At 34.7% G+C, this 72,089-nt stretch overlaps 3 protein-coding genes across 5 annotated transcripts; 1 reads left to right on the forward strand and 2 right to left on the reverse strand.

The window, feature by feature from the left end:
* The first annotated feature begins 613 nt into the window (after nucleotides 1–613).
* On the forward strand, nucleotides 614–6,191 carry LOC127082938 (uncharacterized). The gene is made up of 5 exons (XM_051023170.1): nucleotides 614–790; nucleotides 2,275–3,619; nucleotides 4,886–5,143; nucleotides 5,487–5,642; nucleotides 5,739–6,191. The coding sequence occupies exons 2-5, from the start codon at nucleotides 2,282–2,284 to the stop codon at nucleotides 5,856–5,858; spliced, it is 1,872 nt and encodes a 623-aa protein (XP_050879127.1). The 5' UTR covers nucleotides 614–790; nucleotides 2,275–2,281; the 3' UTR covers nucleotides 5,859–6,191.
* A 510-nt stretch (nucleotides 6,192–6,701) lies between these two features.
* Nucleotides 6,702–12,638, reverse strand: LOC127082929 (lysine-specific demethylase JMJ28). Its single transcript, XM_051023159.1, has 12 exons — nucleotides 11,703–12,638; nucleotides 11,465–11,583; nucleotides 10,520–10,625; nucleotides 10,294–10,426; nucleotides 10,142–10,205; nucleotides 9,327–10,053; nucleotides 8,782–9,105; nucleotides 7,766–8,239; nucleotides 7,613–7,685; nucleotides 7,442–7,527; nucleotides 7,117–7,236; nucleotides 6,702–7,009 (listed from the first exon to the last, which is right to left on the reverse strand). The coding sequence occupies exons 1-12, from the start codon at nucleotides 12,243–12,245 to the stop codon at nucleotides 6,932–6,934; spliced, it is 2,847 nt and encodes a 948-aa protein (XP_050879116.1). The 5' UTR covers nucleotides 12,246–12,638; the 3' UTR covers nucleotides 6,702–6,931.
* A 10,313-nt stretch (nucleotides 12,639–22,951) lies between these two features.
* Nucleotides 22,952–38,821, reverse strand: LOC127082949 (uncharacterized). 3 transcript variants are annotated; one of them, XM_051023181.1, is made up of 12 exons: nucleotides 38,662–38,820; nucleotides 26,046–26,338; nucleotides 25,634–25,951; nucleotides 25,434–25,550; nucleotides 25,015–25,332; nucleotides 24,664–24,921; nucleotides 24,500–24,571; nucleotides 24,124–24,419; nucleotides 23,849–24,031; nucleotides 23,650–23,760; nucleotides 23,309–23,575; nucleotides 22,952–23,208 (listed from the first exon to the last, which is right to left on the reverse strand). In XM_051023181.1, exons 2-11 carry the CDS (start codon nucleotides 26,331–26,333, stop codon nucleotides 23,485–23,487), a joined length of 2,052 nt encoding a protein of 683 aa, XP_050879138.1. In that variant the 5' UTR covers nucleotides 26,334–26,338; nucleotides 38,662–38,820; the 3' UTR covers nucleotides 22,952–23,208; nucleotides 23,309–23,484. The 3 variants fall into 3 exon arrangements, with proteins under 3 accessions (XP_050879138.1, XP_050879155.1, XP_050879146.1); XM_051023189.1 differs by lacking the exon at nucleotides 22,952–23,208 and having other exon boundaries at nucleotides 23,323–23,575; nucleotides 24,500–24,547; XM_051023198.1 differs by lacking the exons at nucleotides 22,952–23,208; nucleotides 24,500–24,571 and having other exon boundaries at nucleotides 23,320–23,575; nucleotides 38,662–38,821.
* Nucleotides 38,822–72,089: the final 33,268 nt, after the last annotated feature.

Here is a 72,089-nt window from a genome sequence, read left to right on the forward strand (position 1 = left end):
TGGGCTTTGCTTGAGGAGAAATCAAACCCAAGATATATAAACAGAGAGTAACCCTTATTGATTGTAAGATAACATAACAGAAGTGCAGATAGATAGTTGAATAAATCCCAGCTTGAGAGCAGAGAGTTACTCTGCATAAATTCTTCTTCTTCCCCTAGTTTGATAAAACCCTAATTCCCTTTCTTCTGAATTGTCATCTTTTATTTCTTCATTCAATTATCAATTATGCAACGACATAATCCTGCAACCTAGTATGGTTGATTCACTCGATTGAAGAGTGAAGAATAAGAGGGAACTCAATCGATATGATTGAATCTTGTTCATCAAGATTGCAGTAGAATTCTCCATAAAATTTGATAAATTTCCAATAAGGACGCGTGTGTGCACCATGCCATTGATGATTCATGATACTCATAATTAGGAGACATGTCCCCGATCCTTACCTTAGGAGGATCATAGCTATAAGAAAAAACTCACTTCTTGGTATCAATGACTTAAGTCTATTCGATCTCCACAAATTTTTTGATTCTTGTAAACAATAATTTATTTGACCTTACTTTTTTTTAATAAATATTTTGATTGTCACACAAATATATTGAGATATTTAAAATAAGATGAATTTCTTGGACCTTAGGGTTTCTTACATAATTCATGACCGCCTCTAAAACAGAACGTCATTTCACATTCCCATTCATACATCCACAATCACAATCGCACAAAACTGAGGCTCAGCTACTTCATCGCTTCTTCCATTTCTTTCACCAAACTAGCATGTTGTCTCGCTTCCAAGGTTTTCTCTCTTCTCTATTCCGATTTCCTTTCCTTTTTGCATTTCGCGGTAATAACTATGATTATTTCATTCGATTTGTTTCGTTTTCTTGTTTTCATTGTGGTTTGTTCGTTTATTTAATCGAACTATGCAAATAAATAGTCTTTTCTTTCTGGGCTTGAGTTTTAGTTTGATGTATGAAAAAATGCATCATGAGTAAATTAAACACTACCGTGAATCGTTAAATTTCCTATTGTTTTTCAATTCTATGTAGCTAAAGATGCATAATTGGTGATTCTCCATGAATTCATTTCATGTATATCTGTTCAGAGTAATGAAATTGCTCTCTTTGGCTCTAACCTATTTTTTTTGCGTGATGTTTTAATTTGTTATCTTCTCTATATTGGAGAGGTATAGATCTGAATTATTCTACAAAAAAAGTGATATAGAAACCACATTCATTATCTTTGTAGTTGAAATATCTAACTTCCTTAAGTTTCCACAAATGGGTGGTGGAGATTCCAAGAAATGAGGAACTAGTAGTTTGGGCATTTTATACTCTATATTAACTTAGTTTTCACCCCTTGTTTTATAAAACTTAGTTTTCAACCTCTTGATGCCTTTTGGAAGATTGGAAGTTTACTCGTCTGATATTTAGTTAGGGTGTGGTCGAGAAAATAGATAAATTAAGGGATTATTGGATACATTATTATCCTATCGGTGCTCATATTAAAGTTATGTGTGGTCGAGAAAATAGATAAATTAAGGGATTATTGGATACGTTCTTTTCCTATCGGTGCTCATATTAAAGTTATGTGTGGTCGAGAAAATAGATAAATTAAGGGATTATTGGGTATGTTATTATCCTATCGGTGCTCATATTAAAGTTATTTCTACAATTGAAGAGGAAAGATGGTGGAAATAGATTTGGTTTGGTCATGTAGAGAGAAAACCCGTAGATTTTGTGGTAAGGAGAGTATATTAGATAGAGAGGAGTCAAACAATTAGATGTAGAGGAAGAACTAGAAAAATTATAAGAGAAGTTATTAAGAAAGATCTCGAGATTAATTATTTGGATAGAAGTATGGCTTAGGATAGAACATTATTGCAGAAGTGAGCCATGTAGCCGATCCCTCTTAGTGGGATAAGACTTGGTTGTTGTTGTATATCGAAGAGCTTATGGAAATAAACTGTGAAACAACTTATGTAGATGTTATAAGCTATTTTCATAAATTCTCTCAAACACATACATTTACTTGTGTTTATGGCATAAGACAAACATTAAAAACAAGTAAGCTTTAAATAAGCTCTACCAAATGCACCCTTGACACTCATCTACTTTCTATGCTTTTTGTGGTTTTGGCTTATGAGTGAAGAGAAGCTGCTGTAACTAGCATTTCCATAGTAATGGCCTGTTTACGATATTTATGGTTTTAATTATTGGAAATATAGCTGAATTATGTTTTCAAAACATTCTTGTCATTGACATGATTATTCATTTGCAGATTTTTGATGCTTAGAAAAATAAAGGGAGCGGCCCAATCTGTACATAGAATAAATAGAGGCAGATACGTGGAAGTGAGTAGAAATGGGCCAATTGCCTCGGTTGGACCAAATACCCACCACTGCCGGTTCTACATGCATTATAAGTTTCATAGTGCAGCACGTAGTTCATTTTGGTGGCTTGCAACAAGGGAAAGCTTTAACAAGTGCTGTACTTTTAGAAACTTTTCTGTAAGCTCAGCAAGTAATGAAGTCACACATCATTCTCAGATTGCTTGGAAAAGGCTGTACAGAAAGTACTGTTCCAGTGGTGATAGTACATTTTCTCCCACCATAAATATGATTGCTCAAGCAGTGAGCTTGTCTCTGACTCGCTCATATTTGCTGGTTCCTGGTATTTTTGCATTTGCATGTGGAGAGCTTGCATTGTCTCAACGAAGATGGGGAGATGCAGAACGTTACCCATCACATGATGCATTGTATATGCGTGCACGAGATGGGTATAATTACATGTTTACGTTTACATTCATGATAGTTGAAGGTGTTGTCTTATTAGTGAGGGCTTTATATCTAGCTGTATTATTCTCTCCAAGCATTGTGATGGGACCGTTTGCAGATTATTTTGGACCAAAATTTAGGAAACTGTGGCTCCATGTTGTTCTTCGAACACTAGAAAGAGCAGGTCCCGCTTTCATAAAATGGGGTCAGTGGGCAGCTACGCGTCCTGATCTTTTTCCTCGTGATCTATGCACCAAGCTTTCTGAACTTCACAGTAAAGCTCCTGAGCATAGTTTCAGCTACACAAAGAAAACCATAGAAAAAGCATTTAACCGAAAAATTTCCGAAATTTTTGAAAATTTTGAAGAGGTTCCAGTTGCATCTGGAAGCATTGCTCAAGTGCACCGTGCTACATTAAAATATCGGTATCCTGGTAAGCAAGCGAAACCTCTGGTGGTTGCTGTGAAGGTTAGACATCCTGGTGTGGGAGAGTCGATCAGAAGGGATTTTGCTATTATCAATACGGCGGCAAAAATTTCCATGTTCATTCCTGCTCTTAAGTGGTTAAGATTAGACGAGAGTGTACAACAGTTTGCAGTTTTCATGATGTCCCAAGTTGACCTTGCTAGGGAAGCTGCCCATTTAAACCGCTTCATTTATAATTTCCGCAGCTGGAAGGATGTTTCTTTCCCTAAGCCTGTCTATCCACTTGTCCACCCTGCTGTTTTGGTAGAAACATATGAAAAGGGAGAAAGTGTCTCACATTATGTTGATGATTTTCAAGGACATGAACATTTTAAATCTGCTCTTGCTCACATCGGGACTCATGCACTTCTGAAGATGCTTCTGGTAAAATATATTTTATTTGCAAATTTTGATGCCATTGTTATCTTGTGGTTTTGGATAGTCATTTTGGGCATTGTTTATTCGTTATGCGCCATAAAAGGCGAATGTTATAAAGAATGACCTTGCAATGTCATTTTACGTTCATAATATTTATCTCAAGTAATTAGACAGAATATTAGAGAAATTGTTAGCCCATTTAGAAAAATGACAAGTGTAATCCTAAATCAGTGTTTAAAACCCGGATCGGTCATCGACCCGGTGGAGATACTAGGTCAATGGATTACCGGTCGGACTAGTGGGTCATGGTTGGACCACATAAATTAAATTATATTAAAATTATACCTTTATGTGTCTTCTAACTTGTATCCTAAGGACACATGTTTAGGAATCCAAAAGAAGAAATTTTGCATTGAAAAACCAAAATTTGAACTTTTAGAAAATTGAATGCATGGGTTTTAGGATAAATAGTTCTATACTGAGTTCTTTAAGATGTGTCCTTATGGCACTTGTTAGCATTGGCCTAACTTTATTGTGTCATATATTTATTATGTTTTGCTATATTCCATTAAGCTAGATTTTTGTGAATCAAAATATCCAATTGCACTGTGTCTCTTTTTGCTGCTGCATATATTACGTAGCAGCTAGAAAGCGTGCATTTAAATTGCAGCAGCTAGAAAGTTGTTCACATCAATGTGAATGAAAATTTACTAGTCACCTGAAGCTCGGGAGTCAATATGTACTTAAAAAAACTCTCGCGTCAATGGGTTTGACCGGTTTGAGGCCGGTCCAATAGGAGGACCAGACCTATTATGTGTCCGGTTATCGGTTGAACCAGACTGGCCGTCTGGTCTGACGGTCCTAGTGTTTGATGTATTAGGATAACTTGTTTATATAATAAGCAAGTATGAAACGTAAGTTTGACAACACCGAAGTGTATTACTTCGAGTTTTCTAATTTCCCTTTCTTTTGTCGAGAAATATTGCAACAAAAATCCTTTTCTATACAGACTTTGGCTGTTAGAAAATGTCTTTACTGGGATTAGAAATGTCTTTGCGTGCAACTGAAATTTATGGTATAGGAAGATCTAGAAACATTGGGGATGGTCATTAACAAAGATCTAGAAAGTTTTTTTTGACTGCACATGTTCAATCTTATTTAATGTATACATCCTAATCTTTAATATTAAGTAAAAGCGGCATAGTTCCCATAGCAGTTTTAAATATGGAACATCATAAACTTCTAGCATAACCATGCAATCTCTTCTTCCAGGTGGACAACTTCATTCATGCAGATATGCATCCTGGAAATATCCTTGTTCGTGGAAAGTCTAGCAAACGACTTTTCAAATCAAAACCTCATGTAATTTTCCTAGATGTTGGCATGACTGCTGAACTCTCTGGTAGTGATAGGGTAAACTTACTGGAATTTTTCAAATCTGTTGCCCGCCGGGATGGCCGTACCGCTGCAGAATGCGCACTGAGTTTATCAAAGAAACAGAACTGCCCTAATCCAAAGGCTTTTATCGAGGTAATTGTTTTTCCAACTTGCTTTATCAATTTTTTTTCCAGATTACATTGTCAAATTTTTTTCCAGATTACATTGTCAAATTTTTTTCCTGTAGGCTCACATTCATTACAGAATGATGCATTCATTATGGTTTTATTTTGTGATATCTATCTATTGTCAAAACAAAACATATATACAAGTGATGAATAAATCATATATCGACTAATGTGTACAGCTGATTGAAATTGAATGTTGAATATCATTTTATTTTACGAATAATTTGCTTGCGGTCATGGACTCCTTGACTATGAATCTTGCACTATTTCACTCATTATTACCTTTGTTTACCTTTGTTTTCTAACAGGAAGTGGAGGAGTCGTTTACTTTTTGGGGCACCCCTGAAGGTGACATAGTTCATCCTGCAGAGTGCATGGAGCAATTACTTGAGAAAGTTAGGCGTCATAGAGTTAATATTGATGGTAATGTTTGTACTGTCATGGTGACAACCTTGGTTCTTGAGGTAACTATTTTTCTTCTGTTTGCCATGATATTAGACTAAAAAACTTGGAAGTTTCAAGCATTTCTATTTGATGACATGATTCTCCTCATCTTGTAGGGTTGGCAGCGAAAGCTTGATCCCGGGTATGATGTGATGCAGACGCTGCAGACTTTGCTGCTCAGAGCTGATTGGGCAAAGGACCTTTCTTACACAATTGATGGACTTATGGCCCCTTGAACAGAGGAGGCTTTTTCTTTGTTTGATGAGGCTCTTGAGAAACAATTTTGACAACATAACCCCCAAAACATCTCAATGTTCTAAGGGCTCCCTCAAGATTGCCTTTTATTTCTGTTTTTTTTTTAATTTTTAAATTCATTCTTTGAAAAATCTATCCCCTGTATTTTTTTCTTTTATTTTCAACTGTAATCTCTGTGAAGTTTACTAGAAAAATGGAAGTAGAAAGAATAAAGTGATGAACCACGAAAGGCATTGTGATTCTGTTATGTTACTTACAATGTATGATAACAAATTTAACAAGTATATAGACCATATTCCATACGATTCCTATCATTGTTCCTTCCAAACTTGTTAGAATTTAAAGTAATATCATACTGATTTGAATTGTAACGATGTTCAACTGACTAATCTCAGCTGGTACAGTCAATATAGCATTACAGAATGTTAATTAACATAAACAATATATACACCATTCCCATTGATTAAATTAAGCAAAAGAATGAAATTTTGCATACAAAATAAGATATTTGTTAGTTCAAAAAGTGTTTGACTTGTATTTTTAAGACAAAATTTAAAGCACTGTTAAACAAATGTCCCTAGGGCACCTATTAGCATAAGATACTTCTATTCAAGGGTTTATATAGCATGTGCACACAATGTTGTAAATTGTTATTGTTGGACTTTCCATTACACATTATTTCAGCTGCGACTCAGTTAATACAATATACAAGTAAAACCAAAATTGATAACTTTAAACCAACTTCAGGACATTGTAGTCGCATTCCCATATCAAAAAACAGAGCAACCGAACTGATTCACTTCAAAATTGAACAGTTGGAGAAATATTTATAAACCATGAAGTTATTTATTTCAAATTCTTTAAGGTATATGTCACAACAATCCTAAAAAAAAAAGAATAGAATCTGAAAGTAACCAACTGAAGCACCTAAAGTAAAAAAAACTAAACAATTTAAGTACCTTGCTAGATCTTAACGATACTCGATAATAAATCTATAAATAAAGAAAACTACATAGTCCGGAGTTATCTAAGAATATATTTCAACTAAGTTCAATCATGTTTTGGGATTGGAAGTGAGCTCATGTATTTCTTTTATCGCCGTCTCCACACTATTAAGAGCCATTTTCCTTGCCTGTTTTCATGAACACGAACGAGAAACAGATTTTTGTTAATTCATGCCTACAGCTGAAAGAAGAATGTAGAAAATGGAAAGTAATAATGCATCGATGTGTAGTTTACCTCCAGCATGTCTACTTTTGCTATATGGTCTTCAGGAAGCAAATGGATCTCATCAGTCAATTGGATACATTCCGCAACATTCTCAGGAGACATAAATTTCAATACCACATGCACACAACACTGCAGGTCAAGAATCAAATATTCGTCATATAATAATATCTTGCTGTCTAAATTGACTAGAAGTGTAAAACTTTGAAGTATATAAATCATGTTTAGAAAGAATGAATATATCCATTCAAGATAAACTGAGATATTTTTCTGTCTAAATTGCCTAGAAAGGACGGGTCAGATAAGAAAATGTTTAATAATCTAGTTTAGTAGAGACCTTAGAATTCTTAATCTGGTATGGACATCCGGCAGGAACGATAACAGCTTCTCCAACACGTTGCACAAAGGTCCACGGTTCGATATCTGGAAACGATGAAGGGTAAGTCAATGTATTTTTATTAGAGGCATATGATAGATGATACAGAAATATGATTTATGATATACTTACTGAATTCCTCCTTCAGTCTCATTTTGTGAGCAGTGTCCAAAAAGATACTCTGATCTAGAATTGGCTGAACCATCTGCATAATAAGAGAGAGAAAACCAATTATTATCAACTCAAATAGAATCATGTTAAGGAATTGTCTTGTTTGTAACTTGCCTTCTTGCCGTGATATTCACTGGCACAAGAAAATTCATCAGCATGTCTTTTGAGATATTCTAGAAGCTTCGGTTCATCCTGTCTTCGGAAGACATCCCACTGTGCAACAGAATACATTTCAGTGCTTCGAACTGCCTTGTGGAGAGGTAAAGAGCTTAGTGTTTTCTCGGAATCTGAATCTGAATCTGAACAAGAAACAGGTTCTTCATTGTTGGAAGCATTATCCTCTAAACTCCGACTAGGTATTGTTTTGACTTCATTAATGTAAGATGATCTATTGACTCTCCTGTAAAAGTCGGTTCCTTCCATGGCAATACTCTCTGTTTCCTTTTGTTCTTTGTCTTCTACATGCTCAGTAATAATCATTGGCGACCCCCTTTGACACAGAGTTTGATGCTTTTTCAATAACTTAGTTACTTTAGTAAGATGGTCTGGAGAGAGAGGAGCATCTGTGGTATATGCCATAATATCAACCTGGAATTATAAAATCAGACATAGTAAATGACATTTGTTATCTGCATAAAACTGTATTATGAAAAGTGCAATTGAGGCATGGAGCAATGTTATTAATTATGAACCACGCACAAGGTTATTAAAACGAAAAACAATTGTAAAATTTAAACAATGATAAGAGTATAAGATGCAGCATGACTTATTAGTTGTACTAGCTAAACTTCTCACGTTTTTATTTGCAGACCTCACCAAGAATATACTACAAGGAACATGGTTTTCTTGATATACAAGGGACATACGATCATCCGAAGTGAAAAGCATTCCAACCAAGAGGATGCTTTTTACTAAAAAAAGATGAGTAGCTGAGTTATCATGACAGGATACATGCATAGAATATGATCGTGGAAATTCTGTACGCAAAACAAAAATCAGAAGTAGCGTATTTTGTGATATTTCAAATAACTTTTCCATTTCAAACTTCAATGAAACAAAGTAAAAATTTAGGAAACTTTTATTCCAGATATATTCAAGAAACCAAATGCAAGCATAGAAAGGGAACATACCACATCATAAGGTTCATATGAGAGATTTAGCACGGAACAAGCTTCCTTGTCAGTACAGCCATAAGAAATATGGACATATGGTCCTTTGTCATGTTTTGCACTCCCATCTGGCATATATGCCGCTAAATTCAGAAGACCGGACCTGGGATTCATGTATTCTTGAAGTGGAAGAGCATCAATTACTTTAGCAAAATGATCTGGAAACTGTTTTTTGAATAGTTCGGAAGATAACCATCCATTTAATTTCAGCATCTCATGACAATCATTTTTCTGAGGTCGACATCTAAGAGATCCAGTAAAATGCTGTCTAATGTTAACTTCCACCTGCAAGAGTAAGAGTTCCAAAATAATATAATTTTATCAATGGTTTTTTGGTTCAAGGGAAGCTCCATTATCATTAAAAACATGAATAAAAGTATTGAACAAACATTATCTATATGCACCAATGCTATCCAGTCATCAACAGCAATAACTATAGATAACATATTAATTGGAACAAATATTAATTTATATCGATTTAGCATACTCAATTAGTTTATACTGACCTCACACCAATCCAAACAAGCTTCAAGTAAGTCCTTATTATTCTCATATGCTGAAATGCTCTTCTCAAGATAATCACAGAACATGACCAAAGGATCCCAACTGAGGTTTTTTGTACTTCGGAGCACGTCTCGGACTACTACAGGATGGCCTTTTCCCCAGTGTTTCTGAAAGTGTTCGAAATGATCTGAACTGATGGTGAAAGCTGTGGGATAAAATAAGCAATTATCATTAGAATCTTCTCTTCGAGCCGCTTCTTGTGATTGCTTATGTCTGTTGGTTTTATGATTTGTGTCAATACAAAGTGAACAACTTGAATTTTTATCCAAAATTTCAGGAACTTCATAGCTGCAAACTACTTCTTCTGCCTTCGTTTCCATTTCTTCGATCCAACTTAAAGGAAAAACACATCTCAAGTCAAGGTGGGTATTACCACAACCACCTAGCTCTGTAGGAGGACATGATACACTGTCGGTAGTACCATTACAACCAGTCCAATCAGATAACAGTGAAGTATCAGTTACATCATCGCTAGAAATAGTATTATCATCCGAAAGGTAACTTTCGTTATCAATGCAAGCGTCCATTTTGTCAGGTATCTCAGTTGTCAAATTTATATGCTCAAAAGGGCTTCCCTGACTCAATGCCTGGCAACATCTTAAGCATAGACTGTAGGAACAGCTCAGACAGCTTCTATGAAGATTCAGAATCGACGAGTTGCAGTAATTGCTGAGACAATTGTTCAATAAATACTTGTTAGAAAGAAGCATTAGAAAATAATTTGAAATTTCACTACAGTACGAGACAAAAAGATTACCAGTTATTTTTCTCATTGCGGCCAAATTCGACTTGCTTGATGAGAATATCAGAAATATTTTTCCCTGCCAAACATAAGTCGTCTAAGATAGCTGTATCTAATAAACAAAACTTGTTCATAAACTGTTAAATCAGAAGAGCAATAGTTACTACCTTTATTTTTCGCTTCTGTTTCTAGCTCTGTACGCTGCTCCTCACTTATTTGTTTTAGTACAGGAAGGAGCATACAGATCAAATAATGAAAATGCAATATCCTATCAACACTATTTCTCCCAGCCAAATGGTCCTGAAACAAAACGGGATAAAATTGAAGTGTCAACAACTGCGCTAAAGAAAAAACTATCCTAACAGAAAAAAATTCGTTTTTTTGATATCAGACCTTACTTTCATTGTCTTTACTAAGACCTGCCCGGCAATATTTACATGTACAAGATCCTCGACAAACTGGACACGCCATCTTAGCCTCATTAGGAGTCTCGGAATACCTAAATTGTTTCTTCGAAAAATTGTCAAGTGTTTCATATTTTGATCATCAATATACAAGTACAGGTGACAGAAATCATATCAGTCAATTATCAATCAGCATGGTTCTACTATTTCGAAAATACAAAAGATCTATCAAGTACGGAAACATGTAGTTTGCAGCTAACATGTACTCGTCGACACCAGCAACAATTTGAAAAAAATAGAATAAATTGAACGTAATCACAAATGTCAGTGTCGATGTCTGACACTGACACACCTTTTTTTTAGAGGAGTCTGTGCTATAGAGCAAAAGGTAACATCCAATGAATAATCTCAAATAAAGTAGATCAAGCCGCAGCTTTATAATTATTCATGCATCAGAATTTTCAAAAATATACTACAGTCAATAATATACAATGTTGATAATAACGCACCAAGTATACTCGGAGCAAAATCAAGCAAAAAATTAAACCATACATGCATAACCTATGAACCTATGAAGCAAAGGACACAAACACGGACACCGACATGTCGACACCAATAACGCCCGTAATAATTTGACACAATGAATAAACTAAACGTAATCACAAATGTCGGTGTAGTGTCGGGCACAGACACAACTTTTCCAAAGCTCATGAAGCATGGACACCGACACGACACCGACACCTCGACAATGGTAACACCGGTACTAATTTGACACAATGAATAAATTGAATGTAATCACAAGTGTAGGTGTCCGACACAATACACCTTTTTTTTTCCAGAGGTATCATGCTTACATAGCGCACATCAGATAATGATGTCACATACATCAAATCATGCTTATAATCAGAATAAATGAACATAAACAAGTTCCAACCTTCGTTTAATGCAATCAAGACAGAAGAACTCTTTCTGGCAGTTGGAACACTTTATAAGATTCCCAGAATCACTACTCTGGCAACAATGACACTTCTTCCTCCCACACTTCTTCAAAACCTGAAAAAACACAAACACACAACAACAACAACAACAACAAAACATTAGCACACAACAACAACAACAATGTGATGTGTGATTGATTAAAAAAAACACTAAAAATCGACAGGAAAAAAAACCTGCAAATTATCAAAAGGGACCCTCCTATCAACATTCTTGGACCTGAAGTAACGTGGCGCAATAAACGTTTTACCATTACTCTGAAACTCCACATCACATGGTGTTGAAACCGGAGCAATTTCCATAACCCCATTAGGCAATTCTTTCCTCAATTCAGCCTCACTGTAATGCAATTCCGTTTCCTCATTGTTGTTCCTCTTCACATTCTTCTTCTTCTTATCAACCTCTCTCTCCAACACCATCCTTATCAACTCCAATTGCACATCAACATGCTTCTTCTTCTTCTTCTTCTTTTTGTTCTTTGACCTAATTTCAACGACGTCGTTTTTCTTCTTTTTCTTCTTCACCTTCATGTCCCTTGAAAGTTTCAGTGACTCGGGTACCCTCTCTTTGTTCTGCCGATGCCGACCTTGCAGATAGTGAACCTCGCATAACTTCACGTTTTCCATCGCTTTCCGTTTGCACCGCCATTGCCGTCCGTCGGTGCGGCTGCATCGGAGATCGTCCGGCGGAACCTCCTCCTTTGTTGATTTTTTCACCATCAAAAAATAATTGAATTTTCAAATTTTTTTTTCTGATGAGGAATTAGGTTTTTTTCTGGGGAAAAAGTGAAGACGCAGCACTCAGAAACAGAAAAGGGAAAAGTATTTTTTTGTTTAGGGCTAAAAAATTAGTTTATTATGTATTTATATCGGATTTGGATCCTCTGACACGACGAGATCGTCTATGATAAGTCTAAATCTGATTTAGATCTTCAACAAAGTCGTTGTTTGTGATAGGAAGACGTTGTTTGTGATGGGTTTAAGTCTGATTTAGATTCGTTGTAATACGATTCCAACGACGTCCTTTTATAATAGATTTAAGTCGAATTTAGATTCGTCTTAATATGTCAACAAGAAAATCGTTTAGTCGGATTTGAATTCGCTGCAACGAAGTCGTTTACGACGGATTTTTTATCTGATTTGGATTATGCACTCTAGAGGCCCATTTATGAATAGAATGAGATATTAATGTTGATGTAATGGTAGGAAGTTAGAGAGTCTTATTTAGTTTTGAAATTCTCAATTTAGTAACAATTTGGATCCTTAATTGATATGCACTTGTCTTTTGGTTAGTTAGATGAAGATAGAATGAGATGAAATTTAACTTTTGTTTTAGTTTTTATTTTTGTTTTCTTTCTGCATGATGAATGCAAAACTCATAATGTGGATTGTTTTAGCTACTATTTTTCTTGTAAAACAAAATGAAATTCATGATGCAGTATCATGTTTAGGTAACTAGTTTAGATATATGAAACATAGTAATGTAAGTTTTTCTTGTGTGTCTCAAATCAATGTTTTTTATAGAACAATCTTAAATCTGATGTAAGACTATAACAGTGTCTCAACCAGTGTTTTGCAAGTTTTTATACATAGTTGTGAATCTTAAAAATACTTCTTTTAAAGAGGTTAGTTTCCAAGACTCTACATTTGTTTGGTCGTACTACGTGTTTGCGATCGAAATAACATAAATAACATGTTAACCTCGAGCTGTGTTTTGTAACTTTTTTTCGATTTTTTACTTGAGTGATTTGGCAGCATTTCTGTTGAAATTTCGCTCATAAACTTTTATGAGAAATGCTTGCGACAACCATATAAAATGAAAGTGTTTTGACTTGACTATTCGTAAGTTTAATAATTTGTATACAACATAGACATGAACCTCCAAAATTTTATGTTGTTTTTTGAGGAATCTTTTAAGTTCTTAAGTACATTGGAGATTGCAGGTGAACTTAATTTAACTATAAGCAATTATTTTGTAATCTTTGTTTTTTTTTTGTTGAGATGTGACTTTTTTTGATATAGCTGCTAAAAGGATCTATAGCTACTAGCTAGTATCTTATTTTGTTTTTGTGATTATACTTTTCCTTAAGGCAAGTGGCTGAGTTCAAATGTTAGCTGAGTTCAAATGTTGTAAAGTTTCACTTTCTAATTTAATAATAGATAACATACTATTAATTAGTAGAGTTGTTTTTAATTATAGATCTCAACATGATGTTAACAAGTGGAAAAAGAGAGGAGTTTTACCTAATAGACAGAAACATAATTCGTTCAAACTTTTTCTTATGTGATTTAAATATTTTCTGCACAAAAACTAAATAGATGATTTTTTTGCAATGTTTATAATAGCTATAATGTTGCTACATGCTCAAACACGGGTTTGAACTTGAAGCTTGCATGATTGAGCAACAATAGTATTCAGATTATTTCATTTAAGAAAATTAGAATCACGTTTGTTGTATGTAATTTTTTTTGAAAGAGAAAAGACTTAAAAAAATCATGTCTCTAATTTTGTGAAGAACTAAACTGAGGTTTACATCAAATAAGTTATAAGTATTTTTAGAAACATGAAATATATGTGATAATAGCATTTTATTTTATAATGAAATATATGTGATAATTTAGAGAGAAAAAAAAAGAGAAATACTATATAACAGTCAAAAAAATGAACAAAGGAAAATACTGTTTTTTTTACTCTACGTAGTTAATGTGCATAGATTTTGCATGTTTATTTTATGAAAGTATAATTGAAGGAACCTCAGAAGTAAATTAATTTATATTGAGCATTTATTCTTTCTTGTTTGTTTAAAAAAAAGAGTCTATATGATATATTAAAGGTTAGATACTTATGTTATGAAGTCTAATTCTAAACACCGGAAACTATCTAAATTTAAGTATGTGTTCTATGTCTTACTTTTATTTAAATTTCAACCAATTATATTCCAAGTTCAAACATTTACTTTTAAAATAGACTCCTATTACCGAACATGTCAAAATAGATAGGAGTTATAAATAAATCAGAAAAAATCAATTAAATTGATAATTTAAATCAAATCAAATCGAAATAAAATCAAATATTTTTAGTTTGTCTTAAAAATCGAACCGAACCAATAAAAATTGATGTAGTTTGGTTTGATTATCGGTTTTAGTTTTTAGAAACCGCCAAATCGATGAACCAAATCAATGAATATAATTACGCTCTAAGTCTTTTATTCTATCCATCGTTAAGTCCAAATTTTGTATCGATTAAATCATTTTCCATATTTGTTTACATTTCATTCCTTTAAGAAAAATACATATCTAGAACCAAATTCCAAAACATCGAAAGTAGAAATGATAAGTCACAAAAACTTACTTTCATGGAACTGCTGCTCCCGTTGTCCGCCACAATTGTTGTTTTCTCTACCGTCGTTCTAATATGCTACGATCGCATTCTTCATGTTCAAGTCCTCTTTGTTAATTTTTATAGTTTTTTTTTTACCTTTTTGTTTTTTCTTCAACAAAATTCCTTCTAGTCTTTTTACATAATAATTATTTTTACCTTTTTTGTATTTGAGGTGTGAAACGTGTTAGCTAATGTGTGTTTTATTTTATTGAATTCTATTTGTTAAGCTTTCAAATTCCTTATTAATCTTTTGATGTCAAAGTGTCAACTTTTATATTTGATAATCATCTTATTTCATTTCATGATGCAATGAAAATCATATTATTATTTCGCATGGATTAAGAATAATTTGTAATTTGTTTGAAAAAATAGAATATAAAATAAACTACATGAAATGTATTATATTAAAAATAATAGCATAAAATACACCAAAAAATACGACAGTGTAGAATACACTGATGAATATAATACTTTAGAAAAAATATTATAAACCGATCAACCAAATCAAACAAAACTGAACCAAACCGGTTAGTTTGGTTCGATTGCATTTTGAAAAAATATTAAAAACCGAATCAAACCAAACCAATGGAAATATCATCGATTAAATTTTTTTTTAACCAAAAATAGTCCAAACTAAACCGATTACACGCCTAAAAATACATAGATTACGAATACATTACATCAAGATGAGAAGTATTACCTATAATGATTGTGACAAAGTAGCACAGGCAATGATTAAGTGTATCTTTAGATTAGCTTTTGAAAGATGAAAAATCAATTTCATAGATATAGAACTAATTTTAGAATGATTTTGAGAAGGTCGTCCACTACAGTCTCAAATGGGAAAATTATACTATTGATAATGAGAATTTCCTACTAGATATCTAGCTCAACAAAAATTGACAACACCACCGAAGAAATGCAAATTGTGGGGCTGACTTATCTTGAATATTGGGTCACATAGGCCCAAAAAAGAGAGCTTGAGGGAGATTTATCAGTTGAAGATGTGAGTCTAATGCTTAAGCCAAAGCCAAGGTTGAGAAGTCCACTCGAGAGATGATCACGCATGTGAAGTCGTTGTTCATAAAGGCTTTAGTTAATGGTAAAGATGTTTAGTGAGTCTTCGTGGACAAGAGTGTTGTTCTAAATTTTATGTCATTTCTAACGTTAATAAATTAAGGAATAATATGGAAGACTTATTCCAACCAACATAAAAATGACTAACTTCATGGGCATAACATCTATCACAATTGGAGAAATTGTGGAAGATGTGGTGGTGGGTCAAAAGAAGGGAAGTCAGATTTTTCTTTTGACTTTTGGAAAACCTTCATATTATTGAGAAAAAACAAATAAATTATAGAGAAAAAGAGAATACAGTAACAACACAACACAAGAGGTTAACATAAAAATTCTAAAATTAGAGAAAAATCACGACCGTTGTCAAATGACAACTAGAGAATAACACTATGTGAACATTATTATAACATATAGACTATCCCCAACCACCCAAAATCTCCAATACACCCATACTCTCTAAAAAAATAACTATCTTTCACAACACTCTAAACCAAGAGTATAAGAGAAAAATATAGAAAGTCAAATACAAACTTAAAGTACTTTTGACGGCTACATCTTTGAATAAAGTTGTATCCTTAATATAGCCTTGGACTCTTTCATCATCCATAAAACTAACCGATGTGAGACTTTTTCAACTAGTATATTTTCACCAATCCCAACAATCTCCATCTTTTTTGAAAATAGTACATAAGCTTTCATTATCTTCAATGGCAATCATACTCCACCATAAAGAGTATTAACATGTATATATATTCAACAAACATCAACAATCTCCACCAAGATTGAAAATAATACATAAACTTTCGTTGACTTCACTGACAATCATACTCACCATAAAAATATACTCACTTGAAGCTACACCACTCCAAGAATTTTCACATTGTCTTCACTAACAATCATATTTTTAAAAACTATCATACTCCATCTAAAGAAGAGTATAATTCACTCGAAGCTAAATTACTTCAAGAATTTTCACATGTCGAAAATCAGGTTGAAACATTATGGTGCAACTTCCTTGTTGGAAGGAAGCTCTTCAACCACCGACATAATCTTGCATCTTGTGTGATATTGACTGTATCAACACATCTTTAACTTGAACTTTACACAAGTCAAAAAAAATCTTCCATCAATTTTCTCTAACCCAAACTGCACAGCGGTATATTTGACTGCAACTTAACAACTCTTCCGCAACACTACCCTTCTTTTCTGATGTGGAAGATCAGACAAAACTGCAACCATGAGCATACTATGAACACTTATCCCCTTATCGAACCAAAAGCTCTTATACCAGTTAACGACTTCTCGACAAGTGTACCGATAGTATCGCAGTAATAAAATATCGAATTCATAGGGACAACTTTTTAATAAGATAAAAAGTGTGCAATATATAGAAAATAGTAAATGGGAGGGGGGGTCAGATTTCAAAGCAAAAATAAATAAAGAGTTCAGATAGAATTATAGAAGCGGTCAGATTGGGTATAAAATCCCTTATTTCTCTATTATTGATGTTTGATGCCTTACATGAATAATCTCATCACTATAATCCCACGACGAATTAATAAAATCTCTATAATTAATCCCTTGCGATATAACTCACTAATCACTACTCGAAGCTTCCTATCCCTAATCCACTAGCGTAAGTAGGATTAGGCAATGAAACAAAGCGTTAGTTCACTAGCCACTACTTGGGGTTTTCTATTCATAGTTAATCATCGTAAGCATGACAACTGCCCTAGGTCTAATATATATTCTAATGGTCAGTATTCCCTATGCATCCAAAATCAGATTAAAAGAGTATCTCACATAAAAAGTATTACGAACATGAAACAATTGAATATAATAAAAATTAAAGCATTCATGCAAAGTCAAATCATCATATTGCCCAACAATATTGAAATAGTTTCATCAAAAGACAACCTAACCTAGAGGAGTTTAGCTACTTATAATTCAAAATACAATACGAAAAACAATTAAGGAGAAATGCATATAAGATTCCTTGAAGGATTGACCTCCAATGACTCCAAATGCTCTAAAAACCCACTTCTAATGCTACAAAAGCATACTCTTTATGCCAAAATTTATAACCCTTAAGAAAGTGCAGAAAATCCCCTTTAATAGCCTTCAGAATGGACTAGAGCGCGTCAAAAAGCCCATAAAAGGAGCCATCGTGCGCGTGATGACCTGCATCACACGTGCGATGCAGCCTTTAGGTCCATATCATGCGTGCGATATTGCGCGTGATTATTCCAGTGGTTGCATGCTTTTGCCCCCCTTTTTACCCGATTTTTCACTAAGTCCAATTTCTTCATACTTAGCTATTTTTTCCTTATTCTTTGGTCTTTCTTCTTCATCTTTGCTCCTATTTGACTTATTTTGATCCGTTTCTTCGACCAATTTTATGCAATGACAAACTGTCATCACAACTCCAAACTTGAATGGTTGCTTGTCCTCAAGTAACTTGCCTACAACTACACATTTCAATAGAAAACAAGTCACAAAATAACAATTGAACATCGTCCTATAATTTTATTTATCTGGCCTCGTTCTAGCTTCCCATTCCCATATGGAAAATTTGGAAAACATCCTCAAACTTTGACGAATACTCAACCTGTCTCTCATCTCATTTTAACCCACTCAATGGATAAGGTCATCTCTCAATCAACATACAAAAACGTTTATGCTTAGCTTGATCATGTTCTAATATAATTCATCAAAGAAATAAAAAAACACACATTTGAGGACTTTTTAGGTTGCATCTTGGCTTATGTTTGGGTAAAATATTTTTGGGAAAGTAGGTTTAAACCTTTGGAGTTAGGTGCCTAATTCCCCTTCTATCATCATACCCGTTTGTTCCTTCTTAGTGGTATTAAAGACTTTTATATTGTGGTCCTTAATATTCTTAACATTCATTTAGTTTTTTTAAGAAGTATCTTTTTCCACTTCTTATTTTCTTCACAATTTTTGAATTTTGACCAATTTTCTCTAGTACCCCAACCCTAAACTTAAAACTTTGACCACTTTCAAGAGCAACCCTAAACTTAATATTTTTCATACCACTTAAGAACTCAAATTCTACCTAACTCCAAAGAGAGGGTGGAAAGGTAAGACCTTTCAAGTCATACGGCTAAAAATTAAGGTTAAGTCACCGAAAGAAAGGTTAAGCTCAAAGTCGTTAGCAACGAACATACCTATTATTACATGGTGGTTTTAAAAGGCTCAAAGTTATAAACAAACAACTACCTCAGTGTGTGTTAATCAATCAAGACAAATTTAATCGGAAATAGATCAAACCAAATAAAACAATACTGCATGGATACACTCAATAAGAAAGAATAGTGAATAATGGAATTTATTTGGCTCAAATCTTACTATTTGAGGTATATGAAGGTTGAGTACAAGTCCTTTGATTCTTTTCCCATCCCTTTCCTTCAAGTTGTAAGTTGTTTTCCTGATGATCAAGTTCTTTTTGGATCATTTGTTCAATGTTAAAGTCATAAACTTGTAAATCCGGAAAGAAAAAAAACACAACTATAAACTTGTTCATTAAAGACAACATGGATAGTCATGGAAAGGAATACTCAAGTATCTAATTCATCGCATGGAAGGTCTCAAATAACATAATGTAAATTCTACAAAAACAAAAAAACTAGTTATAAAAGATGGGTTGCCTCCTATTAAGTGCTTCCTTTCCGCCATTAGCTTGACAGTTCATGCCTAAGGTACGTCAGACGTAAGGGATACCCTCACGCCAGTCAATTCACTTGTTTCTTTTCCTTTGTCAACCTTACTACCTTTTTCCTCCAGATGGTAGCAAGTATCCAAGTCCTCCAAATACATTCTCCAATCATACACCTTGAAAACCATTTTTTCTTTGTTGAACTTCAAGACAAGTTCACCCATTTCCACATTTATCTTTGCTTTCCCGGTTGCCAAGAATGGACGTCCAAGAATAATATACCCTCCTGAATCTCCCTTTGTATCAAGCACCACAAAATATGTAGGAAACACTAAACCACCGACATGTACTAACTGTTGGAGAATTGCCATCCAAGGCGCAACGGAATTTAAAATTTCTCCATTTAGTGATCCTTACGAATGGGAATGATCAGTGATAGAATCGTTACCTCTTGTGGCGATTCAAACCTTTGGTGCAAATCTCTGATAATGATCAAAACCTTTGATACAGATCCACGGGCCGATCACGAACGTTGAACGATGACAACGTCTCTACTCAGTCCACACGAACGGATTCCTTCAATCGCAGTGCTAGCTGTTATGAATGAAGGCTTTGAGTGAGAGAGAGATACGAAATTCCAACTCTTCAGTTGTGTTGTATTCCCATGCAAAGCTTCTGCATAAGAGCTCTATTTATAGAACCACTTGTGTGGGCTTCAAGCCAAAAATCCCACTTAAGTGCATTTTGGCCTATATCTCATAATATGCCAAAATCACTTAAGTACTTGGTACCTTACCATATTTCGTATTCTACTTAAGTACACCGTATCTTACGATGTTCCTTAATTATTCTATCTCTCATCAATCCGTCCTTTGTGTGTGACCCTATAGGTTTTCGCGACGTTGGCAATTATATTAAATCACGCATTTAACATAATAAACAGTGAGCAGTATCTAGCAACACATCACTGCTATCCAAGTCACGAAAATGTCATGTGATCTGACAAAACCTCCTGTGATAATAATTATGTGTATAATTACCCCTTTGCCCTTATGTCTATATTGAACACAAGGTATAGACCGTGTCACCCTTGTCCAGTTCAATATTGGGCCCATAGACATTTATCCTGTTACGCAGGATTGGCAAATTGCATCTAGGACACTCATGTCCCTCAGCATGCTTCGTGGAGTACTCATCAACTGTCTTTATGGTCATCCAGTTACGGATAACGTTGGATCAATAATAAAGCACTCAACTCTACATCTAGGATCCATAGTGGTTTCAGGTCGAAGAGTGGTATACACTATTATCACCATGAGAATAACTTATGACACTTTGCATAACTTTCTATATAGTATTCTCATAGCGGGTCAATCCGGTACAAATATTACTCCTAATATTCATACCTATGTTTAAGACTTGATAACTCTTTATCCATGATCCATGAGATGTGATCATCAGTCTACAAACATAATAGTCTTAATGCTTTAATGTTATCCCACTTCACACTAAAGCTCGACTACGGATACTTTAAGAATAGTGTCCTTATGTTTAATGTGTTCTCATGATTAAGTCACACTTAATACATTAAACGGACTATCTATTCCAGGGACTTTATTAATCAACCATAATAAAGAAAATGCCTTTAAATAATTCGATACAAATACCAAAAGTATTGGCCTCTAGGGCTTACACCAACACTAACACGTCTCGTAACATACCAAGTGGTTGAGTAACAGATGAATCAGCTAAAGTGAGAGTCATGTTACTCTGTGTGATCTCACCCACTTTCAATTCTTTAATCTTGTTCAGTGGCGTGAAATTTATACTAGACCCTAAATCAGATAAATCACGTGGGATCTTTACTCCACCAATATTATAGGAGATAGTAAACTTACCTAGGTCTTTTAGCTTTGGTGGCAATGTTTGAGGCACTGCTATCTGATCCTTCTCTGTCATGTACCAATTCCTTGACCATTTTATCTTTCGTTCACTATAGTAATGCCTTCATAAATTTAACAAAATTATGCATTAACTCTAAAATCTCATGGAACAGAATAATTACTTGAAGTGTAGTAAACATCTTCTTGAACTTTGCAAACATCCCTGCCTTATCGTCATGAATTGGTTTCTTCTTAATTATGGTATACGGCGGTTTGATGTAATCTGGTAGTTCTGGATTTGGATCATTCAAGATTTCCTTCTTTGTTCTTCTCCAAGGGGAGTTTTTATCTATTAGCTGCTCAATGGTGACTCCTTTTTCCTCTTGGTCACCCTGGTTTCCATTATCCTCTTTTTCAATCCTCACTTCTTCCTTTTCCCTTAAGTCCTCTTCATCTATTTCATCCTCACCCTTTTTGGTGATCACCTCAAAACCTTTTTCTACAGCCTTGCAAGATTCGTTCTTAGTATTTTTCAGTGTTACCTGTAAATCCTCCACTTGTGCTCGGTGAAATAGCTATTTGTCTAGATACACTACGCCAAAAAAGACCTATGAGAGCGCTTTTTTTGGCCTTTAAAAGCGCTTAAAAGCGCTGCCGTAGGTGGCGCTGCTATAGGTTTTAGCAGCGCTTTTTGTTTACTAAAAAGCGCTGCTAAAGGTTGTCAATAGAGAGCGCTTTTTAGTAAAAAGCGCTGCTAAAGGTGGTATATAGACAACCTTTAAGAGCGCTTTTTACTAAAAAGCGCTCTCTATTGACAACCTTTAGCAGCGCTTTTGAGTAAAAAGCGCTCTTAAAGGTTGTCTATATACCACCTATAGCAGCGCTTTTTACTAAAAAGCGCTCTCTATTGACAACCTATAGCAGCGCTTTTTAGTAAAAAGCGCTCTCTATTGACAACCTATAGCAGCGCTTTTTACTAAAAAGCGCTCTCTATTGACAACCTTTAGCAGCGCTTTTTAGTAAAAAGCGCTCTCTATTGACAACCTTTAGCAGCGCTTTTTACTAAAAAACGCTGTCTTTTCCTCTAGTAAAATAACAAAACGCTGCCTTCAGTTTAAGCCTACCATTTCAACCTGTAATATTTTTTGGGAATAATCCCATAAACCTGTAAATCAAGCCTCTCTAACTCAAGCATTTGGAGTCATAATTCAAGCATTTGTAATTTTTTAAACCAACACAAGCAAACCAACACAAGAATGAACACATTTGGAGTCATAATTCAAGCAAACCAACACAAGGATAGATAGGCACTGAACACATTTGGAGTCATAATTCAAGCATTTGTAATTTTTTAAAGCAAACCAACACAAGAATGAACACATTAATCTATCCATGAAATTAAAGATATCACTAAAATTATAAAGAACTATACACAAGTCAAAACTAATATGTTATACGGCCTATTTGGAGTCATAACTAATCTGTTAAAAATATAAAGAACTATACACTTGCCAACCAGAAACCATTCTTCATCAAAGTATTCATGTTATTTTGAAACCATTATATACTAATTAATCTTTTCTCAATAAAATATTGACACAATTCCTCCTTGATTTGTTCCAACTGCAGTCTCGTGTAATGAGCACACTTGTATTCATCAAAGTACTACATAACAAAACATAATATGCATGATTTAGTTAAAAGTAATAAATAATATGAAATATTCGATAAATATTAAAACAAATCCTAAGTTATAAATCCATACCGTGATTGGAATCTCTATTTGATTCATATTAATGATTTCCCTCATAAACCTCATTACAAAGTATCCGCAATCGATACCGTTGCGCTGTAGAGGACACTACATAGAAAAAAAAATAAGAATGTATAGTTATCTTTTCTTATCAAGTAGCATCACTATTATAAGCAAAATTGTGAAAATTAAAGTACCTGCACTTTTATCCACGTAATGTTGCTGGATTTAGTACGTGGTACTCGAGCTTGTCTTTGAGATCGGAACACTTTTATTGATCTAACAAAATAAAAACATATATTTAGAACAATCTCACATAAATATACACGAATATTTAGAACAGTCTCACTTACGTATCAACTAATTGCTTCATATCCGGATAATTTGTCCATTCACCATCTATCGAATTCAGAAAATATACCACTTCTTTTAAAGGATCAATAGCAAGCAACAACCAGTGACACCTATAAATTAAAACAAAAGTTTATATGGAATTTTTTTACGTAAAAGAAACAATTAAAGATTAGAATAAACTTAGAATTAAAATCTAACCCTGAATTATACGGCCAAAGATACAAGTTGTTTGTACTGCTGGCCATGAATCTCTTGACTAAGTACTCTCTACATGAATCCGGTTCCCTACAAATTAATGCTTTGTTGACCAGGGAGGAAGACACGAAACGGAATCTGTTTGACAATTGATCATTCCCGCGCATGAAATTGTCATACAAGAACCTTCAATAAAAACATAATAAACATTAGACTATTTTTATTGAAATGTGTAAATAAATTGTTCAAGTAATTAAATAATATATAGATCGGATTACCGGATGTATGTGTGTATAACACCGACGCCTAATTCTTGATGCCGAAAAATATGTTCCAGATCTTCTTTTCCGATTGTTTCAGTGCATGAATAACCAAAGATATCTTCCTCCATATCCAGTAAGCGAATAGCACCAGCTGTTGCCATATCTGATGAGTCAACAAGTGTTTCAAGAGATATCTGGTATCGAGGCACAAAAGCACCTTTTTTTGGCAAATAAGTCACTGGAAGATCCCTTTTGTTTTTCTGTCGACTACCAATTTTCTGGCTCAGTTGTTGTGACCCTTGAGCAAATACCTATAAATCATATAACATAGGTAAATTATAAAATCATGCATTTTTTGATTCGGATCATATAATTAACACTTTCAATATACCTCTTTTTGTGATGCAACAGACTCGTTGTGCCGCAAAATCCCTTTATCCTTAGATGCGGGTTTTGTAGGCGTCTAAAATTACCATGTAAAAAAAATTAACTTAACGGTTCAGAATTGACATTTGAATACTAAAAGATTCATAGTGGTTTTTGAATTCAACATACCTCATCATCAATGAAAATGAGATCCAAGGGCCATGCAACAAATGATCCTATTGCATCTCGCAGCAATGTTGTCTCTGAAACAATGTCAGGTATCGGTAGCAACGCATCCTTATCTAATACAACATCAACCGATACTTTAAGGTGTCCATCCGGGAGCGGTCTATGGTGAAGTAAATCTCCCGAAGTGTTGTGCACTTTTCCCTTGCCAACTAGGCGATAAGTCGGTGACGATAAGTATAGCTGACAAGATGAAATGCCCTAAACCAATAATAAATATGTTACTTTTAATGTGTATATATTTCAATTAACATAAATGTGCTATTTTAATTTCAAAATAACATATATAATTACCTCGGGAAATTTATTTTGACAATTGATACTGGCTTTCTCACTAGTTTCTTTCAACTGTGAACTGCACTTTTCCATACACCTATATCTCTCATTATCCTTTTGCAATTGAAGAACTTGCGCTTGTAATGCCTGCAACGTCTCCATCACTTCTTGATTGCTAGGATTTCTTCTCCTTGGATTCTTATACAAGGAAGTTGGAGTACAACCATGCCCTTTACCCCTCACCCGACCGGGATACTCAGGAACATTTAGTGCTCTACTAAGTACGCTCCTGTTCTCCTGGTCCTCAGCTGTGCTTATCGATTGAGATAGGGTCTCCTGAAATTCATTTACATATCGGAAATTATTAGTGGAGATAAAAAAATTAATTATATATTATTAAACTTTTGATTTAATTAAAGACACAATGTTCTACTTACACATTCATCATAAATATGTTGAACGTCATCCCTAACAGTTCCATCCTTTCCCACACGAGCTTCTTTCCACAAAACATGTGGCGGAAGTGATGTTGCGTCACTTTTCGTCTCGTCTAACTACGCATTGACACAAATAATAAGATAATCAATTATAACACATTGAGACAATTAATAAGATCGTAGCATTTTTGTATACTTACAATTTTTTCCTCTAAGCGTGCATATCCCAAACGCCCTTTTTTGTATGCATACGTGGGATTTGACGCTCTCTCGCGATTTGTGGCACTCACTTTCTTGAAATTTTCGTCTCTTCTTTGGGCTACAAAAGCAACCCATTCTTCTTCTGTAATGAAGATCGCATACTTCACTGGATATTCCGGATCATATTCAACAAAAAAAATTTCTTTGTCCTTAAGATACTTGTTTGTTAAAAACGTTCTCCACCCTCTGTGTCTTTTTCCGGCCAATTGAAGTATATACTTTTTTCGGATAGTTGTATCTTCAATGTTAAAAGACCTCTACGAAAAAATATTGGAATAGAGTGTGTTAGTATAAGTAATTTAAACACATTATCGTCAATATAAAGAAAATATAAACAATCATATATTGTACCAGTATCTCAGTCCAAATCTTATCTTTAGCGCTACCCAACTCTTTATTACTCCATCTTGTAGCAGTGATTGGAATGTGCATACGAACAAGTGTACCAATGTAGCTTGCCAACTTTGCAGCATTAGACCCAATTAGTTGGTTATCAGCATTCCAATTTACATTATATGTTACTGCTTTATCTCTATCACGAATGATACTCTTCATAATAGTGATGCCTCGTGTAATTTCTTTTTCTGAAGTATCATCAGGAGCATTTGCATCTTGTGAGTTTTCTTGATCACTAGCCATTTAACCTGTAATAAAGAAAAAATATAAAAATGAAATGAAAAATATAAAAATCCATAATCAATAATCCATATATATATTGAATAATATAAAATGACATAGGCTATAATTAAATTTTCTTGAATGACATAGGCTATAATTATACTATTACCTTTTTCAGTAACGTCTCTTTCTTTTCTTGGTAGGAATATGTTCTACTTTTCTTTTAACAACGCGGACGGTTGGATTGATCCAAATACCCTCATTATGATCATTTCTAATACATGATTCATTCTCATTTTGATCATTTATGGTAAAAGATTCAATCTCAACATCAATATCACCTTGATCTCCAATTCTTTCATCAATTACTTTGTTAGATAAAAGCATTATAGACCATTTCGTACTTGTCGGATCAGTGACATAGAATACTTGTTTAGCTTGAGAGGCTAGAATGAAAGGCTCATTTGTGTAACCCACCCTATTAAGATCAACTTGCAAAAATCCTGACTTATCCACTCGTATGCCATTATTATTTTCAACCCACTTGCAACCAAATATAGGAATCTGAAACTTCTCATAATCAAACACCAAAATGCGCTCGATAACCCCAAAATATGACAGATTTGCAAATTTCGGGTTTAAGTCCTTCACACTTGATATGAACATTTGACAAATATTCTGTACAAAACTCAACCGCTTCTTCAACAATGTATCGTTCGGCAATACAACCCTCTGGTCGACTTCGGTTTTTCACATACCCTTTTAATATTTTCATATAACGTTCAGCAGGGTACATCCATCTCATATAAGCTGGTCCGCACAATTGTGTCTCTTTCACAAGATGAACGACTAGATGGACCATTATGTCAAAAAACGAGGGAGGAAAATACATTTCAAGATCACACAAAGTAACAACTATTTCTTTTTGCAATGTTGGTAAGATCGCAGGATCGATCATCTTACTGCAAATTGACTTGAAGAAAAAACACAATTTAGTTATTGCGCTTCTTACTTTTTCTGGCAGAATAGAACGTATACTTATCGGTAGAAAATGTTCCATTATAACATGGCAATCATGCGTCTTTAAACTCTTTAACTTGAGGTCTTTCATAGACACAAGTCTTCTAATATCTGATGAGTAGCCTTCTGGAACTTTAACTTTACTTAGGAACTTACACAATATTTTTTTCTCCTTTCTAGATAGAGTGTAAACAGCAGGTGGTAGATATGTTCGTTTTCCTTTCTTCACGGGTCCCAATTCAGTTCTCATTCCCATGTTTACCATGTCCTTCCTTACATTAAGGCCATCCTTAGACTTTCCTTGTATATTGAGTAACGTACCAATAATACTGTCAAATACATTTTTTTCAATATGCATAACATCGAGGAAATGTCTTACATACAAAGACTTCCAATATGGCATTTCAAAAAAAATTGACCTTTTCTTCCACCCACTCTTGACAAGTGTATGTGCAAAAGGCTTGCCAAACTTAGTACTTACGTCCTTCACCTTTTCAAAAATTTGATCACCTGTCAACATTGTTGGAGCTCTACCTTCTTCTGTATTTCCATTGAATGCTTTTCTCCACCCACGGTAGTGATGATTAGAATTTAAGAATCTACGATGACCGAGAAAGACATTCTTATGACAAAGGTCCAATCGCATCGTATCGGTTCCGTCTTCACAAACAGGACACGCTTTTTCACCTTTAATGCTGTACCCTGATAGATTTCCGTATGCTGGAAAATCATTAATTGTTCCAAACAACATCGCCCTCAAGTTGAAACTTTCTTTCCTATACCCATTGTAACACCCCGATAATAATAAAATAATTATTTGAATTGAGTTAATAATTTAATTATTAATTTAATTAAATAATTGAAAATTTTATTATTATTATTTTTGGATTATTATTATTGGAAAGTATATATATGTTGGAATAAGGAAAAGTTCTCATTTGGAAAAGCATTTCACGTGAAAACAGAACAGAGAAGCATCGTGAGAGAAAAGGGAAAAAGGGCAGAGAAGAGGAGCTGAAGAGCAAAGGTTGGAGAACGAAAGCTTGAAGCTCAAAGATTCTGCCGGATTGTTAAGGTAAGGGGGGTTTATCGTCGATTAATGGGTATTATGGGATAATATGTAATGGGTAGTGAGAAACCGTTGAATCGACCCTAATTGGGATTTGGAATGCTGAAAATTTGTGATGAATAGGTTAAGTGAAAACCGTAATCAAATTGATAATTGTGTGTGTAATCAAACCGATAAATTGGTGATGAATGGCGACGAGTAAGTTTGAGTGGGAAGGGTCTGGGATGGGCACATGAGATCCCTGCCCAAAGAAAACGCGTCTGGTGAACTGTCATGTTCGCCTAGCGAACATAACCTTCGCCTAGCGAAGGAACGCGCCTCAACCTCGCCCCAGCGAGATTGAGAGGTTTTGCTACTGTAATGTTCGCTGTGGACTCGCTGGAGCTTCGCCTAGCGAGTGAGTGCTAGCTGTGTTTTTCACCAAAACAGAACGAGTTCGCTATTACCTTCGCCTTGAGCTCACCTAGCGAATTAATTTACCAATTTCCTGGAGCTGTTCGCCTTGAGCTCGCCTAGCGAACCAGAGCTTCGCCACTGCCTCGCCTAGCGAGCAAGGCAGAAGAAGTGTTTATACATGTGTTGCTGAGGTGTTTCATACATGTGTTGAGAAAGTGTTTTATACCTGTGTTGATGATGTGTTGATACATGTATTGATGATGTATGATGATATGCGAAATGTTGTGAATGTATATATTATGCATGTATTCGTGAATGGACTGTTGTATGGCTTAGAGTGTGAGCATATGTCCATTGTGAGTTGTTGTTGATGCTGCATTGCTAGATGATTAGTGTGCATGGCATAGCCTGTGGGGCTGTAGCTAATTCCCATTGTGAGGAATTGGTGAGTGAAATGTTGTGAATTGTTGTTGATGTTTGCATGCTAGATGATTAGCTTGCATAGTCTAGCCTTTGGGGCTGTAGCTAATTCCCATGGTGAGGAATTAGTGAGTGAGTCATTAGATCTCAATGAGTGGGACTAGTGAGCTTAGTAGCCGTATCCAGAGGGATCGGTGAGCTTGAACTATATGTTCAAGAATAGTCGGTACCGCATGTGTAGAGTCTCATTGCATAAGAATATGTATGGCGTATAATAGGAATGGATGTGTTCCAATATTATACGTGTGTTGTGTTGTTGTTAAATATGATTTGCGATTATACTGGTATTGTATATTGATGTTGAGAATGATGTTTAAGCCAATGAGCTATTACTGAATGTGTATTGCAATTAGGGTGATTGATGTGTTAATTACTTGGCATTACATGTTGTTTTATAATGCTTATTATATTGATTGAGGAACTCACCCTTACAACTATTTTTCAGGTAACGAGAAATGAGTTGAGTAGAAGCAAAAGGCTTGGAGTCTAGTGTAGTCTCCCTAGTGGGTCATGCTCTGATAGATGTAACATCGGGCGGGAAAACTTTGACTATTGTTGTTGTTGTTGTTGAACTAAATTACATGTGATGTTACATGTTTTGCATGATTGAGTTGATCTCTATCCGCTGCGTAATTGTGCAAATACTTTATATTTAACTTTAAATAAAAGAGCATGATGGTTATATTGTTTAAATGGTGTGGAATGTTGTGTGACACCCTTGGTGCACTATTACTCTGATTATATGTTTATTATTTTAATTAAATATTTTGGGGTATTTAGAAGGGTGTTACATTAGTGGTATCAGAGCCTGGTCGGTCGAGTCGAGTCGTAGTTATTCTGTTTTCCCTGTACGGGATAGGGGTTGTGTAACCCTATCAGTACTTATTTGTTTAGCTTGTTTGGGTTTTCAGAATAGAGATGGCTGGAAGAGGTAGAGATGATGCTGCAATTGCTGAGGCTCTGGGTATGCTAGCTAGAGTACTTGGAGGAAATCCGAATGTTGCGGGAATGGGAGCTGCTCGTCAGTTGAGTGAGTTCCAGAAGAACAATCCTCCAATGTTCAAGGGAGCATACGATCCAGATGGTGCTCAGAAGTGGTTGAAGGAGATTGAGAGAATCTTCAGAGTAACTGAGTGTGCTGATAACCAAAAGGTCAGGTTCGGTACGCATATGCTGTCAGAAGAAGCTGATGATTGGTGGGTTGCTACCCGCACTGAGTTGGAAACTGCTGGGAATGCTGAGATTACTTGGGCTGTGTTCAGGGAGAGATTTCTGAGGAAGTATTTTCCAGAGGATGTCAGAGGGAAGAAAGAAATAGAATTCTTGGAATTGAAACAGGGTAACAGGACTGTTACTGAGTATGCTGCGAAGTTCACAGAGCTGTCAAAGTACTATACTCCCTATAATGAGGCTGCTGGAGAATTTTCGAAGTGTGTGAAGTTTGAGAACGGGTTGCGTCCCGAGATCAAGCAGGCTATTGGATATCAGAGGATCAGGGTGTTTTCTGACTTGGTTGACTGTTGCAGAATTTTTGAACAGGATTCCAAGGCTAGAGCGGAGAGCTATCAGCAGAGGGTTGATAGGAAGGGTAAGAATCAGATGGATCGTGGGAAACCGTATGCAGCTGGCAAAGGTTTCCAGAGGCAGAGTGGGATGAAGAGGCCTAGTGGGGGAGATTCTAGTGCTCCTGCTAAGTGTTATAGATGTGGTCGGGCTGGACATCGCGTTCATGAGTGTACCAGTGCTGAGATGAAGTGTTTCAAGTGTGGCAAAGGTGGTCATTTGGCTGCAGAGTGCCGGCTGAAGACTGTAACTTGTTTCAACTGTGGAGAGTTGGGTCATATCAGTCCACAGTGTCCTAAGCCGAAGAAAGAGAATCAGTCAGGAGGCAAGGTCTTTGCTTTATCGGGTTCTGAGACTTCTGCAGATGATCGTTTGATCCGAGGTACGTGTTATATTAATGGCTTTCCTCTTGTAGCTATTATTGACACCGGTGCTACTCATTCCTTTATATCTTTGGATTGTGCTGTGAAACTTAAGTTAGAGATATCTGAGATGCTTGGAAGTATGGTGATTGATACTCCTGCAAAGGGTTCAGTGACTACTACTTCAGTTTGTTTGAATTGTCCTTTGAGTATTTTTGGTAGAGACTTTGGGGTGGACCTAGTGTGTCTTCCACTAGTGCAGATCGATGTTATCTTGGGAATGAACTGGTTGGTGTTTAACCGAGTTTCTATTAACTGTTTTGATAAGACTGTGATTTTTCCTGAGATTGAAGAAGGAAAGAGTTTGTTTCTATCAGCGAGGCAGGTGAATGAGGAAGTAGCTGATGGGGCAGAGTTGTTTATGCTGTTAGCGACTTTGGAGGCTAAAGATAAACTGGTGATTGGTGATCTAGCTGTGGTGTGTGATTTTCCTGATGTGTTTCCGGAAGAAGTGAATGAGTTACCGCCAGAGCGTGAAGTTGAGTTCTCGATTGAATTGGTACCTGGTACTAGACCGATATCGATGGCTCCGTACCGTATGTCTGCTGTCGAGTTAACTGAATTGAAGAGTCAGTTGGAAGATCTGTTGGATAAGAAGTTTATTCGTCCGAGTGTGTCACCGTGGGGTGCACCAGTGTTGTTGGTTAAGAAGAAAGAAGGTACTATGAGGTTGTGTGTGGACTACAGGCAACTGAATAAAGTGACGATCAAGAATCGGTATCCTTTGCCGAGGATTGATGATTTGATGGATCAGTTGGTTGGTGCGAGTGTATTCAGCAAGATAGATTTGAGATCTGGGTGTCATCAGATACGTGTGAAAACTGAGGATATTCAGAAGACTGCTTTCAGAACGAGGTATGGACATTATGAGTATTCTGTAATGCCTTTTGGTGTGACTAATGCGCCTGGAGTATTTATGGAGTATATGAATAGGATTTTCCATCCGTACCTAGACAAGTTTGTTGTGGTGTTTATTGATGACATTTTGGTGTATTCGAAATCTGAAGAAGAGCATGCTGAGCATTTGAGAGTGGTTTTAGGAGTGCTGCGAGAAAAGCAGTTATTTGCTAAGCTGTCTAAGTGTGAATTTTGGTTAGAAGAAGTTAGTTTTCTTGGTCATGTGATTTCAAGAGGTGGTGTTGCTGTTGATCCTTCTAAGATAGAAGCGGTATCTAAGTGGGAAGCTCCGAAGTCTGTTGCCGAGATTCGAAGTTTCCTTGGTTTGGCTGGTTATTATAGGAAGTTCATTGAGGGATTTTCTAAGTTGGCGTTACCGTTGACGATGTTGACTAGAAAGGGGCAAGCGTTTGTTTGGGACTCAAAATGTGAGGAAGGTTTCCAGGAGTTAAAGAGAAGGTTGACTACTGCTCCTATTTTGACGTTACCGAGTTCGTCGGAATCATTTGAGGTTTACTGTGATGCTTCATTGTTGGGCTTGGGTGGTGTGTTGATGCAGAATAAGCAGGTTATAGCTTATGCTTCGAGACAGCTGAGGGTTCATGAAAGGAACTATCCGACGCACGATTTAGAGTTGGCAGCTGTAGTGTTTGTTTTGAAGTTGTGGAGGCATTACTTGTATGGATCAAGATTTGAGGTTTTCAGTGACCATAAGAGTTTAAAGTATTTGTTTGATCAGAAAGAGCTGAATATGAGACAGAGGAGATGGTTAGAGTTTCTGAAGGATTATGATTTTGGGTTGAATTACCATCCGGGTAAAGCAAACGTAGTAGCTGATGCATTGAGTCGGAAATCATTGCATATGTCTATGTTAATGGTTAAAGAATTGGATTTAATTGAGCAGTTTAGAGATTTGAGTTTGGTGTGTGAGAGTACTCACAATAGTGTTAAATTGGGAATGTTGAAGTTAACAAGTGGCATTTTGGATGAGATCAGAGAGGGTCAGAAATCTGATATGCTTTTGGTTGATAAGTTGACTTTAGTGAATCAAGGCCAAGGTGGTGAATTCAGAGTTGATGAGAATGGTGTTTTGAGAATTGGTGATCGGGTGTGTATTCCGGATGATACAGAACTTAAGAAGAGTATTCTTGAATAAGGACATCGTAGTGAGTTGAGTATTCATCCTGGAGCTACGAAGATGTATCATGATTTGAAGAAGTTGTTTTGGTGGCCGGGAATGAAAAGAGAAATTGCAAGTTTTGTGTATTCTTGTTTGACTTGTCAGAAGTCAAAGATTGAGCATCAGAAGCCGTCTGGGCTAATGCAACCGTTGGCTATTCCAGAGTGGAAGTGGGACAGTATCAGTATGGATTTTGTTTCTGGTTTGCCGAGAACAAATAAGAATTTTGAAGCCATTTGGGTGATTGTTGATAGATTGACGAAGTCGGCTCATTTCATTCCGATCAGAATGGATTATCCGTTAGAGAGATTAGCCGAGTTGTATATTGAGAAGATTGTAAGCTTGCATGGTATTCCGTCGAGTATTGTTTCGGACAGAGATCCTAGATTTACATCGAAGTTTTGGGAAGGTTTGCAGAGGGCTTTAGGAACTAAGTTGAGATTGAGTTCTGCATATCATCCGCAGACTGATGGTCAGACTGAGAGGACTATTCAGTCACTAGAGGATCTTTTGAGAGCTTGTGTTTTGGAAAAAGGAGGTGCTTGGGATTGTTATTTGCCTTTGATTGAGTTTACCTACAACAATAGTTTTCATTCGAGCATTGGTATGGCACCGTTTGAAGCTTTGTATGGTAGGAGATGTCGGACACCTTTATGTTGGTATGAGTCCGGTGAGAGTGCTGTGGTTGGACCGGAGATTGTTCAACAAACTACGGAAAAGATTAAGATGATTCAGGATAAGATGAGAATTGCTCAGAGTCGTCAGAAGAGTTATCATGACAAGAGGAGGAAGTCACTTGAGTTCCAAGAGGGAGATCATGTGTTTCTTCGTGTTACTCCGATAACTGGTGTTGGTCGAGCCTTGAAGTCGAAGAAGTTGACACCTCGATTCATTGGTCCTTATCAGATTTTGGAGAGGATAGGAGAGGTAGCCTATCGTATCGCTTTACCGCCGTCGCTTGCGAATTTGCATGAAGTTTTTCATGTGTCTCAGTTGAGGAGATACATTCATGATCCGTCGCATATAGTCCAAGTAGATGATGTACAGGTGAGAGATAACCTGACTGTTGAAACATCACCTATGAGGATAGAGGATCGAGAGTTGAAGCAGTTGCGGGGTAAAGAGATTGCCTTGGTGAAGGTAGCTTGGGGAGGACCAGCAGGTGGCAACGTGACTTGGGAACTGGAGAGTAAGATGAAGGAGTCTTATCCAGAGTTGTTCGCTTGAGGTATGTTTTCGAGGACGAAAACTCTTTTAGTGGGGGAGAGTTGTAACACCCCGATAATAATAAAATAATTATTTGAATTGAGTTAATAATTTAATTATTAATTTAATTAAATAATTGAAAATTTTATTATTATTATTTTTGGATTATTATTATTGGAAAGTATATATATGTTGGAATAAGGAAAAGTTCTCATTTAGAAAAGCATTTCACGTGAAAACAGAACAGAGAAGCATCGTGAGAGAAAAGGGAAAAAGGGCAGAGAAGAGGAGCTGAAGAGCAAAGGTTGGAGAACGAAAGCTTGAAGCTCAAAGATTCTGCCGGATTGTTAAGGTAAGGGGGGTTTATCGTCGATTAATGGGTATTATGGGATAATATGTAATGGGTAGTGAGAAACCGTTGAATCGACCCTAATTGGGATTTGGAATGCTGAAAATTTGTGATGAATAGGTTAAGTGAAAACCGTAATCAAATTGATAATTGTGTGTGTAATCAAACCGATAAATTGGTGATGAATGGCGACGAGTAAGTTTGAGTGGGAAGGGTCTGGGATGGGCACATGAGATCCCTGCCCAAAGAAAACGCGTCTGGTGAACTGTCATGTTCGCCTAGCGAACATAACCTTCGCCTAGCGAAGGAACGCGCCTCAACCTCGCCCCAGCGAGATTGAGAGGTTTTGCTACTGTAATGTTCGCTGTGGACTCGCTGGAGCTTCGCCTAGCGAGTGAGTGCTAGCTGTGTTTTTCACCAAAACAGAACGAGTTCGCTATTACCTTCGCCTTGAGCTCACCTAGCGAATTAATTTACCAATTTCCTGGAGCTGTTCGCCTTGAGCTCGCCTAGCGAACCAGAGCTTCGCCACTGCCTCGCCTAGCGAGCAAGGCAGAAGAAGTGTTTATACATGTGTTGCTGAGGTGTTTCATACATGTGTTGAGAAAGTGTTTTATACCTGTGTTGATGATGTGTTGATACATGTATTGATGATGTATGATGATATGCGAAATGTTGTGAATGTATATATTATGCATGTATTCGTGAATGGACTGTTGTATGGCTTAGAGTGTGAGCATATGTCCATTGTGAGTTGTTGTTGATGCTGCATTGCTAGATGATTAGTGTGCATGGCATAGCCTGTGGGGCTGTAGCTAATTCCCATTGTGAGGAATTGGTGAGTGAAATGTTGTGAATTGTTGTTGATGTTTGCATGCTAGATGATTAGCTTGCATAGTCTAGCCTTTGGGGCTGTAGCTAATTCCCATGGTGAGGAATTAGTGAGTGAGTCATTAGATCTCAATGAGTGGGACTAGTGAGCTTAGTAGCCGTATCCAGAGGGATCGGTGAGCTTGAACTATATGTTCAAGAATAGTCGGTACCGCATGTGTAGAGTCTCATTGCATAAGAATATGTATGGCGTATAATAGGAATGGATGTGTTCCAATATTATACGTGTGTTGTGTTGTTGTTAAATATGATTTGCGATTATACTGGTATTGTATATTGATGTTGAGAATGATGTTTAAGCCAATGAGCTATTACTGAATGTGTATTGCAATTAGGGTGATTGATGTGTTAATTACTTGGCATTACATGTTGTTTTATAATGCTTATTATATTGATTGAGGAACTCACCCTTACAACTATTTTTCAGGTAACGAGAAATGAGTTGAGTAGAAGCAAAAGGCTTGGAGTCTAGTGTAGTCTCCCTAGTGGGTCATGCTCTGATAGATGTAACATCGGGCGGGAAAACTTTGACTATTGTTGTTGTTGTTGTTGAACTAAATTACATGTGATGTTACATGTTTTGCATGATTGAGTTGATCTCTATCCGCTGCGTAATTGTGCAAATACTTTATATTTAACTTTAAATAAAAGAGCATGATGGTTATATTGTTTAAATGGTGTGGAATGTTGTGTGACACCCTTGGTGCACTATTACTCTGATTATATGTTTATTATTTTAATTAAATATTTTGGGGTATTTAGAAGGGTGTTACACCCATCATAAACCTCCACACCGTTCTCCCACAAAAACTTTAAATCTTCGATTAAGGGTGTCAAGTATACGTCTATGTCATTCCCTGGTTGTTTAGGCCCAGAAATTAACATAGATAACATCATGTACTTACGCTTCATACATAGCCATGGAGGTAGGTTATAAATCATAAGAATCACAGGCCATGTGCTATGCGAGATACTTTGAATACCATGTGGGTTCATTCCATCAGTAGACAATGCCAAGCGAAGGTTTCTTGCTTCTTTTCCAAATTCAGGATAATCATTATCAATTTTCATCCACTGGGGTGAATCTGCCGGATGTCGAAACTTTCCATCAATAATTCTTTCATCTGCATGCCAAGTCAAGTGTCTTGAATCGGTTTCACTACGATACATGCGTCTAAATCTCGGAATTATAGGAAAATACCATAAGACTTTTGCTGGAGACAACTTTTTCTTATATCGAGGGGCACCACATTTAGGACACTCATTTAACGATGCATACTCGTTTCGAAACAAAACGCAATCGTTTGAACAGGCATGTATCTTATCATAGCTCATGCCAATAGAGCACAACATCTTTTTGGCCTCATACGTTCGATTGGGAAGAACATTATCCTCTGGTAGTATATCTTTCATAAGAGCTAATAACTCTGTGAAACTTTTATCCGACCATCCATTGCCCGCCTTTAAGTTGTACAACTTTAATAACGCAGACAATCTTGTGAATTTTGTACAACCATTATACAACGGTTTCTCTGCATCGCTTACCAACCTCTCGAACATTTTGGGACAGTCCTTAAGATCTTCTTCAAGCGCTTCTGCAATCTCTTCGACTCGATCATAATCATATGTATCTGTGCAATCGTCGTTTGAAGCATAGGTCGTATTATACCCCGATTCAACATTCTCGTTACTTTTCTCACCATGCAAATTCCAACATGTATAACTTCTATCAATTCCATACCGTAGTAAATGCGATGCCAACTGAACCGCGTCAACCTGACTCCCATAACAGCAACTCAAGCAAGGACATGTCATTCGATTGGGGTCTTTGGCGTGCGCAATAGCAAACTTAACAAATTTCGATACCCCATTCTCGTACTCTTTCGACAATCGATTGGAATACATCCATGTCTTATCCATGGTTTTAACGCAAAGTAATTAGGGTACAAAACGGTATAACGCGTTTCTGTCAAAACCCAAAGTATACACGGAATGAATACGGAGCAAGAAAACACAACATATTCACGCAATTTCAGACAAATTCATCACAGTGTACCAGTAATTTGAGGAAGAAATTTACCTCGGATTTACCGAACAGCAACGTAGAGAAGGTCAAACTCACGGAAACACAGGGAATGAGCGCTGTACATATAAAACAACATCAAGGATAAGTCATAACGTATAAAACAATTCAAGAAACTTATATGATGCACATGAACAATTCACATATAGTCCATCAGGGTTCATTTTACACTACAGTGACCATCTTAAAAATTCACATAATATTAAAACATCATTTTACAACATTAAATAGGATTGCCAAAATATGACTGTAGCAGACAAAGTTATGCCAAAATATGAATGTACATTTTGAAGTTTAACTGTTCATTCAAACCAACATGTAATAGGATTGCCAAAATATGAGACATTGCTCTAAGTTCTTGAAACCATATCACATATATCACTGTAGCAGAAAAAGTTATTCCATTTGAGTATCCAACATTTAACATCAAAATCACTTTCTGAAATTTCAGTAATAGTTAGAATATGAGGATACAATGGTGCAAACATATCAGTTCATTCCTTCCTACTTTCTCAGCAAATTTAAACAAATGTTGAAAAGGCACTGATTCTATTAGAACTCCCAACATTATTTCTAAGTCAATGGCGATGCAAGTTACAGAATATCATTTATATCAGAACAAGATGAAACTTTCGGTAAGTTACAGAATATTAAGCAAACATAGTCACAAACTCTAATAATCGATACTGACAAATAAATAACCCATAATGTAGCAATGCAAGTCCATTCAAACCAAAATCGACCACCTATTCTTTGACTTCTAGGGCAAAACAGAAAGACACGAAAACCTAACCTTAAAACGCAATGAGATTTCCAGGTATTGAATCCTTCTCTTTCGAATGCAGTCTCTTTCAAATTTGCAGTGTTTATCGTTGAGATTTCCAGGTACTTTATGGAATTTTTTCCAGGGCAGCGAGAGCTTCGAACGAGAGAGAGTGAAAGAGGGATTTCTGAAAGTCAGGGATTTTGTAATATTAGATTTATTATAATTTTTATAAATGACCTATGAGAGCGCTTTTACCATGAAAGCGCTTTCATAGATGTGAGACTGAGACCTATAAGAGCGCTTTTACCTTAAAAGCGCTTTCATAAGTCTGAAACCCATGAGACCTATAAGAGCGCTTTTACCTCAAAAGCGCTTTCATAAGTGTGAAACCCATGAGACCTATAAGAGCGCTTTTACCTTAAAAGCGCTTTCATAAGTGTGTGAGACTGAGACCTATAAGAGCGCTTTTACCTTAAAAGCGCTTTCATAAGTGTGAAACCCATGAGACCTATAAGAGCGCTTTTACCTTAAAAGCGCTTTCATAAGTGTGAAACTCATAGATGTGAGACTGAGACCTATAAGAGCGCTTTTACCTTAAAAGCGCTTTCATAAGTGTGAAACCCATGAGACCTATAAGAGCGCTTTTACCTTAAAAGCGCTTTCATAAGTGTGAAACTCATAGATGTGAGACTGAGACCTATAAGAGCGCTTTTACCTTAAAAGCGCTTTCATAAGTGGAGACCTATAAGAGCGCTTTTACCTTAAAAGCGCTTTCTTTACATAGGCGAATTTTTTTTCAAGCTATTACAGCGCTTTTTTTAAAAAGCGCTTTCTTTTTGGTGCTGCCAAAAGCACTTTTTGGCGTAGTGATAACTGATCAATCTGTATCTCCAAATTTTTTATAGACGTATCATGGTTTCTACTCATTGTCTCATGGTTATTGTTCACCTGATCAAGACTACTTTAAGTGACTTTAATGAAATTTTGCAAGGTCTCTTCCAAATGTGAAGGTTTCCTTTGGATTGGAGCTTGTTGGCCTTGTCGCATACCTTGATTAGCACTTAAATTTTGGTTATTGCTCCAACTGAAATTCGGGAGATCCTTCTATCCTGAATAATAAGTGTTGGAATAAGGGTTGTTATTCTGGAAATTGGTAAATTGGACTTCTTCTCTTGGTCCTTCCAAAGAGCACCTTCTGTTTGCACGTTCTCCTCCATATAAATCACATCTAAGTGCTTGTACCTAGCTCACATTAGCTTTACTTAAGCTGCTTTCAACTAGCTTTTTATTTAACAATTAAGTTTGAGCTAAAAGTACAGTATGGGTATCAATAACTAACATACCTTTGGGTGTGTCCACAATTTCAATTTTTTCCAACCTTTCACTCTTTGAACGATACTCATTCAAGCACATCTTCTCAATAAGGTCTTTCACTTCTGGTTTGGTCATTGATCAGATCATGCCTCCCGCAGAAGCATCCAACAACATGTGTGTCTGACTCTTGAGACATTTGATGCAAATATGCATTTGCTCCATATTATTCATATTATGATTCAAGCACCCGCGTAACAAAAGTTTGAACCTTTCCCATGAGTCATACAACGACTTAATTTCCCGCTGCTCGAAATTTATAATTTTTGCTATTCGCTCAACAAACTGAGTAGTGGTGAAGAATCTTTCTAGGAATTTATCCTTCAATTCCTTCCATGTTTGATTTGTTCCATTTTAAAGGAAAAGTAACCAATCCTTAGCCCTTCCAATTAGTGAGAACCCAAACAACCTTAACTTGACCTGTTATTTAGTGATATCAGTTGGTTCGCACATCGAAGTTGTTTCGTAAAAACGTGCAAGATGCTCCCACGAGTATCTAATTGCTTCCCCATTGAATGAATTGTCTTTTAAACCTGAAAGTACATAATTCTTAATATCAAAGTTAGTGGGGTCTGCCAATACAAACCCTCTCAAAACCTGTCCTTGATCGATTCTTTTACAGTAAACCCCATAGTTTGGGGTGGTACAACTGCCATGGTAATTTCCTCTTTAAAGTCAGTAGAAATTAGTGTTTGACTTCTACTAAGATATTTTGAGTTAGAGTTGCTTCTCTAACCGCTCTCCTGATAAAAGATGCGATTCTTTCGATTTCTGGATCAAATGGTGTCAACGCTGAACCTGAGCTACACATATACAAACAGGAAATACCTTAGTAGCACTATGATTAATAAGAAATTAAAACAAAAATCAAAAACTAAAAATTAAACGTTGCACAAGCGTTGCCTTGTTGAAATATCAACAGTCTCCGGCAACGACACCAAAAACTTGATGACTTCTCAGAAAATGTACAGATAGTGTCGCAAAAATAAAATATCGAATCTACAGGGAATGTTTTTTAACAAGACAAAAAGTGTGCAATGGGTAGAAAATAGTAAATGAAGGGTTTTCAGATTTCAAAGCGAAAACAAACAAAGAGTTCAGACAGAATTATAGAAGCGGTCAGGTTGTGTTTAGAATCCCCTATTTCTCTATTGTCAATGTTTGATTCCTTACATGAATAATCTCATCACTATAATCCTTTGGTGAATTAACAAAACCACTATAACCAATCCCTTACGGTATAGCTCACTAATCACTACTCGAGGCTTCCTATCCCTAGTCCACTAGCGTAAGCAGGATTAGCAGATGCAACAAAGCGTTAATTCACTAGCCACTACTCGGGGTTTCCTAGTCCTAGTTAACCAGTATAACCATGACAATTGCCCTAGGTCCAATACATAAACTAATGGTCAGTATTCCATATGTTCATAAAATCAGATTAAAAGAGTATCTCACATAAAAAACATGACGAACAAGAAACAATTGAATAGAATTATAGATTAAAACATTCATGCAAAGTCAAATCAACATATTGCCCAACAATATTGAAATAGGTTCATCAAAACACAACATAACCTAGAGGAGTTTAGCTACTCATAATTCAAAATACAATATAAAAAACAATTGAGGAAAATTGCATATAACATCCCTTGAAGGATTGACCTCCAATGACTCCAAATGCTCTCAAAAACCACTTCTGATGCTGCAAAAAGAAGTCTTCGTTGCGCGTGATTATTCTAGTGACTGCACACTTTTGCTCCCCCTTTCACCTAATTTTTCACTAAGTCCAATTTCTTCACACTTAATTATTTTTTCCTCATTCTTTGGTCTTTCTTCTTTATTTTTTCTCCTCTTTGACTTGTTTTGATCCATTTCTTCGACCAATTTTATGCAATGATGGACTTTCATCACTTGTTGATGGGAAAAAACAAACAAAACATAGAGAAAAAGAGGAACACAATAACAATACAAGAGATTAACATGGAAACTCCAACACCAGAGAAAAAACCACGACTATTGTCAAATGACAATCAGAGAATAACACTAGGTGAAAATTGTTACAACATATAGACTATCCTCAACCACCCAAAGGCTCCAATACACCCACACTCTCTAAAGGAAATATTTAACTACCCCTCACAATATTCTAAACCAAGAGTATAAGAGAAACACATAAAAAGTCAAATACAAACTTAAAGTGTTTTTGAGTGGTACATCTTGAGATGAAGAATTGAAATCTATATATAGCCTTGTACTCCCCATTCCTTCACAAAACTAAGAGATGTGAGACTTCAAAGAACTTGTATCTTATATATAGCATTTGACTCTCTCTTCATTTACAAAATAAAACGATGTGAGACTTCTTCAACATGTATATTTTCAACCAACCCCAACAATCTCCAACTTGATTGAAAATAATACATAATCTTTCATTGTCTTCACTGACAATCATACTCTACCATAAAGAGTATCAATATGTATACTTTCAACCAACTTCAACAAATTTATATATATTTTAATGGGATTTGGATTCTCTTCTGCACACAAAGATGTTTTAGAGGCCGATTTATGGATAGAATGACATACTGATGTTGATGTAATGGTAGGAAGTCAAAGAGTTATGCTTAATCTAGTAATCCTAAATTTAGTAGCAAATTTGATCATGATTTGGTTAGGACTCTTTAAAATCTTTTCCATATACTTTGGTTAGTTAGATCATAATAGAATAAAATCAAATTTAATTTTTATTTTTGTTTCTATTGTTGGAGTTAGAGTTTTTAGACTAAAATCAATTAAGTAAATAAAGTCATTTAAGTATTGTAACTTAACATTTATCATTTGATTGAAGAATTGAACTATGTAGCTCATTTAATTTAAGAATTGAACTATGCAGCTAAATGAACTTCATGATGCAGTACTAATGTATCGTGCTTACGTAGCCATTCTAGATGTATTATAATGCAACTAAGCTTTTCTTCTATGTCTCAAATTGAAAGTCAAAGTTTTTATTGAGCAATCTCATTGATACATCGTATCAATAAGTGATATTGCCTACGAAGCTCCAATAAGGCACTAATAGATTGTGTCGTTGTGTCGTCACAGATATTCATATGATATATATTTGATTAGTTCGTTTTTGAAGTATTCAACGAATAAAAGCAATTGAAATGCAACAAACACGGATATGACCATTGACGGGTTCACATTGAGGTTAAGTGTGACTTTAGCCACATCAAAATCTTTTTTTATTATATTTATATATATATATATATATATATATATATATATATATATATATATATATATATATATATATATATATATATATTAAATCGACTATAATGCTCATCGATCATCAATTTAGAGAGAGTTATAATTCGTCTAAAATATTCGCAGCATAGAAAAATTATTCTACGGAAGAATACACACGACCCACATTAAAAATCTTTGATCTCTAAAAAAAACTCAGTCACCATCATCTCTGACATGACAACTTTTTTCTTAATCTTTTATTTTATTTAATGACGTGTATGACCATTTTTACTTTTATTTTTCATTTTTCATTTTTTTTTCACGTTGGCATTTTAATTTAAATTTATTTTGACTTTTGATATTAAAAAATGAAAAAATACAAAAAATTCTTAATGGGATTTGAACCTAAAAAATTATTTTATAGTTTCTTTCATGTTTAGCCAGACCAATATATAATGTCTAGATCCGCCCATGAATATGACACCTTATTTTAAATAAAAGACACGACTCAATTCAAAATATTTTAGATTTTTTAAATAAAAATGAGTTTTTTACCTTTCATATTCCACTTCCCCACTATAAAAACAACACAATTAGGATTCTTTATTTTCTTCTTCTTCGTATTCCACTCTTATGTTCTCCACGGGATTGTTTATCTTCTCTAGTTATTTTCAATTTTGCCGCACGCCGTTGCTTCTTACTCCACAATGTTTTCTTATCTTCTCTGATTATTTTCATCTATGTCGCATGCCGCTGCTTCTGTCTCCATAAAGTTTTTTCATCTTCCCTATCTTCTAGTGTAATTTTTTAGATGTTTTTCGGTTTTGTATTTTTTGGTTGGTGGAATTTGTTGTTTATCTAAGTTACATAATTTGGTGGATTTGGAATTTGATCGGTGTAATTTTATTTCCTATATTTTTTACATTAGCAGAATCCTCGTGTCTGTGTCGTATCACGTGTCCGTATCCGAGTCCAGACTTCATAAGTTTAATCAAATAAACAATATCAAATTTACAATAAGTTGTTTTATAATAATATTTTTCAATAGACTATTTCAACTAGAGTTTGAAAATTAGATTTAAACAAGACTCTCCACTAGATTTCTAGACTTTCCTAAAAGAAAATAGAGAAATTTGTTTGATTTAGTTTTGTAAAACTGTTTTTTAATTTTTAAAATTTGAAAATCATAAAACTTGTTTGGTGGTTTAATTTTATAAAAGGCTTAATTTATCTTTTGATACTTAATTTAATTTAATGTTTTATTTTAGTCCTTAATTAAAAAACGTTACATTGCAATCCCTTAAAATTGCTCTGTTAGTACGATTGATCATTTCTGTTAAATTAGCAAAAAGTTAAGCGTTTCCTAAATGGCAATTTAGTTGTCATTATATTTATTTGAGATGGATTTTTTATTTATTTTGAAGTTTATGTTTTATTTATTAAACATTCAGAAATTTCATTCTTCTCCCTTCCCTAACACCAAAATCCTAGTTGTCACAATACCATGTTAACTCTCTCTCTAAACCTCTTCTTCTACCTCGGTTCAAACAATTATCTCTCTTTTTCAATGTTCATCTCTTCTTCCTCACCATAACCATTTCTTAGAAAATGAATAATAAACATCATTTTTTTTACTCGGTTCTACACCAACATCAACATCATGCTCTCTCAGTTTCACTCGGATTCACACTCACCCAATTTTATTTTCAAGTAAAATAAATGAAGAACATCAATAGCAACAAATTAAATCAAGATTCAATAATCAAATTCTAAAAGGGGATGAGAGATACTGATAGATCTGTGGTGATGGTTTGCAACGCTCGTGTGGAGGTCGTGGCATTCGACAAGGTAACAATCGATTTTGTTTCACGATAACTTTGGTTATATTGTCGGTTCTCCGAGTTTCACAGATCCACCTTTGCTTCTTTTTTTGAATTTCTGCTTATGTTTTTTTTTTGGTTTAGCTTTGACATGTGAGGTGTTGTTGTTGTGTTGTTGGTGGTAAAACAGCGTTGGATGTAGAAAGTGGTTCTGTGTGGTGGTTGAGAAATGTTTGAAGAGGTGCGACGATTTGTTGATTCTCTGTTTCTTCCCACTTATATTTTTTTCCCTCCAGATTTCTTTGCTTCTTAAGTATTTTGAGCCATTGATATCATCATAGTTGTTGTATTGTTGTTATTGTAACATGTTCATTGATGAAAGTTCATGAATATTGTTGTGAATGGTTTTTGTTATGAGATGTATAAGTGGTGTATCTTAGGAATGGTGAATAATGTAGAGTGGTTTTGTGCTGCTATTAAAGAGGCACTTGATTAACTCGATGAAATTGATGGTTCACTTACTGATAAGCTTTGTTTGGTTTTAATATTTGTTGAAGATGCTAATGTTAATGAGAAAAGTAATTTTTCAAACCTGCGAGTGGTTTTTATTAGTACTTTCTCAATTAAACATTATTGTGTATTGCTAGTGTTCTTAGTTATACTTGTATGAATGTTGAAAGGAGAAGAATTATCATTTTTCTTAAACATTATTAACAATTTGTGGGGATTTTAACCCCCGAAAATAAAACCCTCAAATTTAAATAAAATAATAATTATTTAAATAAATTTGCTGACTCAATATCCTAGTTATCATGCCACGTTGGCAAAGTTAACCGGTTTTCTGAAAAACTAACGGAAGAGACCAATAATACCAACGAAACAGTTTTAAGGGACGAAAGTCTAACCTTTTTTAATTAAAGGACCAAAGTAAAACTTTAAATTAAGTTAAAGGATTTAGGGACTAATAATACCTTTATAAAACTATTCTCTATTTGAGATTTTTAAAAATTAAAAAATTAAAATAAGTTTTGAAAGTTTTTGATTTTGTTTTTTAGTTTTTGAAACTAAGAAGAGGAAAAAAAAGATCTTTTTTAATTAATGACAAATTTATAATATTATTTAAATAATTTTTAAAAGTTAGACTATCAACATTTTCTCTCTCTTCAAAACTCTTGATTTATAAATTAATTTTTAAAACTTATTTCTATTAACATACGTGTAATGTGTAAAGTGATATAATGCTATTAATGAAAAGAGTGTGTTTTTCGTGTTTTTTTTAGCTTACCTCAATTAAAAATTGAAAACTAAATCTGAGAATTGAAAATCAAAATATATTTTGATAGTTTCAGTTTTTTAGATTTTAAAACACTGAATTTTAAAAGTGTTTTTAAAAATAATTTTGAAAAACAAATGTAATAAAACAAGTTTTTTGTTTTTCAACTTTTAAAAATTATAAAACACTTGTTTAAAACAGTTTCAAACAGGTCCTAAAACTTATTTAAACGACACTTAGATTGCATTTTTTTAGAGATTAAGGGTATGATTGTTTCAGTTATTTTTAAAAATATTTTTTATAGTATTGTATAGTTTTGTTTTTTTATTAAAAGTTTAAGAAAACTTTAAAATTTCTAATATTGTATTATTTAAAAAATATTATTTTAGACATTTCATCATTTTACTATAATTATATTTTTGAATAACAAAATTTAAAATAATTAATTAAATTTGAAGTATTTAATTTTTTATTTATAAAAATAACTTTTGAGATACATTTATTTGAAAAAAATATAATTTTAACTATGTTTTAATCTTCAATAATATATAATTATATTAGATGTCAAAAATAAATTTTTAATATATAATAAATACATAAGTTTTTTAATACTCTTAAATATATTTTCATAAAAATCATTTCTAGAAATAAAAATAAAGATCTATTCTTTTAAAACTAAAATAGGCAAGCCCTAAATTGAAGTGGGCATGGAGATTAATTACTTCAATAGATATATTACTTGTTATAATGCTCTGAGTTTGTAATAGTGTTTCCTCGAATTCCTTCATAAGAAAAGGGCAAAGTGAATTGCATTGCATGGTTTCCTTGATTGATCAATAAACAATATGTTATCATGATACTTTATTCTTGAATCTAGATAAAAGAATGATTTTGTCTAACATGAGAGACCTCAATAGGTTTTTTAAGTTTTTTTTTAATATTTAGCGGCGGTTTTAAAACGTCATAAAATTTCAATTTTTTTTTTAATCATTTATGGGCGATTTTAAACCGTCATAAAATATATCACGGAGAATTAGTAACAGTTTAAAGCCGTCGCTAAATGGTAGAAATTGAAAGGGAAAAACATGTAAAAATTTCATTCGCTTACATATCAAACAGAGTAGACGGCACCGTAAAGAATCCCTAAATTTTTGAAATTGCCAAAAAGAATTATGAAAATAAAATGAAGGAAGAAAAGGAATACCTAAAAAATTTCATAAGAATTAAACAAGGAAGAAATTAACTTAGGATATAGTAACCGAGATGCAGAAGACAAGACCATATTAGAAAAAAAACATAACTGAGTGTAGCGTCGATGAAATTATGTGAACATGTCATATTAGATTTCATCAAAGTTGCACTCAATGATGTTTCCTCAATAACGATAAATTGATTCATAATATATATTTTATAATGAGGTCTATATTTCCTTTGCAAGACTCTATACATATGTTCTATATGTATAAGTTATAACCGTACTTACAAACATGAAATCACTTTTAGAGCAAAGTAGTACATCAACTTCCATTGTACTACATTAAATTTGGTACTTGGTAAGTTTTTTTTGGTTAGTTTTGAGGAACAATGTTTACTTGACGTTTTTAGCATTTACTTATTCTTTCTATACTTATCAACGTATTGTAATTGTACTTTGTAAATTGTCCTGGATATAATTTTGTAGTTCACTTTCTTTCTCCTATAAAATTATAAGTTAATTACATTTATGACCTCTCCAGAATGTTTATACACATCCAGAATGTTTGTACACAAGATTGAAGATGAAAAAAATGAAAAGAGAGAAAAAGTGTAATTAACTTTCTAACATAATTGAAAGATCGGTTATGAATCAGAATCTGTAATAACTGAGATGTGGTTCAAAATTTATACTATCATAACCACTATAAATGAAACTCAAATTAACTCTAAAATGCAATTAATGTGAAGTATTATGAATGAGGTGAGAAAGTACTATGAAGAATGTGAGAAAGTCAAATTCGTCAAATTTCAGACTTTACAACGATAATATGAATTGCTGCAGATGGGAGAAGATGAAAAGATTGCATGTTATGTGTCGAAGGTGTAGAATCTCGTCCATCTCATGAAGGGTTGTGGTGAAACCCTAACTGATAAGATGATGGTTGGGAAGGTAATGCGTACGTTGACCTCTTACTTTGATCACACTATCGTAGCTATTCAAGAATCCAACAATCTTGAAACCATAAAACTGGAAGATTTGGTTGGTTCGTTGGATGCGCAGATTAGGATTGTCGAAAGGAAAGAGGTTCAAGATTTGATACAAGCACTGCATGCTCAGGCTTGGAAGAAGCATGGTGGGTCCAATAAATTCAAAGGCTAAGGAGACAAGACTCAGAGCAAGAAGTCTTGGTTGAACCCTTAAAAGCATAAGGCCGACGATAGGGTTTCTGAATCCTCGAAAAGAGGAGAAGGAAACTCCTTTCAAAAAGACAAAGAGAAAAAAGGTGTGCAATGATATAACTGTGAAAAGTGGGGTCACATGACCAAGAATTGTTGGTACAATAAAGAAAAAGGAGTGACAAAAGGCAAGGAGGAAGGAGCGAACCTTACACGCCAAGATTTAGATGATTATGAAGATATGTTGGTTATGGCTGCAGTTGCAGATAACCATGTCGACTCCAAGATCGGATTCCTTGGCTCGAGCTGCTTGAATCACATGACTGGTCGAAAAGTGTGGTTAGAAGATTTCAACTCGTCGAAGAAGAGCAAGGTCAAACTTGCTGATAATAGCTCGTTGCAAGCAGAAGGTACTGGCGACATAGTTATTCAAAGGAGCAATTGAGGAAAAACTATGATCAAAGATGTACTCTATGTACCTGGAATAAAGTGCAATCTGCTAAGTGTTGGACAACTGGTTGAAAAAGGTTTTTCAGTAATTATGAAAAATGGAGCCTTGGAACTGTTCGACACTCATAATAATTTGATTGAAATCTCCTTTGTCGAAGAATAAGACTTTCAAGACCATGATCAATTCGACTGAAGTACAATATTTAAAAACCATTGTCGACCACAAGAATAATTGGCTGTGGTATTTGAGGTTTGAACATTTGAACTTTCAACCACTCAATCAACTGATTACTCAAGATATGGTAACTGGTATACCAAGTATTGAGATGCCCGACAAACTTTGTGAAGGTTGTCTAGTCGGAAAGTAATCCATAAAGTCTTTTGTTTCGACTATGCCAATGAGATCCTCCTGCATACTCGAAGTTGTACATTCATATGTATGTGGCCCTTTTGAGGAGCATACTATTGGTGGAAACATGTATTTTGTTTCGTTTGTTGATGAGTTTATTCAAAAGATGTGGATCTATGTGATCAAGCAAAAGGATGAAGTATTTGAAATCTTTAAGAGATTCAAGATGCTTGTCGAAAACCAGAGTGAAAAGAAGATCAAAGTTCTGCGAACAAATTGAGGTGGCAAATACACGTCCAATATATTTGAAGAATTTTGTGCAGAACATGATATTGATCATGAGGTAACTGCTCCTTACACGCATCAACATAATGGAATAGTAGAAAGAAGAAACATGGGCATATTGGACATGGCGAGATGCATGCTGAAGTAGAAGAATTTGCCAAAATCTTTATGGGGTGAAGTTGTTTCCACTGCTGTTTATATTTTGAATATGTGTCCTACCAAGAAATTGAAGAACAAGGTTCCTGAAGAAGCTTGGAATGGAAAACGACCATCAATGAGTCATCTAAAGATGTTTGGCTCTATCTGTTACAAGTATGTCCTTGATGCTAGAAGAAGGAAGCTTGACGACAAGAGTGAACCTATGATTTTGGTAGGATATCATAAAGCTGGTGCACACAGGTTGTTCAATCTAACTAATAAGAAGATCTTGATAAGTCGAGATATTATGATTGATGAAAACTCTGCCTAGGATTGGAATTCAAGTGATGCAATTGATAAGCCATTGGTGAGCTATGATTTCGATGAAGCAAGTAATGATGTCGAAGTCGGTGATATTCCAGTCAAGTTGAAGTAGCTACTGACATGCCCGACATAGTCGAAGTCGAAGAAGGTGTAGCTAGTACTAGTCAAAGACCTTAAAGAACTAGAGCTAGTCCAACAAGACTTCAAGACTATGAAGTGACCAGTGATGATGAAGTCACACCAGATGGAGAATTAGTTCATTTCTCCTTACTTGCAGGTTCTAAACCAATCAACTATAGAGAAGCCTTAAACAATAAACAATGAAAGTAAACTATGGTCGAAGAGTTACAAGCAATCGAAAGAAACAACACATGGGAGTTAATCTAATTTCTAGCACATACAGAAGCTATCAAAGTGAAGTGGATGTTCAATTTGAAGCACAATGGATAGCCATACATAAGGTGAGTTTGGTAGTTCGAGGTTTTATTCAGAGAGAAGGAATCAACTACTCTGAAGTATATGCACCAGTAGCAATATTGGAGACTGTTTGACTAGTCGTCTCCTTGGCATGCAATCAAGGTTGATCGACATTTTCACTTAGATGTGAAATCAACATTTTTTAGTGGTCCTCTAGATGAAGAGGTATATGTCACACAACCTCCTGGGTTTGTAATTCAGAAGGAAGCAAGGAAAGTATACAAGTTGCACAAAGCGCTCTATGGTCTCAAGCCGACACCTAGGGCATGGAACAAGAAGATCGACCCATACTTAGTTGAATTGGGATTTGTCAAATGAAAATCCGATTATGATGTCTATGTTCATGTTATGGAATAATATATAACAATCATCTGCTTATATATTGATGACTTGTTAGTAACTGGAAATAGCTTGGAGAACTTGTCGAAGTTCAAAGAGCTGATGAAGAAGAAATTTGAAATGTCGGATATGGGAAACTTGTATTATTTCATAGGCATGCAATTTTAAATATTGAAGAAAGGTATGGTGCTACATTAAAGAAAGTATGTCAAAGAGATACTCAAGAGATTCCAGATGGATGATTCGACTCCTGCATCTTCACCTATCGAACCAAACTTGAAGTTGGAGAAGCATGGAGAGGAAGACAAAGTTGATGCAACCTTGTTAAAATAAATTGTAGGATCTCTGAGATATGTGTATAATAGTCGACCTGATATAGGTTTCTCAGTCGGATTAGTGAGAAAATACATGACTGAAATAAGCGTGTCACAAATGAATGCTGCAAGAAGAATCCCGAGATACTTAAAGGGATCAATAACTATGAAATTCTATTTTGACGAGACTCTGAAAGAAAAAAAAAGCTACGGTTACTTGCTATTCAGATGTCGATTGGTGTGGAGATAAGGAAGATCGAAGAAGCGCAACTGTTTATTTCTTTCAAGTATTCGGTGCCCCAATCTCATGGTGCTCGAGAAATCCACTTGTGGTACCATTGTCATCGTGTGAGACTGAATATATAGTAGGATCCTATGTTATGTGTCAAGAAATCTATCAGATCTGTGCTTGAATAAATTGAGGTTAAAGTGAAGAAACCACTGGTGCTGCAGATCAATGACAAGTCATCCATAAATCTTGCGAAGAATTCAGTTTTGCATGGAAGGAGTAAGCACGTTGAAGCTATATTTCATTTCTTAAGGGGGAAGGTAAATTGAGGTGAACTTGAAGCAAGACATTACTCAAGTGAAGCTCAGTTGATCGATATTTTCATCAAAGGAGTGAAGATGGACAAATTCCTGAATTTGAGAAAGAAATTAAGAATAGTTCAGATCGACTATAATTAGCGTTTGTTCGACAACTTGGATTATAGAGGAGTATGTTGAGATATAATATAATCCAAGTTGTATGTCACCCAAGCCCAAAAGATAATTAAGGTTTATGATTTGTTACTTAGTTTGTTATATTTGTTATTTAGTAGTCAAGTCAGTTAGGTGTATATAAATAGATACTTTGTAATTCGTTTTGTATAACAATCATTCTTCAATAATAAGAATCCTTAGCTCCTTATTCTCTCTCTCTTTCCCTCCTCACTAAAAGTGCCTCACGCACTAAAAAGATATGGTCCAATTTTTCGCACATTGTGAAAGAGTTGTAAATGGAAAATTAAACAATGAGTCATAAGCTGATTACGAGTCAAGACATAAATTGCCTAGGTTGAAAGTGAAGAAGGCTCAAATGCTTGTTCAAGCAGGAAGCATTTAGACTCCAAAAATATTTGAGGAGTTCCAAGAGGAATATGAAGAATATCTAGACACTTGCATAAAGAATTTGAGAGATGGATTATATATTGTCATAAATTATGATGACAATAAGGAGAGGAAAGTAATACAAAATTTAGAGAATCAAAAGGTTTCTTGTGATTAAATTTGAGACACACGGTATTTTATGTAGTCATGCTTTAAAGGTTTTGAATGCGTTGAATAGTAAGCTTATTCCTTCGCACTATAGTCAAGAATGGAAAGGATTGTTGGTGCAAAGGTAGAATAAAAGATGAATATTCTATTAAGAGAATGACGGCTACAAACAGGATTAAAAGTTACAATGATTGACACCCTATTTATAAGCTAAAACTAGGGTTACTACAATAGGATAAAATACTAAAATACCCTCTAACAAACTTAGGGGCTAAGAAAATAATACAATTTAAATATGAATTAAATCTAATAAAATCTAATACCATCCCTTAATTCATATTCCATCAAAACTTATAACACCAATTCCATCCCTTAATCTGAGAAATTGGTCAGTCTTGATAGCTTTCGTCAGAACATCTGCCAACTGCTTCTGAGTGCTACAGTGTACAACTTCTAACACTCCCCTCTGAACTTGATGTCTCAGAAAATGATACTTGGTCTCAATGTGCTTGCTTCTCCCATGCAACACTGGGTTTCTGGCAAGATTGATTGCAGACTTGTTGTCAATCATCAGCTTCAGAGGTTTGTTTACTTTAATCTTCAGATCCTGCAATAGATTCAGAATCCACACAGCTTGGCATGCAGTAACAGCACCTGCAATGTATTCAGCTTCACAAGTTGACAGCGCCACAACAGGTTGCTTCTTGGAACACCAAGAAATGGGACCTCCCAGAAATTTGAATAAGTACCCAGACGTACTTCTTCTGTCAACTCTGTCTCCACACCAATCAGAATCTGAATAACTCAGAAGTTCTGACTCATCCTTTCTTCCAGAGGGAAATAATACTCCATACTTCAGAGTTCCCTTGATATACCTTAGAATCCTGACTGCAGCTTGGTAATGGGACCACTTAGGTTTACTCATGAACCTACTAATCATCCCAACTGAATAACAAATATCAGGTCTGGTATTGCACAAATACCTCAGAGAACCAACCAACTGTTTGAAGATTGTAGCGTCCACATCCTTTCCATCAGAGTCAGAGTCCAGCTTCTGATTTGTATCAGAAGGTGTGACAGCAATCTTACAATTCTTCAGTTCAAATCTCTTCAGAAGTTCTAATTCATACTTGAGCTGATGCAAAATAATACCTTTCTCAGAGTATCTGAATTCCATCCCTAGAAAGTATGTCATTTTGCCTAGATCAGTCATTTCGAATTCATTCATCAGAACTTTCTTGAACTTGGCTATCTCCTGTTCAGAACTTCCAGTCAGCAGTATATCATCAACATATAAACATACCAGAGTCATATTTCCTTCAGAAGTATGCTGAACATAGACACCGTACTCCATCTCACATTTCTGAAAGCCTTGCCTCTTGAAAAATGAATCAATCTTCAGATTCCAAGCTCTGGGCGTTTGTTTCAATCCATATAGAGCTTTGTATAATCTGTACACCATCCCTTCCTGATTTTTTTTCACAAATCCAGGAGGTTGTGACACGTAAACTTCTTCTTCTAATGGACCGTTCAGAAATGCAGATTTTACATCTAAATGCATCAGAGGCCAATTCCTGTTAGCAGCTATTGCAATCACCATTCTGATTGTTTCATGTCTTGCTACAGGTGCAAACACTTCAGAGTAATCCAGCCCAGGTTTCTGTAGAAATCCTCTGGCTACCAACCTTGCTTTATGTTTGCCAATTGAACCATCTGGCTTTAACTTCTGCTTGAAAACCCATCTGACGCTGATGGCTTTCTTGTCTTTTGGAAGTTCTGTTAGCTTCCAAGTCTTGTTCCTCTCTATAGCATCAAGTTCTTCTTTCATGGCCTTCAGCCAGAGCTTTTGCTTAAGAGCCTCTTCTGTACTTATGGGTTCAGAGTCTACTAACATGGCACACTGAATAACTTCTCCTTCAGAGTCTACTTCAGTGTCTTGCAGCATGTCAAATTCTGCATATCTTCTGGGGATGTTTCTGACTCTTTGTGGTCTCTGAACTTGTTCAGAGTCTTCAACTTCAGAGTTTCTACCTTCAGATGGTTGACTTCCTCCAGAGCTTTGACCATCTGAAGGTTCTGGCATATTTCCAGAGTCTGAATTGCCACCAGAATTTGGATTACCATCAGAGTCTGGGTCATCAGAGTCTGGATCATCAGAGTCTGGATCATCAGAGTCTGAAACATCAGAGTCTGGAACATCAGATTCTGGATCACTATCAGAGTCAGAATCAACGTCAGAGTTTACTCCAACCTCAGAAATTCTGAACTCTGACCTTTCTTCAGAAGTTCTAACATCAGAATCAGATTGAGACTTATCCCAATTCCAAACTTCTGATTCCTTCACAATCACATCTCTGCTGAATTCAATTTTATTGGTTTCTGGACAATAGAGCTTGTATGCACCTGTACTGTGGTACCCTATCAGAATCATCACTTTGCTTCTATCATCCAGCTTCTGTCTTCTGGCTTCTGGAACATGTTTATAGCAAACAGAACCAAACACCTTCAGATGACTAACACTTTGCTTATCTCCAGTCCACTTCTGTATTGGAACTATTTCCTTCAACTTCTTCGTAGGACATCGGTTGAGTACATACGTTGCGGTGGCAACAGCTTCTCCCCAGAGCTTCTGAGGAAGCTTCTTCTCCTTTAGCATGCTTCTCACCATATCAAGCAAAGTGCGGTTTCTTCTTTCAGCAAGACCATTGTGTTGAGGGGTATAAGGAGCAGTAACCTCATGCTCAATTCCATTCTCCTCACAGAACTTCTGGAACTCTTTGGAGTTATACTCACATCCACCGTCAGTTCTAAGAATCTTCAACTTCTGACCACTCTGATTCTCAGCCTTCATTCTGAACTTCTTGAATTCATCAAACACCTCGTGTTTAAACTTAATAAGGGATACCCATGTCATTCTTGTGAATTCATCAACAAATAACACAAAGTATTTATTCCCTCCAATCGATGCTACTGGAAATGGACCACACACATCAGAATGTACAACTCCCAAGGCATGTTTTGCTCTTGGAGCAGTTTCTGACGCAAATGGCAATCGTGGTTGTTTTCCTTCCATGCAAACTTTGCATGACTTTTCAGGCTTCTTAATTGCGGGAATTCCATGTACCAACTTCTTTGAATTCAAATGTTTTAAGCTTCTGAAATTCAAATGACCAAATCTTCTGTGCCACAGCTCACTCTCCTTCTCAGCACTTGTTGCACTAAGACATTCTGAGTCTGCAGTTCTGACATTCACCTTGAATGTTCTATTCCTTCCCTGTTCTGACTCCATAATCAACTTCTGATTGCAGTCATACAGCTTCAGAAGATTGTCCTTCATGGTAACTGAAAAACCTTTCTCAATTAATTGTCCCACACTCATCAGATTGCTTCTGATGCCAGGTACATACCACACGTTCTGAATCAATGCTGTTTTCCCATTGTTCAGAGTCACTCTGACATTTCCCATACCTTCTGCATTAAGATATTTGTCATCAGCACATCTGATCTTTGTCCTCTTTTCAGAGTCAAAGTCAACCAACCATTTCTTGTTTCCAGTAAGATGATTTGAACAGCCAGTGTCCATATACCACCAGTCTATCAGATCCATATCACCAGATTCAGAGGCCATTAATAGCACAGATTCGTCATCAGAACTTCTGGCTATATTTGCTTCTTCTGATTTTCTCTCCTTGTTTGACCAACAGTCTCTAGCAAAGTGACCAAACTTCTTACAGCAATAACATTGGATTTTCTTCTTGTCATACTTCTCTTTTCCCTTCTGAGCATTCTTTTGTCTATCAGAGGTTGAGCTTTCTGACTTCTGACCACCATCAGATCTTCTCCTGGCTTCTGACTGCTTCTGATACCTCCTATCAGAAGTTACTTTCAGAGCCTGCTGCTCTACTTCCCTTTCAGAAGTTCTCTCAGTCAAACGCAACTCTTGCGCTTCTAGACTGCTCTGCAGCTCTTCAATTCTCATGGTGCTCAGATCTTTGGAATGTTCTATTGCTACCACGATGTAATCAAATTGAGAGGTAAGGGATCTCAATACCTTCTCCATGATTGTTTCTTCAGAAAGAGTTTCTCCACACGCTTTCATCTCATTAGTGATCAGAATCACTCTGGAGATGTATTCAGAAACTTTCTCATTATTCTTCATGTTGAGATTCTCATATTGCTTTCTCAAGGACTGAAGCTTCACCTTCTTCACTGATGCGTCACCACCATAACATCTAACCAGTGTGTCCCACGCAGCCTTTGCTGTCGTTGAATCTGCAATCTTCTCAAACACATTTACATCAACACATTGATGAATGAAGAACAATGCTTTCTGATCCTTCTTCCTTACTTCCTTCTGCGCGTTTTTCTGTTCATCCGTCGCATCTGCTGCTACCTGAACATAACCATCAGTGACAAGATCTAGAACATCTTGAGCACCGAACAGTACACGCATTTGGATCATCCAACGATTCCAGTTTTTGCCGTCAAATACTGGAAGTTTGGTGTTCATGTTGCCGTTTCCGTTCATCTTTCTACCTTGCACAGTACACTCAGATTTCTCACACAGTGTTTCCCAACCCACAGAATTAAAATTCTGATCAGATTTTGTTCAAAATTCAACACGAATCTAAGAATCAAAATCAAACACACAAGACCTCACGTTCACTCGTGTTTCCCGTGTTTCCCAATGAATCCGAACCGGAGCTCTAGATACCAATTGTTGGTGCAAAGGTAGAATAAAAGATGAATATTCTATTAAGAGAATGACGGCTACAAACAGGATTAAAAGTTACAATGATTGACACCCTATTTATAAGCTAAAACTAGGGTTACTACAATAGGATAAAATACTAAAATACCCTCTAACAAACTTAGGGGCTAAGAAAATAATACAATTTAAATATGAATTAAATCTAATAAAATCTAATAAGGATGTCATATTGATTTGGACATATAAAAACTCATACAATGAATTATGTCCTCAAATGATTAAACTAACAAATAGAGCTTCCAAATCCCATGAAACTTAAACTTTTCTATCCAAAGTTTATGAAGAGTCCAACAAGATGATTGATGATATCTTGGCTAAAAAATCTATGGAAGGAGAATCAATTGGAGTTTATAACATATCCATTTCAATTGCAAATGATGAATTTGACAACAACGCGAACACTGTTGATTTTGTAGAAGCAAAAGGAATAAAAAAAATGTCCGTATAGGAGTACAAAACGACCCAAATCTTGTAATGAAAAATTGGCTATAAAGAGAAAGAAAAATGCATCACGAAAAAAGAAAAAACCTCAAGAAAATTTGGTGATTTATGCCTAGCTTTATTGCTGTTATATTTTATTATAATACTAGTTACTTATACTTGATCTTTGTAATACAAAATTTTACTATATAACTTTAACATCTTTTATAAAAGTATACTTAACCTTCTTAATTATTGGCAGAACCACAAGACTAGGTTCAATTTCTCCATCTTCAGATCATGTGATTTTGAATGGAAGTCATACTTGAGGTGGAAGTCAAGTTACCATGTTAGAGATGCACAACATCTTTTAAATATTCATACATAACTATGGTGAATACATTTTTTTTGAAGATACATTTTGGTGAAGTAGAAGAAGTAAAACTAATTTACACCAGCTATTCTAACATTTTATACAAAAATGTAACTTTTTATTAATTTGATTAAGTTACATTTGATTTGTGCATAAGCCATATGTTGAAGTTATGAAACGAAACGTAAATAGAATACCTGGTGTAAATTAAATTTACACCAGGTATAAATTTACATCAGGTATTCTATTTATGTTTCGTTTCATAGCTTCAACATATGGCTTCAACAAATCATAGTTATGCATGACAGACATTACATGATGACATGTAACATGCTAGCGTTGCCAGAATCTGATGCAACCAAATGACGTGCAATGTCCCGTTGTTTTGGGCAAATGGAAACATATGTCATATTTCAGCGTTGTTTGAGACCGATGCTAAATCCTGCAATAGCGTTGACTGTCCAACCATATACTTAGCTTGACCGTAGCGTTGATTTAGTCGATGCTAGTTCTAGCGTCGGCTCAACGCTAAGTTAGCTTCAACCTCTGGGAGTCCCCTTCGACACCGTCATTAGATTGACGCTAACCCCTATTAGCGTTGGTTTTTATTTTACTAATAGCGAGGGTTTTCTATCGACGCTAGGACATCGTTTTCTTATAGTGTTTGTTTTTGCAATACATCTTGTACTAGATTGATTCGTTTTGATTGTTAATATGTCTTTTAACCTTAAATTTTATTCTAAAATAAATGTGATTTTATATATTTTATTACAATATTAATTAATTTTTATCAATTTTATCCTTAATTAATATTGTCTACGATACTTTAACTCATTAAATTTCAACATATATTTAGGACTAATTTGTTTCAGTGCTTTTAAAAAATAATTTATAGTATAATATATTTTTGTTAAAAAAATATAACGAAGACTTTTTAAAAAAAAAGTTTGAAATAAAAAATTAATTTGAATAATTATTCTTAAAATGTTATTTTAGGTATTTCTTCATTTTGATATTTTTTTTATAGTAAAATTTTAAAAAATCACTTTAATTTGAAACTATTTAAGATAATCTTTCATAAAAATCATTTTTAAGATACATATTTTTTTTGAAAAAATTGCAATTTTATCTATATTTTAAACTTCAATAATATATATAGTATATAAAAATTAATCTTTTAATTTATAAAAAAATTATAATATTTTAAAATATTTTTCTAAAAAGAATTTTTCAATTTAATTTTTTTTAATTCTTTTAAAGATAAAACAAACTAGCTTTTACTTTGAAAGAGAGGGAGATCATGATTTGATTAGAAAATATATTTTGGTTAGTTAGATGATGACAGAATGAGATGAAATTGACTTTTACAATTTAAGTTTTTTGTTTTTAGTCTGATTTTTGTTTTCTTTCAGTATTGGATTTGGATTTTCGTTGCCATCGGAAAAAAAAATGATATTAAAAGCACTTAATTTTTTATGGGTTGAAAAGCCATCAAATGCTATCTCATTCATTCAAGATTGAAATGAAATTAATACTATTTTTCTCAAAAGAGAATAGTGAAACTTAGATTGCATTTTCTTAAGAAAAAATGTATAATACTCAGTACTCTATAGTTTTTAATCGATGAGCTTATGTAATTGTTCAATTTTTATGGAAAAAAATTTGATGAAAGAAAAAAAAACATACCTGCAAGATTTCATATGCATTAAACATGGAGCAAATAAAGCTAACACTCCAAAAGTGCAAGTTAAATAAAAAGCACAGACTATAACCATATTTTAAAAAAACATGATTGAGTTCAATGTCGATGAAATTAAGGATGAGATAATTGGTATTTAAGATTTCATCAACAGTGAACTCAATAACGTTTCTCCAATATGGGGAATTAGTTCAGAATATTGAGATCCCTTGCAAAACTAGTACTTATATAAAGCAATGCAGTACACCAACTCTAGTTGATTTTGTACTACTTTTAAATTTTAGTACTTCATAAGTTTATTTTCTTAATTAATGTTATTGGGATGCTAGTATATACAAGGTGTCTAAATACCATGAACATTATTTTTCTTCTTTAAATTTTGCATAATTATTGAGTCACAGAAATATATAAATTGTTTAAAAAATATTATTTATATAACAAAAAAATAATTGATAAAAAATGATCAGTAAAAGTGTCACCTTTTAATGTTTTTTCCATAGTACAAATTACAATTGTGTTTTTTGTTTGGGGAACAGTCAAAACAAGTTGTTAGACGTTGCTATCCTCTTCCTATGTACTTTTCAACATAAAGTTGTACAAGTCATTTGTACTAGAATGGAATTTTGTACTTTCCATCTTTATATAGCTCTTAAATTATGACTTACATTATAATATATTGGTATCATGTGCTTTTTAAAAATTTAATAAAAAGTTGAGATTTTCTCTATCCACCTTTTAAGATGCAGATGTTTCTTGAAAATATCTTTTCGATGGGTTATTGGAGTAAATTTGAATATATATGGAGGAAATTTGAAATTCTCAAAAAGTTTGATGTATCAATATTTTCTCATCTTTGAGTTATGGACTTGTGGAAAAGGGAAACTTGGTGTTGATAACTTTGGAGGTAGAATTCAATATATTAAATATTTGTAGCAGACAGGAAGTCTCAAACAGATTTTGGAGGTTTTGTTCTAATTTTTTGAATTAGAACCCTAATGAAAGATCATCTTAAAATTAAATTAATTGTAATAATATATTAATTTACAATGATACAAAAATATAAATATCTTTAATTTTTTATTTTCAAAATGTTCTTAAAGTATAAAATCTTTAAACTTTTAAGACATTGTGTTAATGTTTTTGTTGCACTTGCATAAGATATATTTTGATACTTGATCCCATGTATAAATATTTTTTAACATAAAACATATATTAATATTTGTCACTAAAAAAAAGTAGTTTGATGGAGAAGAGAAAATACTTGAAATGATGTGTGTCATGCTTTATATAAGATAGACTCTTAAAATCATCTCCATGAGAAAAATCATCTCCATGAGATCAAACGCTTTATGTGGGTGACCATTTGCTTAAATTCAACGATGGAAAGTGTGCTGGAGGCTGGAATCATGTGCCTTTAAATAGGGTGAAGTCTCATCTATTATGCGTGCATTTTTGCAAGCGAACCAAAATAGTTTCTTCAAAGACCTTGTTCATATTTTGTAGAACGAGGGGTTGTCGTGCATGTCTTTAGTCTGATTTTTGGTAGAAGGAAGTGGAATAGCTTCGACGGAACGTGAGTAACATTAGGAACACTTGCATGAAATACCTCCCTCGTGACTAGCAACATTTAGTAAGGGAACCTCGACGAATAACCATATGCCTGACATCTATGATGCATTATTGTACTAGAGTATTCGACTGTTCTGACCAATATGAAGTAAGCTCATGACTGTTGGTGATGCGGTTCACACTTCCTAATATCTATTATTGTGGATCATATAGCCGACTTTGTTGTAAGATATATGTAAGCCCTTGGATTTAACGTCTCCCCTTTTCGTTGCTCGGGGATCTTGAAGATTTTTCTTATGTGTTTACAACTTCTTTCATCTTCGTTAACATCATCTGATTGCTTATTACTTTAACTAATCTGCACCACCTATTATGGAGGAGTGTTCAACGAGAAGGTTTTCAAGTTCATCTCTTTCAAGATAACAACCCAAATCCTTTCTCTCATTCTTCATCTATTTGCGTCGCAAATGTTTCTGGAGAAAGGGAATTTAAAGGAGAAAATTACCATCGATGGTGAGACATTGGGTATTGATATATACTCTAGGAAGACGTAAGGGTTTCTGACCCTTATGTAATCCTTTACCATAAATGACTTTTGACAAGGATGCAAACTTAATTTTATATCAGCTTCGTGCTTTTACTTACAGTTGTTTCTAATTATATGTTTCCAAGACTTTTAAATGGATAACTTTCACCCAGGAGCATGAGATGCAATAAAATACAACTCAATCGTGTGAATATATCAAGAGACATTGGATATTGTCTTTGTCTTTGCCGACAAGGGTGGTATGGATCATGCCTTTAATGAGGTGGTCTTCCTCAGACTAGGAAGTGCGTTATTGAAACAAAATTGGTTTGTACCATATCTCTTAGGTTTGGATAATAATAAAGTATTTAAAGAGAAATTGGGTATACTAATATTTAAAGAGAATCTGAGGCCAGTCAAAACTCAAAGACAAAGGTGACTCTGATAGGTCACTGTTAAGCTCTGAAACCTTTTTTCTTCTTTTGATCACGTGAGGACTTAAGCTATTTTTCATATAGATAGATAGAATACATATGATAATTCCTTTTAAAGCAAAGTAACTTCAAATGGCCTTTCAACGACATTAACCATTTGAAGAAACATCTAAACGTCTCTATTCAAGCTTCTCAAAGACTCTTTTATGCAATCTCTCCAACGTCTCTTTTCCTTCTCTATTTAATGAGCTGGAGTCTTGAAGAATAATAACGAACTATTGACTTAAAAAAGAGAAGTTACTCTGTAAAAACATAAATACAAGTTTAACTTAGGATTCCTTATCTTTGTATATTATAGAAATCCCTAAGTCTTAAGAGTCTTCTTTCATTGTATTTTGTCAACACCTCTGATTGTATATCCAGTGTATTACCAAAAAAAACTTTTATATATTAAGTATATTGTTCGAAGTATATTACTTAGTGTTTGAGCATTGTAAGCCTCTTGCTTGTATGCTTGGGCATAAAAGTCTCTTACTTACGTGTTTGAGCATTGGAAATCTCTTTCTTGTGTGCTTGGGCATAAAAGTCTCTTCTTTTGTGTTTGAGCATTGAAAGTCTCTTTCTCGCGTGCTTGAGAAAATTGTAATCTTGTGTGATTATAGCAAAAATCTACTGTAAGTACAAGGGAGATGGACTACTCTCGATTTATGAGAGAAATCCTAGTAAATTTGTGTGTCTCATTCTTTCTTTCATTCCTTATTCACTACTTATCACTTACCTCTGATTGGCTTAAATTATAGAATTTGTGTTAAGAGTCTGAATAGAGTTTTAAAAAGAAAGAGAAAGTCAACACAATTCAACATAATTCATCCCCCTTATTGTGTTTTTCTCACCTTCAGTTGGCATCAAAGTACAATCTATACTAAACACTTAACAGTGGTACATAAAAGATCCTGAGAGAAAAACATATTAAATCATGTCTGGAGTATCTGAATTTGATAGTGGTACTCCTAATCCACATGCTACTATTAATCATGATTATAGTACTTCTAAAAAGAATAACTATACTCCTAGACCTCCAACTTTTAGTGGAAACTCTATAGAGTTTGAATGGTGGAAGAGCAAAATATACACTATCATAGGTCTTGATGATGAGCTATGGGATATTCTTGAAGATGACATTGGTATTCCAGTTAATGGAGTACAAATGGTAGCTGACAGAAAAACTCTCACACCTGCTTAAAAAAAGATCGATATGAAACATCATAGAGTTAGAGGAATTTCGGTAGATGATCTACCTCAATCTGAGTACATCAAGTTTATTGAAAAATCTACGGCTAAAACTAATTTTGAATCCATATGTTATACCTATGAAGGAAATAAACAAGTAAAGGAAGCAAAGGCTAATCTCTTGGTTCAACAATATGAATTGTTCAGAATGATGGAAGATGGAGATATTGAAACCAAGTTCTCAAGGTTTCAAATTCTGGTGTCTGGACTTCAGGTTTGAAAAAAAACTACACAACCTCTGATCATTGCAAGAAGATTCTTAAGAGTCTTCTTGTCAGATACAGATCAAAGGTGACAACTATCCAGGAAGTCAAATACTTCAACACATTAAGTATTGAAAGACTTATAAGCAACCTCCAGAGCTGTGAGATGGAGCTCAATGGAGATGAACCTACCAAGAAGCCAAAGTCTCTTGCTTTGGAATCTGTTTCTGAAACCGCTAAGGCTCCTCAAGTATGGAAGTCTGAAGAAGCTTCTCATGTAGAAGGTTCTGGAGAAGATTCAGATGATGAGGAGATGTCCTTTATTATCAAAATATTTCAATATCTGGAAAGGAAGAACAAAAGATTCTCAAGAAGAAGTAGTGGCTTTAGAGGATTAAGTTCAAGAGACAAGAAAGATGATCCGTAGGGATGCTTCAACTGTAAGAAGCCAGGTCATTTCATTGGTGACTGTACAAAGTTGTAAAAAGGGAAAGTCAAAGAAAGGAAGCTATCAGAAGGACAACTTCAGAAACGAGTTCAAGAAAAGTCTCATGGCAACGTGGGATGAACTTAACAAAGAAGATGAATCAGAAAAAGATGAGGAAAAAGCCAATCTAGCTTCGATGGCTTTTAAATCTTCAGACACAAAATTTGACTTAGGTTCTGGTTCAGATTCTAAAGAAGAGGATGAGGTATTTTCTAAACTATCTTGTTCTGATTTGATTAATTTTATTCAAGACCTTATGGGTCGGTGTCAAGAAAAAGCCATACATATGAAATTCTTGAAAAAGCAATATGATCTTTTGAAAGATGAATTAGACTCTTCTAAAAAACGAAGCTTTAGAAAGAGACCATCATATTGATATAGTAAAAGAAGTGTTTGATAAACCCCTTGATGAACATGAAATGGATGTTCAGGAGTTTATCATAATTGGCTTTAACAAAACTAAACTTGCATCCATGATTTATGGTGTAAGTAGAAGCAAATACGAAGGTATTGGTTACACTAAAAAACCTTTTAATCCAAGGTCAGAAACCTTGATTAAACCAACATAACCTTCTTCTTCAAGCTCTGCTCAAAAAGGTCTAGATTCTTATTTTGTACTTGCTGACAAAGCAAAGATTATGAACCAGTTAGAAACTAAAATTATTCAGTCAAGGGTTCATAAGAAACCAGAACCTTAGACTCTAAATTCAAGGGTTCTGAAGAAACCAAAACCTAAAACTCTAAAGTCAAACGTTCTGAAGAAACCAGAACCTAAGACATCAGGATATGTGGTTATGAAAGGTTCATAATCAAAGGACAATATACATTCAAGATAACAAACTTTTAAATCAAAAGTCTTGAATGATCCTAAGCCTTAGTATATGAGAGCTAAGGTACAAAGTGAGAAGAAACCTGGCAGAAATAACCCCAAAGGACCCATAAGACTATGGGTACATAAATATGATTTTTTTGCTACAAATATGTTTCAAGGGAAAAGCAAAACAATTGTCATGGTACCTGGACAGTGGTTGCTCATGACATATGACAGGAGAAAAGCATATGTTCTAAACCCTAACTTTGAAATAGGGAGGAACTGTGGGATTTGGAGGAAACTGGAAAGGAAAAATCATTGATATGTATACTGTTGGTAATTCCCCTATCTCTGTTAAAAATGTTTGGTTACTAGATGAAATAAAACATAACCTACTGAGCATTAGCCAATTTTGTGACAGTGGTTATGAAGTCATGTTTAATAAGAACAACTGTATAGTCATGAATGAGTTTGACAAATCGATAGTGTTCAAAGGTAAGAGAAAAAGTAATTTTTATAAAATTAATTTCTCTGAATTAGTTGAGTAGAAGGTACTTTGCCTACTATCGGTGAGTGATGAAAAATGGCTCTAACACAAAAGGTTAGGCCATGCTAACTAGAGATTAATCTCTAAACTTAGCAAGTTAAAACTTGTTAAAGGTTTATCAGAACTTAATTATCACTCAGATGCTCTTTGTGGAGCATGTCAAGTAGGAAAAATTAATAAAACTTCTTTTAAAACTAAGAACATTATCTCTACCTCTAGACCCTTAGAACTACTTCACAATGATTTCTTTGGTCTAGTTGGTACTTCATCAATTAATGTGAAGAAATATGGATTAGTTTTAGTTGATGATTATAATAGATGGAATTGGGTTATATTCCTTAGAACCAAGGATGAATCATATGTTGTGTTCAACATCTTCTGCATACAAGTAGAAAATGAAAAGGAATATTTTTTTTAAAAGTAAGAAGTGATCATGGAGGAGAAATTAAAAATGAGCCATTTGATTTTTTTTTGTGACAAACATGGAATTCTTCATGAGTTATCTTCACCTAGAAAACGACAGCAAAATGAAGTTGTAGAGAGAAATAATAGATCTTTACAAGAAATGGCCAGAACTATGATCCATGAAAATAATTTACCTAAGTACTTGTGGGTATAAGCTATAAACACATAATGTTATGTTCAGAATAGAATCAATATTAGATCTATTCTGAACAAAACTTCATATGAGCTCTTTGAAGGAAGAAAACCAAGCATTTATTATTTTCATCAGTTTGGATGTACATGTTATATTCTGAACAATAAGGTATATCTAAATAAATTTAATGCAAAAGCTCAAAAGGGTATCTTTTTAGGATACTCTGAATGCCCAAAGGCATAAAGGGTGTACAACTCTCAAACCAAAATGGTTGAGGAGTCAATACACATCAAATTTGATGACAAAGAGCCTGACAATAAAATTTCAGAGCTAGTTCAAAGTTTTTCAGAAATCTGTGTGTCTGAAGACACCATAGAAGCTAGAGGTCTAAAAGTTGGAAAATCAGAAGCTAACAATCCATCAAAAGCTGGATGTTTAGAATCTATCGGAACTTCATAAGCTGGTGGTCTAGAAGACGATCCAACCTCAAAAGCTCATCCATATGAAGAAGATTCTGAAGAAGCTTAAGATGAATCCTCAAAATCATCAAAATCCAAGAAGACCTTAAAGTACAGGTCTCCACATCCAGAAGATTTAATTCTTGGAAATAAAGATAGTCCTAAAAAGACAAGGTTTGAATTCAGAAAAAAACACTCAATTCTAGGATTACTCGCCATGATTGAACCTACTTCTATAGATGAAGCAATTTCTGATGATAGTTGGATTGTGGCAATGTAAGAATAACTGAATGATTTCCAAAGGAATGATGTATGGGGTCTGGTACCCAAACCTTATCAAAATAACATTATTGGAACAAAAAGGAGGAGTGGTAAGAAATAAATATGGACTTGTGGCTCAAGGCTACACTTAGCAAAAAGGTATAAATTTCTTTGAAACTTTGCACCTGTTGCAAGGTTAGAGGCAATCATGTTACTTCTCTCTTATGTTATTAATCATAACATCATTTTATACCAAATGGATGTTAAGAGTGCATTTTTAAATGGAGTTATTTCAGAAGAAGTTTATGTCAAACAACCACTTGGGCTTGAGGATTCAGTTAACCCAGATCATGTTTTTAAACTTAAGAAATCACTCAGTGGACTCAAACAAGCTCCTAAAGCTTTGTATGAAAGACTGAGTACAATACGCCAAAAACTGGAATAGACAGCGCACCTTAGAGGGCGCTTTATTACAAAAGCGCACTCTAAAGTGAAGCGAAAAAATAAGGAGTGAACAACTGGAATAGACAGCGCACTTTAGAGGGCGCTTTTGTAATAAAGCATCCTCTAAGGTGAAGCGAAAAAATAAGGAGGAGATAGAGGGACAACAATACAAGGCGCTTTTTAGAAAGCGCCCTCTAAGGTTACCCTTAGAGGGCGCTTTTAAAAAAACGCTCTATAAGTCCATGTGCATTTCCAGTTTATAAAGCGCTTTTGGAAAGCCTTAGAGAGCGCTTTCATAAGCGCCCTCTTAGGCCCCCTTTAGAGGGCGCTTTTTTTCCACAAGCGCCCTCTAAGGTCCCCTTTAGTAAACATTAAAATTATAACATACTGCGCGTTTTGTTATTTCACTCTCTGTTATTTTCGTTCTTTTTCACGTTAGGGTTCTCACTGCTACGATTTTCGCTACTTCTAAGGCGTTCTCCTTCCACCTCTGTTAGATCTACGACGTTTCCTCCTTCTATTAATTCGTTGTTAGCTGTTCGATTTTGACACCATAAGTATTTTTCTAATCTTCATATTACTTGGTTTCTCTTCTGACGTTCGCTATTGTTCATTTTTGGTTTCATTTTTCTTGGTTCATATATTTATTGAGTATTCTCAACAATAATTATTGTGTTGCAATGCTAGAAATGGAGACTAGGCATTATGGGTTAAATTTCACCAACTGTTCCATTTGTTTCTCGATGTAGAAAAAGGAGGCAGCAATATCTAAAACACCTTCTACCAATCAAAGGTACACTATGCAGCTTATGAGTGTATTTATTCTAGCATACATAGCGTAGCTAGTAAATTAAGAAGTTTAGGTATGGATGTTATTTGATAGAGTAAATTAGAGTCGACTATTCTTCTGTTAGCTTTCAGTTAGACCATTATACAATTCTACATATATATTTTCTAGTCAATGTTTATCTTTTGTAAAAACTATATGATGATATATAACTATGCTACAAATTAGTGCATACCACTAATGCTTAATGCATGGTTCATACATTCTCATGCTATTGAAGTCAGAGATATCTGAAAATGTTGAGAAACTAACTCAATAAACCAAAATTGTTTTGGTTTTGGGTTGTTGTTGGAGACATGAATGCCCTGCACAGAGACTAACTCAATAAAGCGAAATTGTTTTGTCTCATCCCATTTTTGGTTTCTCTTCTGAAATTGTTTTTTGTTTATTCTAATTAGTAATGGATAATACATGGATGTCTTCCAATCAATTGTCGAGAGAGTACGAGAATGGGGTATCAGAATTCGTTAAGTTTGCCGTTGCGCACGCCGAAGACCCCAGTAGAATGATATGTCCTTGCTTGGGTTGTTGTTATGGGAAACGGGTTGACGCAGTTCAGTTGACATCGCATCTAATGAGGCATGGAATTGATCAAAGTTATACATGTTGGAATTTGCATGGTGAGAAAAGTAACGAGAATGTTGAACCGGGGGATTCCTATATTTGGTTGCAAGTGGGTTGAAAATAATAACGACATTCGAATGGATAAGTCAGGATTTTTGCAAGTGGATCTTAATAGGGTGGGATACAAAGATGAGTCTTTTATTCTAGCCTCTCAAGGTAGACAAGTGTTCTATGTCAATGATCCGAAAAGTACGAAATGGTCTATAGTTCTTTTTTCCAACAAAGTAATTGATGAAAACACTGGAGATCAAGGTGATATTGATGTTGAGATTGAATCGTTTGCCAGAAATGATCAAGATGAGAATATTATATCAAATGATTCATATATTAGAAATGATCATAATGAGGGTATTTGGATCAATCCAACCGTCCGTGTTGTTAAGAGACATGTAGAACATATTCTAACCAAGAAAAGAAAGAGAACTTAGTGAAAAAGGTACAGGTCAAATGATTTTAATTGTTTTCTTTATTACAGGTAAAATGGCTTTTATTACAGCAAATCGAGTCAGTTGCATAAAAAAAGAAGGTATAAACACAATTATATGATATTTATGCATAGAAAATGTTAATTCTTGATCTTATACTTCACCTAACTAATTTTATGATATTTTAGGTTCATGCTATTGATATTGAACAAAAAGAGGTTGTTGCTAAGAAGACTGCGACTAGCAAAAAAACATACATCTCAGAGATGCTTTTGCTACTTAGTTTTATTTCTTTTTAAGTTATGAATTGGTTGTATATTTAGAATCTTTAGAAGTTAAACGATTATATATCAGTGGATTGTTGTATATGTATGGATTGTTGTATATAAGGCTTGTTGAATGCAATGTGTGAAAAAGGGCTTCAAATTATACAGTTTTAGGTGTACTGCTTCAATATACAGGTTATCTAAAATAAATAAAAAAATATAGCGCTTTTAAAAAAAAATAATTTAAATAACCACCCACTTTAGAGGACGCTTTCCAAAATAAGCGCCCTCTAAACCCTTTAAATTTCCACTTTAGAGGGCGCTTTCCAGTAAAAGCGCCCTCTAAACCCTTAAAAGTTTCCACTTTAGAGGGCGCTTTCTTTAAAAAGCGCCCTCTAAAGTGGCCCTTAAAGGGCTTAAAGAGCCACTTTAGAGAGCGCTTTCACCAGGAAAAAAAGCGCTGTCTTTACCTATGCCAGCGCCAGATTAGGGGGCGCTTTAAAGCGCTGTTATAGGCCAAAAAAAGCACCCTCTTTTCCCTTATTTGGCGTAGTGGTAATTTTCTATTAGAAAATGGTTTTCGAAAAGGGCAAGTAGACACTACACTCTCTAGAAAGACAATTAAAAGTGATATCTTAATTGTCCAAGTATATGTGGATGATATTATCTTTGGTTCTACTAATGCTTTCCTTTGCAAAGAATTTTCAAAGTCAACGCAGACTGAGTTTGAGATGAGTATGATGGAAGAGATGAATTTCTTCCTTGGTATTCAAATAAATCAATGCAAGGGTGAAGTCAATGTTCATCATACAAAATATATAAAGGAGCTTATGAAGAAGTTCAATCTAGATGATTCCAACACCATGACAACTCATATGGGTCCAACCTTTAATCTGAGCAAAGAGGAAAGTAGAAGCAAAGTTTGTCAGAAGCTGTATAGAGGTATGATTGGCTCTTTACTTTATTTAACAACTTCTAGACCAAATATTTTGTTCAGTGTCTTCTCGTGTGCAAGATTTCAGTCATATCCTAGTCAGACTCATTTAACTGATGTTAAGAGAATCTTTAGGTATCTGAAGGGAACAACTAATCTCGGGTTGCTTTATAAAAAAACTCCTAGATTATAAGCTAGTTGGCTTATGAGATGCTAACTATGATGGGGATAGAATTGAGAGAAAATCCATTAGTAGAAACTGTCAATTCATAGGTAAAAACATAATATCCTGGGCTAGTATAAGACAAACAACTATATCTTTGTCTACCAATAGAAGAAGAATACATCTCAGACGCAATATATAAGTGGAAAATTTTCTAATTTTTTAACACTTGTCAACTTATGTGTCACGATTTTGAAAGATCTTCTAACACTTAGTTTTTTATCTGTTGAGTATTTCCTTTCAATTTTATTTGTGATTCTGAGATATTTGACTCTAAACCAGTTATTCCTCTGAGTAAGAAGGTTTTATGAGTCAGAAGGTCCTAAGTTAGAATCCCTTTGGAAAACTTTTGTCTTCTAGACTCTTAGCTATATTGATGAGTATAATCAAGTCTTTTCTTTAAGGAAAATAAGTGTGACATCTATCATATATATATTCTTACTGCTGTAAAAAATGTTTGAGTAAACTTTGGGAGTTATTTTCTTGGGTAAAATTAAATCATGTGCTGTCACTATATCAGATAAATATCAGTATAACTACTTTTGTCTTCTATGTGTTAAGTGTGTTAAGAATGATATAGTGACATTCTTACTTATGTCTTCAAATGATTTCTATTCTTTAATGACAAATGGGGAGAAACAAACATGGTTTTGATTGATTTTTATGCAGATTTGATAAAATCCCAAACATTTAAATATTCAGATTTGATTAAAAGTTTATTGTGCCTTTGACAAGTCTCTTTTGCGTTTATCACTTGTTTTCATCGGTATCTTTTCTATTTCCTATTTTTGTTGATGACAAAAGGAAGAGTAGATATACAAGTATTTAAGCACCTGAATCTGACAATTATTATTTTTGCTTAAATTCTGAAGATTTATTAATTATGCTTTAAAGTTTAAATTTAATTAACTTGGATAGAACTTAGGGAGAGCTTACAACCCTCACATTCCAGACTATTAGACTCAGGGGGAGCATACAAACCTCATACCATGAAGTCAACTTGTTAATTAAATTAACAATCATTATTCTTAAATACTTGTGTTTGTCATCATAAAAAAGGGGGAGATTGTTGGAACAAAATTGATTTGTACCATATCTCTTAGATTTTTACAATAACAAAGTATTTAAAGAACAACTGGGTATACTAATATTTTTTCAAGTGTGAAAGACAATAGTCTAAAATTTCAGGAATAAACTAAGTATGTTTTCTGATTGTGAACATT

Source organism: Lathyrus oleraceus, chromosome 1 (assembly GCF_024323335.1).
Source record: "Lathyrus oleraceus cultivar Zhongwan6 chromosome 1, CAAS_Psat_ZW6_1.0, whole genome shotgun sequence".
Taxonomy (NCBI): domain Eukaryota; kingdom Viridiplantae; phylum Streptophyta; class Magnoliopsida; order Fabales; family Fabaceae; genus Lathyrus; species Lathyrus oleraceus.

What these genes read in the sequence shown, in the direction of transcription:
- LOC127082938 (XM_051023170.1), top strand. Translation starts at nt 2,282, where the DNA reads ATGCTTAGAAAAATAAAGGGAGCGGCCCAATCTGTACATAGAATAAAT. An exon ending in CACTTCTGAAGATGCTTCTG is followed by an intron (nt 3,620 to 4,885) that starts GTAAAATATATT and finishes CTCTTCTTCCAG; the next exon opens with GTGGACAACTTCATTCATGC. An exon ending in ATCCAAAGGCTTTTATCGAG is followed by an intron (nt 5,144 to 5,486) that starts GTAATTGTTTTT and finishes GTTTTCTAACAG; the next exon opens with GAAGTGGAGGAGTCGTTTAC.
- LOC127082929 (XM_051023159.1), bottom strand. Translation starts at nt 12,245, where the DNA reads ATGGTGAAAAAATCAACAAAGGAGGAGGTTCCGCCGGACGATCTCCGA. An exon ending in GTAAAGACAATGAAAGTAAG is followed by an intron (nt 10,427 to 10,519) that starts GTCTGATATCAA and finishes GTTTTGTTTCAG; the next exon opens with GACCATTTGGCTGGGAGAAA. An exon ending in CAAAAGTAGACATGCTGGAG is followed by an intron (nt 7,010 to 7,116) that starts GTAAACTACACA and finishes TCATGAAAACAG; the next exon opens with GCAAGGAAAATGGCTCTTAA.
- LOC127082949 (XM_051023181.1), bottom strand. Translation starts at nt 26,333, where the DNA reads ATGGCTAGTGATCAAGAAAACTCACAAGATGCAAATGCTCCTGATGAT. An exon ending in AGATTTGGACTGAGATACTG is followed by an intron (nt 25,952 to 26,045) that starts GTACAATATATG and finishes ATTTTTTCGTAG; the next exon opens with AGGTCTTTTAACATTGAAGA. An exon ending in GTCAAAATAAATTTCCCGAG is followed by an intron (nt 24,922 to 25,014) that starts GTAATTATATAT and finishes TTATTGGTTTAG; the next exon opens with GGCATTTCATCTTGTCAGCT.